The sequence below is a fragment of the Jaculus jaculus genome, chromosome 18, assembly GCF_020740685.1.
Source record: "Jaculus jaculus isolate mJacJac1 chromosome 18, mJacJac1.mat.Y.cur, whole genome shotgun sequence".
Lineage (NCBI taxonomy): Eukaryota > Metazoa > Chordata > Mammalia > Rodentia > Dipodidae > Jaculus > Jaculus jaculus.
Window position 1 is genome coordinate 53146776 of NC_059119.1, and position 60948 is coordinate 53207723.

At 44.7% G+C, this 60948-nt stretch overlaps 1 protein-coding gene across 2 annotated transcripts; it reads left to right on the forward strand.

The window, feature by feature from the left end:
• The first annotated feature begins 24207 nt into the window (after positions 1-24207).
• Thumpd2 (THUMP domain containing 2) lies at positions 24208-57719 on the forward strand. 2 transcript variants are annotated; one of them, XM_045137679.1, is made up of 10 exons: positions 24208-24295; positions 32765-32900; positions 34221-34612; positions 34907-34984; positions 38255-38307; positions 40330-40417; positions 47206-47277; positions 48285-48399; positions 50567-50675; positions 57011-57719. In XM_045137679.1, the coding sequence occupies exons 1-10, from the start codon at positions 24260-24262 to the stop codon at positions 57381-57383; spliced, it is 1452 nt and encodes a 483-aa protein (XP_044993614.1). In that variant the 5' UTR covers positions 24208-24259; the 3' UTR covers positions 57384-57719. The 2 variants fall into 2 exon arrangements, with proteins under 2 accessions (XP_044993614.1, XP_044993613.1); XM_045137678.1 differs by lacking the exon at positions 34907-34984 and having other exon boundaries at positions 24225-24295.
• The last annotated feature ends 3229 nt before the right edge of the window (positions 57720-60948 follow it).

Below are 60948 nucleotides of genomic sequence, written 5' to 3' on the forward strand. Positions count from 1 at the left end.
GCACTTAGAAATAAATAAATAAAGCATACCAGTTAAATTTCAGATTTCTTTTAAAATAACTTTTCTGCCTCTTTCTCACACACACATATGCACACCTCTAATCACTGAGCAATATCACCAGCCCCAAATCTCAGGGGTTTTGATTTATTTTATTTATTTGAGAGAAAGAGAAAGAGAATATGGACATGCCAGGATCTTCAGCCACTGTAAATGGACTCCAAACACATGCACCACCTTGTGCAGCTGGCTTACAAGGGTCCTGGGGACTCAAAGCTGGATCCTTTGGCTTCACAGGCAAATGTCTTAACTGCTAAACCATCTCTCCAGCCCAAACCTCATGTTTTAAAAATAAATTTAAGCTGGGCATGGTGGCGCATGCCTTCAATCCCAGGACTCAGGAGGCAGAGGAAGGAGGATCACCGTGAGTTTGAGGCCACCCTGAGACTACATAGTTAATTCTAGGTCAGCCTGGACCAGAGTGAGACCCTACCTCGAAAAGCTAAAAACTACATAAATAAATAAATTTTAGTGAAATGAGTTGAAAGTATAATTTAGCAGAGTGTGAACTGCAATCATTTGGGCATACTGCTTAGCTGCCTTTAATGTGTTTTTATATGAAATATACATTTAGCTGGTGTCCAAGACAACACGTGTAATGAAATACTGGAAAGCAAGGCTAGCATTTGTGAGGAAAGAGCATTTACGTGCTAGTGACCCAGTTTATGTCCATGTATACCCCAATAGACAGTGATATGTTGAGCCTGATTTATCACTAATATGGAGTTCCCCATGTTAGTTACACTTCTAAACAGACCAGCACATCCTGGGGTTACCAGTGACTCAGGCTTTAATGTGGCTAACCATGGGGAGCTGAGAAAACTGGATTTCATCATACAAACACACCACACACAAAAATAAATAAATAAATAAATAATAAAACAGAGTTTTCAGAGATAAATTAAAATTCCTCCATGAACAGTAGCATATGCTAAGACTTTCCAGGTTTCTCCATTGGTGAACATTTAAATGAAGACAAAGTATAAAATGTTAGTCATGACAAATTTAAAAATTGGTGTATCTGTATGGAAACAAGCTTTCTGGTGCTTCATTTCAGGATATTGCTGTAGAAGGCAGAAGAGTTGGTAAAAACAGGATTAGGTGGCATGATATCAGAATTTAATATAAATATTAATCCCATAAAATCCCCAAAATTTTCCTCACAAACTACACTATTAGTCTGGCTATTGGTTTTTTGGTTTTTTGTTTTTTTTTTAAATGAAGAGAAACATTAAAATGTCCTCCAAAGAATAACAGACAACTTGGAGTGTAATCAGAAAAATGTCTCATGTCACAAAGTAAACGGAGGAACCTGACGGGTTAAGTTGTTCAAAGCTACACGTACTTCATGGGTTTCCTCTAGGAAGAATAATTGGATTTATTTATTTGCTTTTATGAGCAGGGGAGAGGGAGAGAATTGGCGCGCCAAGGCCTCCAGCCACTGCAATCAAACTCCAGACACATGTGCCACCTTGTGCACATGCACTGCCCTGTCCACTTGTGTCACCTCGTGCGTCTGGCTGGCATGTAACCCGGGTCCTTAGGCTTTTCAGGCACGCGCCTTAACCACTGAGCCATCTCTCCGGTCCTGAAATTTTTTCCATTTTTGTTTCTATTACCTAAAGAAAGGTGTTTGAAGACCCACCACTGGCAGAACAGACTCCTTTACTTGGACTGGAAAGTTAGTAAAAGCAGAATAGGTAATTTCTAGCATTTTTTTTCAGGGGACCATTTTAATAAATTCAAAGCTTATGATGAGTCAATATTATTATCAGCGTAGAATGCAGAGTATTTGATTACAAATCATGCTGAGTGCTATTTTATCAATCAGTAATTTTTTTTTTGCCATAGCAGCAGCCTGCTTTGCATTCAGGCAAAACTGTATGATGTTTGTGGACAACAGTGTGAGCATTTTGTAGAAACAACCCATCAAACAAATAAGCAAACACAAATCCTATAACCTAATATTTGCTTCCTCGAACCAAAAAAAAAACAACAAAACTCGAGGATGAATTTAAAGCTTGAAGTGGGGGATAGTGATAACATGACGCAGGGTGTGGCCCTGGAGTATGTAAAAAGGAGGGCGCAGGCTACACACCAGCATTCACACTCTGCTTCCTCACTGTGGACTGAATGTGACCAACTGCTTCACACTCCCGCCACCATAACTTCTCCCGGCATAGTGGACTGTGAACTGGAATTATAAACCAAAACAAACCCTTTATTTCCTCTAGTTGCTTCTTAGCGTGTATTAGGTCACAACAACGAGAAATAAAATACCACAACTGTATCTCCAAAACGAGACTTAACACCAAGAGTCCAAAGTAGTGATGCTTACAAACAGAACCGTCCACTGCCAGATAAAATGGAGAAGGAACGTCTCTGCAGCCGTTTCAAAGAGCTTGGGACATTGTAAAGAAGGAATTCTTTTCTTTCCTGGCACCAGAATGTTACATCACAAAATACAAGTGCTTTTCCTAAGATAACAACGCTGCATTGCTAGAAGCAATGGGGAAAGATGTGCCCATTAAACACAGGGCTGTTAGGTTCAGTCCCATTCCAAGGGAAGGGTGGCATCTTGTGGCGCAGACATAACCTGCTTCAGTAAGCATCCTTTCCCTCTGAACACATGAGCTCGGGAAACTTCATCTTTCTCTGAGCAGAAATGCATTCTTTTTAAATTTCTTTCCCTGAAGGGACTAGCCTTACCCTGCCCTTTGGTGTCTGCATTTGCTGCAGAGAAAAAGAAGCGGGTGCAAGGCATGGGTTTATTCAGCCCTATCTGACAGCAAGCCACCCACAAGTCTTGACCTCTCCTGGTCCCCACAGCACCCCGCTCTGGGGAGGGAGAACCCTGGTTTTCAGATTCCCTGAGCTCCTTCAGTCCTTGCTAATGTACCCTAAGCAATCAACACTTCCTAGAATTATGGTTAAGGAACTTTACTTCTTTTTTTTTAATTTTTTATTTACTTATTTGAGAGCGACAGACACAGAGAGAAAGACAGATAGAGGGAGAGAGAGAGAATGGGCACGCCAGGGCTTCCAGCCTCTGCAAACGAACTCCAGACGCATGTGCCCCCTTGTGCATCTGGCTAACGTGGGACCTGGGGAACCGAGCCTCGAACCGGGGTCCTTAGGCTTCACAAGCAAGCGCTTAACCGCTAAGCCATCTCTCCAGCCCGGAACTTTACTTCTTGAAGCACTTATACTATTTCTAACACAGAGAACAATTGCTATGAGTTTAAAACAATTCAGTGATTTTTTTTTTATTTTTTGAATTGGCACAATAATTCTATACATTTTACAGAGGTAGCAGAATGATGTTTCAGTACACGTATGCACTGGAAAAAGAATGAATCAGGTTGCTGCCTCAAACGTATCATTTCTTGGTAGTGAGAATGTTAAAAATCTTGACTAGCTCTTCTGAAGTATAAAATCCATTATAGGGCTGGAGGAATGGCTTAGAGATTAAGGCATTTGCCTCCAAGTCAAAAGGGCTCAGATTTTATTCCCCAGGACCCACATTAGTCACATGCACAAGGGGGCACACACGTCTGGAGTTTGTGTGCAGTGGCTGGAGCCCTGGCGCGCCCATTCTCTCTCTCTCTCTCTCTCTCTCTCTCTTTCTCTCTCTCCCTCTTTCTTGGTCAAATAAGTAAATAAATAAATGAAATATTAAAATCCATTATTATTCAAAGTCACTCTACCACACAACACCAGAACATTCCTCCTGTGTAACTATAATTATGTCCCCATTGACGCAACTTCGTCAGACCTTCTCTTCACCCTTCCCGGCCTCTGGTGACCACCATTCTACTCCGCCTATGAAATCAGCTCTTCTAGATGCATATATGAGTGGGATCATGTCATGCTTGCCTTTCTGTGTCTGGCTGATTTCACTCAAGATAATGTCCTCCAGATTCATCCCTGTTCTTGCAAACAACAGTATTTTCCTTCTTTTTATTTTTGTTTTTTTTTTTTAATTTATTTATTTGAGAGCAACAGACAGAGAGAGAGAGAGAGAGAGAGAGAGAGAGAGAGAGGGAATGGGCACACCAGGGCCTCCAGCCACTGGAGACGAACTCCAGACGCATGCGCCCCCTTGTGCATCTGGCTAACGTGGGTCCTGGGGAACGGAGCCTCGAACCGGGGTCCTTAGGCTTCACAGGCAAGCGCTTAACCGCTAAGCCATCTCTCCAGCCCAGTATTTTCCTTCTTTTCAGTGTCTGGCTAATATTCCGGTATGAATATATATACAGCATTCTCCTTCTCCACTCATATGAGGGTGGACGTTTACACTGATTGCACATCATGGCTATTGGGATTAGTTCTGATACCCACATGAGAATGCACCGACTTCTTGCCATACCGATTTCATCAACTTCAGTTGGTTTTATTTATTTGTTTAACACAGTATAGGGAAGTAGTAACGCTTTTCACACTTGGAGGCAAAGGTGAAGCAAAGTGGTTTTCATACCAGACAGAAGTAAGGATTTAAAGGTATGCACCACCATGCCTGGCCTTTGGGATAAATGTTTTATTCAAGCTCTCATATACATATCAACTATACATTGAGCACAATCTCCCTCATCCTTCTACCCTCCCTTCTCCCGTAACCCACTTTGTCCCCATAGACAGTTTTAGTTCTAGTTTGATATGATACATATATCATATTGTATGTCTACATAAGATAAAGGAACTTCAAAAATTAGAGAAAACATGCCGGGCGTGGTGGCGCACGCCTTAAATGCCAGCACTTGGGAGGCAGAGGTGGGAGGATCGCCGTGAGTTCGAGGCCACCCTGAGATTCCACACTGAATTCCAGGTCAGCCTGGGCTAGAGTAAGACCCTACCTCGAAAGAAAAATAGAATTAGAGAAAACCTGATATTTGTCTTTCTGAGATTAGCGTAATTCACTTAGTATGATTATCTGCAGTTGTATCCATTTTGCAAATGGCATAAGTTTGTTCTTCCTTATGGCTGAAAACAGTTCGGTTTCACGGTAAGTTAATTTTAATGAACTTTGGCTTCTCAGAAGGTACGCCACGCCAGGGATGGGGAAGTCTTCTGTTTCATTGTCTTTTCGAATTTGTCATTATCATGGAAAGATGGTAGTGAGGCTTCTCACACTGAAATCAACTGTAGAGTTTAGCGAGCACACTTACAGTGCACAGCAACTTCCTTTGTAGTTTCTTGCATCCAAACGTGTAGCTTTTGAGGCAATATTGAAAGGTTTGCAAAGATATTTCAAAAATTGGCTTGCAAAGGGCTAAGGCGACGGCTCTGGTGAGAGGTGCTTGCTTTCAAAGCCTGACAACATGAGTTCAGTCTCACTCAGAATCCACGTAAAGCCGAATTCAAAATGGTGTGTGTGTCTGTGATCCCAGTGTGCCTGTGATAATAGTGAGGGTGGATGGAGCCAGGAGAACCTGAAGCTAGCGGGCCAGCTAGACTGGCACTGATTTGCAGTATTAACAGACCCTTCAGGGCTGGAGAGATGGCTTAGCAGTTCAGCTGCTCGCCTGTGAAGCCTAAAAGACTCAGGTGCAACTCCCCAGTATGCATGTAAGACCAGATGCATAAAGTGGTGCATGCATCTGGAGTGTGCAGTGGCTGGAGGTCGTGGTGCACCCATTCTCTTTCTCTCTCTCTCTCTCCCCCCCCCCAAATAAATAAAATGTAAAAAGAGAGAGAGAGAGAGAGACCCTTCATCTTCATCCAAAGAAGGTGGGAGAAGAGCACAGACACCCCAATACACACTTCACAGATACACAGGATAAAGGAGATACCTTACAAGTATACTTCTAATCTCTCATATTGTAGTCAGGTTCTCATTGCTGGTAGAAATCACCCAACCAAGAGCAGCTTGTGGGGAAAAAGAGGTTTATTTTGGCTTATAGGCTCGAGGGGAAGCTCCACGATACCAGGGGGAAACGATGGCATGAGCAGAGGGTGGACATCACCCCCTGGCCAACATCAGGTGGACCACAGGGACAGGAGAGTGTGCCAAACACTGGCAAGGGGACACTGGCTATAACACCCATAACTGCCCCTCTCCCACAATACACCACCTCCAGGAGGCTTTAATTTCCAATTGCCATCAGCTGGAGAGACTAGCATTCAGCACATCTAAGTTTATGGGAGACACCTGAATCAAACCACGACACCTCACTATTCTCCTTTATTAAAAAAAAATCATTGGCAGACATTTGGCAGATCATTTCCATACACCTTCTGTGTATGTGAGGTTTTCCCTGTCATGAAACTGAATGTCAACATAGTGCTCTGTGCGGAGGTACACACATTCAAACCGCCCACCAATTATTAAGCACATCTATTTCTCTTTGTAAATGCTGCTATGCAGATCTCCGTGCACAATTCTATTGCTTTTCTTAGAAAACAATTTCCTGAGAGTGACATTTCTGTGCAAAATATTATCAATATTTAAATCTTACTAGTTTTTCAAATCCTGCCATCATGACAGGTGAAAACCTGTCAAAAATAAATTTGCATGGTTTCTATTGTGTAGCATATAAAAAAAAAATGTCTTCTTGGGTTTTTATTTGTTTAAGCCCTTTTTTCATGGTTCTAGTATATTTTTAATTTATTTGGTTTTATATAATCTTGGTATGTTTTTAGAAAAATATTAACCTCTGATCACATAAGAGGAAAACCAAGTCACGCGTGGAGGCGCACGCCTTTAATCCCAGCACTCGGGAGGCAGAGGTAGGAGGATCGCTGTGAGTTCAAGGCCACCCTGAGACTCCATAGTGAATTCCAGGTCAGCCTGAGCTAGAGTGAGACCCTACCTCGAAAAACCAAAAAAAGAAAACCTTCTAACCTGTTCCTCTGACCACCTTTCCAGTCTCAGGAAACATGGTCTCCAGGGTCACAAACACTTGATAGTGCACATGAATATGCACATCTCCTGGCTATCTCGGCTGTTTCTACCGCTGACCGTAGTTTTAGATTATGCTCAGTGGTGGCTGGTGTCGACTCTTAGTCCGAGTCGTGACTAAGTACTAACTTGCCTGGTCAGGACCTCTGTGTAAGGCAGACGTTACCAACCAGAGTGCGCTTCGCAGACCAGCATCCACCTCCGACAGCATCAGCTCGTTACAAACAGACTCAGCGTTGGAGGAGCGGAGCCCTGGGGATGGCTTGGTGGGTGAAGCGCGTGTCATGAGAGCGTGTGGAACTGAGTTCGGGTCCCCAGCACCCACGTCAGAATCTGGGTGTCCCAGCGCTGAGGAAGTGGAAACAGGAGGATCCTTCGGACTCGCTAGCTGGCTAGTCTAGCCCAATCGGCGAGCTCTAGGGTCAGTGTAAGACCCTATCGCAAAATCCACGAGGTGAAGAGTCGTTGAAAAGACAGGGAATAAGACAGCAGACGTTGACCTCTGGTCTCCAGTTGCACACACGAAAAAAAGCAAGAAGAAAGGAAGAGAGGGAGAAGGAGGAAGGAAGGAAGGAAGGAAGGAAGGAAGGAAGGAAGGAAGGAAGGAAGGAAGGAAGGAAGGAAGGAAGGAAGGAAGGAAGGAAGGAAGGGGAATGGAGGCAAGGAAAAGGAAGGGAATGAGGTAAGGAGGAAGGGAGGAAGAAAAGAAGAGGAGAGGAGAGGAGAGGAGAGGAGAGGAGAGGAGAGGAGAGGAGAGGAGAGGAGAGGAGAGGAGAGGAGAGGAGAGGAGAGGAGAGGAGAGGAGAGGACCTGTTGGTCCCATCCCAGCCGCTTGGGAAGAGAATCAACATACTGACAAACCCTTGGATTTTGTGAGGTCCACCCTTCCTTGCGGTATAGTGCACTGACGTTTGGGAAAGGCGGTGAGAGCAGCCTGGGAGGGAAAGGGCCTCAACAGCTCATCACAACTGTATGTCAAGAGGCAAAGACTGGAAACCCACGGCTGCCCGCCCACTCGGCCCTCGCCTCACGTGGAAGAGCACTGGGCCCACGCTGGCCCTGGGTGAAGCCCAAACCTCCAGTTCCCCCCAGTTCTATTGTCTCCTGAATCTCTCTGCATGAGGTCCCAGGTGTCCTTGAACCAAATTTGTGGAAGTTCCACCCTGTATTGTATTGTAACCAGATCCTCTACCTGCATGCTGGTAGGAAAGAGTTCTAATGATCAAAAACAAAAAGTAGTTTGTCAGCGTTCATCCTGAATCCAAGCTGTACTTTTGTGGTTCTTTTTCACTAACATTTTAGTTAGCATACAAATCGGTTTCATTGTGCTATTTCCACACACACACACACACACACACACACACATCTCATTGCACCTTTATTCATACTTGCTCCCCCTTTATCCTCACCTGCTCCTCTTTCCCCAGTTGTTGGTCCTCTTTTTTCAAAATCTTTCTGTTTGTTTTATTTAAGAGAGAAAGAGAAAGAGAGAGGGAGAGGGAGAGGAAAAGAATGAATGGGTACACCAAGGCCTCCAGCCACAGTTTCTGTTACGCTTTCATGCCACATATATACATATATATATATATTATATACATATAATATATATATATATGCAGGGCTGGAGAGATGGTTTCGTGGTTAAGGTGTTTGCCTGCAAAGCCAAAGGATCTTGGTTGGATTCCCCAGAATCCAGTAAACTAGATGTACAAGGAGCACAGGCATCTGGAGTTCGTGCAGTGGCTGGAGGCCCTGGTGTGCCCATTCTCTCTCTCTCTCTCTCTCTCTCTCTCTCTCTCTCTCTCTCTCTCTCTCTTTCTGTCTCTTTCTCTCAAATAAATAAAAATTTAAAAAATATATAGCCAGACGTGGTGGCATACACCTTTAATCCCCAGTACTTGGGAGGCAGAGGTAGGAGGATCACCATGAGTTCAAGGCCACCCTGAGACTAACATAGTGAATTCCAGGTTAGCCTAGGCTAGAGTGAGACCCTACCTCGAAAAATCGAAGGAAAAAAAAGTTCATATTTAAGTCTAGATTATGTATATGAGAGAAAACACACTATGTTCTTTCCGAGTCTTATTTCACTTAACATAGTTATCTCCAGTTTTCTCTCAATGGCACAATTTCCACCCATTTTCTTTCAATGGCACAATTTTATTCTTCTTGACAATTAAATGGAATCCTACTGTGGGGGCTGGAGAGATGGTTTAGCGGTGAAGGGTCTTGCTTGCAAAGCCTAACGACCTGAGTTCGACTGCCCAGTGCCCACGTAAAACCAGATGCACAAAGTGCACAGGCATCTGGAGTTCGTTTGTAGCAGCTGGAGGCCCTGGCACACTCATTCTCTGTCTGTCTCTCTTCTCTCTCTCTCTCTCTGCTTGCAAATAAATAAATAATTTTTTAATCCTTGTTGTGCATATACACTACCTTCTCTTTGCCTATTCAGCTGGTGACGCACGTCTGGGCTGGGCCCACATCTCGGCTATTGTGAGTAGTGCAGTAATAAATATAGTTGTGAACGTACCTGTGTGGTATGCAGACACTGACTCCAAGCTGTCTTAGACATCAAATTTTTCTTAAGGACTGCACTGTGTTGAAAGCATTTTGAACCACTTGTCTCATAAAATTGAATATTTACAGAGGACCGAACTTTATAAGCTGACCTGCAAAGTTGGTCTCACTGGGTATCTTTCACCCCATATACCGCCCCAAATATAACACCTGTCATACTGTCTCCTACCTCTGCAAGGCACTCCCTTTTATTTATTTATTTCTTGGCAGAGAAAAAGAGAGAGAGAGCGAGAATGGGCTTGTGAGGGCCTCCAGCCACTGCAAACGAACTCAAGGCGCATGCGCCCCCTTGTGCATCTGGATAACATGGGTCCTGGGGAATCGAACCTGGGTCCTTTTGGCTTTGCAAGCAAACACCTTAGCAGCTAAGCTATTCCTCCAGCCCCACTCGCTCTTTTAGGTGTTACTTCTAGCCACCCTGTTTTCCCCAGACCCGTTAGTTGGTCCACTATCCTCTGTAGTCCTTGTTCTAAGTGTCACACAGTAGACTATTCTAGAATACCATATATATCTAGAGGGACATATTTGTAGAAAGGAAAAACAAAAGGCTGAGGGAAGGGAGGGAAAAGCAAAACCTCTCAGTGTGTCACACATTCCATCAACACTTGTACCTGGTCCTGTTCCCACTTGAGGATGGGACTGTTACATGAAGTGTGCTTTAGAATTCTATGATTAGCCCATAACATAATGGTGGGAATTTACCAAGTTTCTAATATCATATAGTCCAATTCTTTTATGCTTCATTGAAAAAAGTCATTTCGAGAGGTTTTCTTCTCTGATTCCAGTTTCGCTTTGCATTTTTTAAAATAATTTTGTCTTCTATTGAATTTTAAGCAGCTGCTGAAATTGCAACATAAATCTCGCCAGAGAAAGTAGTGTTATCAGCAGAGAAATTTCATTTCCAAGCCAAGATTGTACTGGGATTGGAAAACTAAGCACAAAGCTCTTTTTTTTTCTTTTAAAGGCATGTGTCATGATCAGGCCATTGTCAATAGATTTTTCATAAAATAAACTTTCAATTATTTTTAACAGCAACTTATTACATTTAAAAAAACTGAACTTTCCAAATAAATATCTGAAGCATTGTTCTATAGCAAAAATAATTCATCTGGTGTGCCTGAAATGATGTGTATCTTTTTCCCAAAGACTAATTTACATATACCATTAGCAACAAGATAGCTGAACACAGGAAGATGAGCACGTCACAGCTACTGAGGCAGGAAGTGGTTCAGATGAGCTCTCAAGACCCCTCCCCCCTCTCCTGCACGAATCATCATGAAGGAACGAAGGCTTATTTGCCAACCAAGTTCAACTCCAACCCTAGGCCAAATAAATGCACAATCTAAGTAAAATGTATTCATATACGTACGTCTCACACACCTAGAGCTTGCTACATGTAGTAAGGAAAAGAGACCCAAACCTTTTTTGCAAAACTGGTTTCATCATTTTATTTTTCTAATTGGTATTTAATTTCTACTTGGTGTGTGGGCATGCATGTTCCTGCTTGTAGATAGAGGTGGTAAAGTGACAAGTGAAAGGCTCACCTTCATCTAAGGTATCAAAATATGAAATAAGTATTTTATCCTTAAACAACACTAAATTAAAAAAAAGAGCAAGTGGCAATTTCAATTTAACGCAAGCCATCATTTATGTAAATATGGGAATGAAAAAATACTTTTGGGCTGAAGAGATGACTTAGAGGCTAAGGCACTTGCTTGCAAGGCCAAAGGACCCTGGTTTAAATCCCCAGGACCCACATAAGCAATATGCACAAGGTGGCGCATGCATCTGGAGTTTGCTTGTAGAGGCTGGAGGTCCTGGCATGCCCATTTTCTTTCTACCTGCTTCTCTCTCTCTCTTTCTCTCTCAAATAAATAATAAAAATGGCAAAAAAAAATCTTTAAAACTTTTTTAAAAAGAATACTTTTATATGATTGTGAGTGCATCAAATATCTCTAGAAGAGAACACACTTACTCAGAGTTGTCTGGGCAACTGGAACCAGGAATTGGATAGGATGGGATAGCAAGGAGAACTGCATTATGTAGACTTTGTAAACAACTGTAAGCAACTGAGATGTCTGATCAAATTTAAAAGGATTGCATTAAATTTTTATACATCTACTTTTGCTGGTTTGAAAATGAATTTGGTAGAGAGGTATCATTTTATTCTTGCCACAAAATAAGCAACGATTTTCAATAACAGATAAGAATGTGTTAGTATAGAAATGGCTAAATTATAATAGCTAATGTTATAATAGCTATATAATAGGGGTGTTTTGTTTTGTTTTGCTTTGTTTTGTTTTGTTTTTCGAGGTAGGGCCTCACTGTAGCCCAGGCTGACCTGGATTCACTACGTAGTCTCAGGGTGGCCTCGAACTCACAGTGATCCTCCTACTTCTGCCTCCCAAGTGCTGGGGTTAAAGGCGTGCGCCACCACTCCCAGCTTAATAGCAGTTATTTTTAAGAACAAAGAGAGACTCAAAGGATGCATTACCACAAGTAAAATCTAAATGAAAGTACAAATCGGTTGGTAAATCACTTTAGGGCTGCCATTTATATTGTTATCAGTGGGCTCAAAATACACTAAAAATACTTTGCATTTCTGGGATTGAAAGATGCCATTTCTCATTTGTCCTTTTGAACTATATGTATACATACAAAAGGATAGCAGGCATTCATTTAATAAACCACTGAGTAGATGTTATTATGAGAGTGTCTGGTAGCTTGAAGATATGCCCCCTAATAGATTCAGGTGTCTTATTAAAACTTGGATTTCCAGCTACCTGGCTGGAAGGGATGTCACTGGGGTCAGACCTGATTTCTAGTCCAAAAGCATGCAGAGAAGCCTGAAATATGCCTGGGTCTCTCCTGATGACTGCTGGTTCCTTGCTGTGTGCTGTTGGGTTCATGTGTACTTGCTTGTGGCTCTGGCTGGCTAGTGGCCAAGTTTCTCTCCACTTCCATCTGTGAAAGGGGCCAGCCTATTTCACTACTATGGAACTTCCCCTGAATCTGCCAACTTCCATAAAATCATTTCCTCCCATTAGCTGTGCCGTGTTTGGAAGTTCATCCCAGCAATGTGGAGCTGACAGCAACAGAATGTAATGACAAAGTACCGACCTCAAAGACCTCAGGTTCTCGTAGTTAAAGGATTAAAAACTCTATATTAGGGGCTGGAGAGATGGCTTAGCAGTTACAGCACTTGCCTGTGAAGCCTAAGGACCCAGGTTCGATCCTCCAGGTCCCATATTAGCCAGATGCACATCACGGCGAATGCATCTGGAGTTCGTTTGCAGTGGCTAGAGGCCCTGGTGCACCCATTCTCTCTCTCTCTCTCTCTCTCTCTCTCTCTCTCTCTCTCTCTCTCTCTCTCTCTCTCTCTCTCTCTCTCTCTCTCTCTCTCTCTCTCTCTCCCCCCCTCGCCCTCCATGACCCTTTCTAATATTACATTATTTCTCTCCTTTCTTTTTTGATGGAACTTTTGCTGAAACAAGGTTCATTTGCTATCACTGCTTCTGCAGTTCTTTCATTCTTTCCACCACCTCAGCAATAAGGCCTCTTAACCAGAAAGCCAATGGACCGTGGACTACAAAATTCAATTCATATCTTACCACATTGATCTTGATCTCTTTGTCATCTTCCTTGGTTTCTCTAATTTTTCAGTAATTCCCCATTGAATGTAATTTTAAAAAGAAGTCCATGCCATGGGGCTGGAGGGATGGCTTAGTGGTTAAGGCACTTGCCTGCCTTAAGACCAGGTATACATAAGCACTTTTTTTTAAAGACTGCATTTTTCACATAAAATTGGAGTACAGTTTCAATTAAAGTACTCAGAAGAGGTAGAAAAGATATCATCTCGATCCACCATCCTTTAAAAACACCCCTATGCCAGTCCCCTTCAAAAAGAGAAAAAAAAATGCCATTTTTAAAGAACCCCAGAGGAAGATTTCTATGTGCCATTTATTCATTTCAGCATTTGCTATTGCTTAAATGATTAAATTATGAATTAGATTAAACATGATTGAGGATCAAAATAAGAGGTTCTCAAAGCAAAAGGAGAGGGATAAAGAAACGTTTGTGAATTGAATTAACATTCAGGATGTTAGCAGGAGTTTCTAAGAAAAAAAGAGGGGTAAGGAAACTAATTTAACTTCTAGCTTAAATCTGTTATCTTGCATTTCTTCCAGTGGACACAAGGCATCTGAGCATCATGAGGCTGGTGGTAAGTGCCTTGTCAAACTCACAAGCAAATCACCGCACAAGAGGACTGAGAAAAGCAGGAAAGTTGCATGAAAAGTAAATGAGCAATCCAGGCGTGGTGGCGCACGCCTTTAATCCCAGCCCTTGAGAGGCAGAGGTAGGAGGATCGCCGTGAGTTCGAGGCCACCCTGAGACTACATAGTGAATTCCAGGTCAGCCTGGGCTACAGTGAGACCTCTCCTCAAAAAAAATAAATAAATAAATAAAAATAAAAATTGAAAAGTAAATGAGCAAAGACTGCTTCACTATCACCATGGCTTGGCAGATCTGGTGTCGGCGGGTGTCATAATGTTGAAGTGAATGGCTTGACTTCATGGAAATCAACAAAAGCAAAATTCAATTGAAACTTTTTTGTTAAAACAGCATAAATTGTAAAACTATGATTGTTTTTTCCCTGTCACATGAAATCATCAAGAAGAGTCAAGATTGCTGGAGGTAGAGCTAGAAAAATCATCATTCAAGCACATGAATGATGACCTTGCACTTTAGCTGCTGACCTGCCTTCTCCTGAGATATTACAGGGAAAAGATTTACTTTGGTTTTTAAGTATTTTTGTCAAATTGAGCCGAACCATGCCTGAAGTATATAGCTACGGCCATTCTCAAAATCACAGAAGCAACTTGGAATTGAACACAGATTTCCTTATGACATTTAGTTACTGAAATATTTGTTGAATTATTAAAAAAAAAAGTCACACCATGAAACCTCATTTCTTAGGCAATGCTATCTCTAACAGTCAATTGGACTAAATGGGAAGCACAAAAAATCTGTATCCGGTGTTGATTACTGCTTCTTAAACTTGTTCCTTGGGATGTATTGTATCATACTCCTGTTTATAGCTTATCTGGGATGCAAGATTGGGTGATTTGACTGTCAGATGTTGAAGCCTGGGTAAAATAAACACCTTTCATTTTATGCTATAAAACATCAGACCAGAAGGCCATTAAAATAACTCAGCGATAAAAGCAGAACACAGATCCATCAAAACAGAACATTTTTCACTCTCCTGTCCTAAGACGAAACTGGATTAAAAGACACACAATGAGACATCAACCAGCCCTAGACCATGATCACCCAAGGCCCTGACCTCCAGAGACTTCTGTTTGTTTGGCATCTTTGTTTTTTTCTAAAGCAAAATATTGTGATTACCGGTGTCCACAGAAGGATATGAGGATTCCCGGCTATGGCTCTGGTTTGGCTGAAAGTGGCACTGTGTCCATGTCTGTGACTTTTCTTTTTCAAAGAACAACCTTTTGGGGGGTGTTTAGTCTCCCTGAGTACATTTTTTCTTTTCTTTTTTATTTTAGAGAAAGAGAAACAGAGAACGAGAGAGAGAGAGAGAGAGAGAGAGAGTTGGTGCACCAGGGCCTCAGCCATTGAAATTGAACTCCAGACACTTGCGCCACCTAGTGGTCATGTGCAACCTTGCACTTGCTTCACCTTTGTGTGTCTGGCTTATGTGGGATCTGGCATGAGATTGAATATGGGTCCTTAGGCTTTACAGGCCTAGAGTTCTCATAGAGGGGACCTAGGGCTTTCTTCCTCCCTACTAACTTGTCCTTTTTCTTTCTTTCTTTTTCTTTTCTTTTTTTTTTCTTGTGCTTCAGTTGGCCCATGGCCCTACTTGGTTCTCCAGTTCCAGTCAGAAGCCTCTTGATGTATCTCCCAGAAAAGTGCCAAGAACAGGGCAGAGCAAGAGATTCCTTTTGTGTTGCTGAACTCCAAGGCCTTGTGACCTAACTCCTGTGCTTTCATTGTCCCTGACTGCCTATTTCTTCTAACTGTCTCTCAACAAATTATTTGCTCTCATTTCACATCTAAATTATTTTTCTGGTAATCAAATAATTCACACTCATTATTTAAAAATCTATTACTGGGCTGGAGATATTGCTTAGTGGTTAAGACGCTTGCCTGCGAAGCCTGAGGACCTAGGTTCGAGTCCCCAAAACCCATGTAAGCCAGACAAACAAGGTGACACATACACACAATGTCACACATGTACACAAGGTGGCACATGTGTCTGGAGTTCGATTACAGTGCCTAAAGGCCCAGGCATGCCAGTTCTCGCTCTTTCTCTCATATATATATATGATAGATAGATAGATAGATAGATAGATAGATAGATAGATAGATAGATATAGATATAGATATAGATATAATATATATATATATATATATTACTAAGTATACTTCTAATTACTAAATTTTGAACTTTTAAAAATATTTATTTATTTATTTATTCATTCATTTGACAGAGAAGGAGAGAGAGAGAGAATGGGCATGACAGGGCCTCCAACCATGGCAAACAAACTCCAGATGCATGCGCCCCCTTCTGTGTCTGGCTAATGTGGGGTCCTGGGGAATCGAACCTGGGTCCTTTGGCTTTGCAGTCAAACACCTTAACCACTAAGCCATCCCTCCAGCCCCGATTTTTGAACTTTTAAAAAGAAACATGTTAGGATATGTGTCTGATTATGTGTGAATATATATCAGAGGGAAATTTTCAGTGGTGCTAACATCTATTTTTTTACAAAAACAAAAACAGCACCAAATGTCTGCCTCGGCAACGAATTATCACCTTTCAACAAAAGGGAAAAGTAGAAAGAGATGACCGAGTACGTGATGAGGGCTATGACTGAGTGGGTAAAAGTGCCTGGTGTGCAAAAGTGAGGGCCTGAGCTCGGATCCCCAAAACCCATGCAAAGTTGGACGTGACAGGGGCCCTCTGTGATCCCAGTCCTCCTTCGGTGAGACGGGAGGTGGAGACAGGCGCATCCTGGAACCTGCTGGCCTGGCACGCAGCAGTGAACAATCAAAAGACCTTCCCTCAAACGGAGTGAAGGTTAGGGACCAACACCTGACATTGTCCTCCAGCCCCCACATAGACACCACGGCATACATACCCTCGCTCTCTCACCCTCTCTCTCTCGCTCACTCTCTCACCCTCTCTCTCTTTCAAGCATGCACACGAACACACACACACACCACACACACACACTCCATACATGCATACAAAGTTGAAAACAATACATGATGAGCAAGTCTGTTTGTTCCACAATGTATGTCCAATTCTTTATACTAACAATGGAAGAAAAGGTAACAGATCCAAACCAATGTCCTAAAGAGATGTTCAACTTCTATTCTGCTGTATACCATCCATGTAAAACATGGAACTCCATCTATCTATCTAACTATTTATCTATCCATCCATTTATCTATCTATCTATCTATCTACCTACCTATCTATCTATATGGTACTCTATCTATATTTATTTTCTGTGGGTTTTTTTTCAAGGTAGCCCAGGTTGACCTGGAATTCACTGTGCAATCCTACTCTGGTCTCAAACTCATGGTGATCCTCCTACCTCGACCTCCTGTGTGCTGGGATTAAAGGCCACCTTGCTAAGATGTATCTATATTTTTAAAGAAAATAATGCTTTCCCCTTGATTGTTTTTGTTTGTTTACAGATTCCATCTGTTAGACTTTGAGTGTTGTTTTTGTCTTGTTGCTGCTGTTGTAGTTGATGTTTCTTCAAAGTAGGGTCTCACTCTAGCCCAGGCTGACCCGGAATTCACTATGTAGCCTCAGAGTGGCCTTGAACCCATGGTGACCCTCCTAACTCTACCTCCTGAGTGCTGGGATTAGAGGCAGATGCCACAACTCCCAGAGCTAGTGTAATTTTTCCAAACATCATTGAAGATGTATGCAAAATAAGTGGCCAACTGCTACTAGAAGGCTTACAGTACAATGAAAGGGAAAGAGCTGGAGAGATGGCTTAGCCGTTAAGGCGCTTGCCTGTGAAGCCTAAGGACCCATGCTTGACTCTCCAGACCCCACATTAGCCAGATGCACAAAGCAAGGCAAGTGCAAGGTCACACATGCCCACTAGGTGGTGCAAGCGTCTGGAGTTCAATTTCAATGGCTGAGGCCCTGGAGCACCAATTCTCTCTCTCTCCTTCTCTCTCTCTCTCTCTCTCTCTCTCTCTCAAAAAGTGAAAGGGAAAAATATCAAAATAAGTAAAGATACCATCTGCATTTCTGTGGTTTTCTCTGGGCTGTGAAATAAAATGCCTGCAGTAAAATATTTCAGCTGCTTGGGAGCCAGACACAGAAGAGTTGTTTGAGCCCAGGAGTCTGAAGCCAAAGTGGGCAACCAAGAGAGACAGCCCGTTTTAAAAAGAAGGAGAAGGATCAGGGAAAGAGAATTTCACATCTCTACAAGAAAACAATTCACATAAATATAATCATAAGGGCAGCCAAAGGAAAAGAGTCTTAAAATAATGGTTTGAGTTAAGGTGCACAATTACTTCAGGAAGAAATGGCTTCTTTCTATCTAGGCCACACAGCTCATTCCAGTAAATTGAAGAAAATTGCAGATTTAGTCATTTGTTCATTCAACAAATGCATGAAAGAAACACTTTCCTACTCTCTTCCACTGTGAGTCTATTGGATAAATACACTTCCACGGGCTCAAAATATATTTTAAAAAAATAATAACATCACATAGTCTAGTGTTTTGAAAGAGGCATTAAATATATGACACACTTTCCAGAAAAAGGTACAAGAAGTACTTGACTGTATTTGTACATAAAAAACAATTTAATACACTCATAACTAAGGGCAAAATAACGCATGAAAAGAGCCTCTCTCTAGCTCGAAGTATAAATACTTCATCGTTAGAACTTAGTCTCTACGTTAAAGCTACAGTGGCATAAACACTAATTAGTGAGTAACATTCCAAAGGGCATTTACACATTCTCCACAATGCTTTGCTGCTGAGTTTTCTCTTTTCTTTCTTTCTTTCTTTCTTTCTTTCTTTCTTTCTTTCTTTCTTTCTTTCTTTCTGTTTTTGGCTGTGTGCTCACAGAAGCATCACTTCAGGGGCTGACTGGGAGCATATAACTGGTTTAAATGACTGGTGTGTGACCCCTAGCTTTTTCCCAAATGGCTTGTAGTTCCAGTCATAAAAGTATGCTGATTCTTTTTCTCTGAGCTGATTTAAAATCGTCTGTTTAGACAGATTTGTGCGTCTGCATCTGAGGTTTTACCATACCATCAAAAACACTATAAAATCTCCTTCACAAGTTACTCAGTGGTCTTGGGTGGAGTTCCACATTCCTCCAAGGTGCTTACAAAGGGAAGAGATTTAGGCTAACCCCGCCCTCAGGGGGAGAAGCCAGCTAAGTTAGTGGCCTACCCAGAAAGGGTGAGTGTATGCATCAGTCAAGGGTTGCCTCTGCAAGGAAAAGATGCTGAGGTGAGGGCTGGGGACATGGCTTAGCGGGAAAGAGCACTTGCTGCAAAAGCATGAGGACCCCAGTTTGACCCCACACACACCCACATAAAAAGTTGAGTGTGTGGGCTGGAGAGATGGACTAGAGGTTAAGGCGCTTGCCTGTGAAACCTAAGGACCCATGTTCAACTCTCCAGATCCCACGTAAGCCAGATGCACAAAGGCGAGGCAAGCGCAAGGTCGCTCATGCCCACTAGGTGGCGCAAGCGTCTGGAGTTGGATCCCAGCGGCTGAGGCCCTGGTGTGCCAATTCTCCCTCTCTCCCGCCAATCTCTAAAATTTTTTTTTTTAATTTTTTAAATAAAAGCTGAGTGTGACTGCACACACCTGAAACCGCAGCACTGCCAAGGATGGAGACAGGGGGATGACTGGGACTCACTAGTTACACTGTCTAACCAAACAGCTTGGAGTTCAGCCAGAGAGTCTGTCTCAAGGAAATGAGACGGAGGAAAACCAGAAGAGGGTGCCTGACATCTTTCCAGGCCTCCCCACATGCATGGAGCACATGCATCTGTACACACACACACTCACACACTCACAGAGGAAACACTGCTAGAATGAATATGTGTGTGTGTGTGTGTGTGTATATATATATATATATATATATGTATGTATGTATATATATATGCATATATATAACAGAATAAAACATCCTGGGACTCAGTTACTGGGCAGACTGGAAAACGAGCTGAGCAGAAAGCCATTACCCCAACACCTTTCTACTAGCATGGCTTTTGCCTCTTCTGGTGAAATTGCCCGGGCATGTCAGATCCACCTGCTACTGCTACAGGGAAGTCACCACCTTCTCCTTCCAGTGACTCACTTCCGAGCCACGGGTAAAACCTGTCACATGACTGGGTCCTAGCTTCAAAACAGGCCCTGCCTTAGCTCTACGTAGCTTCATGAGGTCGACCTCATAACTCGGCGAAGAGGCTCCAGGTGTAAGAGACCACAACTCACTGGATTTCACACTCACCGCATGGATTCAACCTCACTTGGTAAATGGCTACTGTCTGCTTTCCTTAGCTGTCCCACACATTGCTCTGTACGACTACCCTCGCTCAGCAGCCCAGCCCCTCACTGTTCATTATCACTGAAGGTTCTTCCAAGTCCTTGCATCTTAACTGACACATATTTAATAAATATCCGTGCATAAGTAAAACATCAAGCTACAAAATATCATATAAATAAAGGGGTACAAGAAAGACAGAGGGAATACCAACCATGTTGGATTCTAGATTACCCCTAAAGAAAAAAAGGAGAAAAGTGTTTCTGAGCAGAGGGTATAATATATACAAAGGCCTGAGGAAGGGGGGGGGAAGCAGTGGGCACTGGTGTTTTGTTTTTTAATATTTTATGTATTTATTTATTTGAGAGAGAGAAAGAGGCAGAGAGAGAGAGAGAGAGAGAGAGAGAGGGAGAGAATGAGCAAGCCAGGGCCTCCAGCCACTGTGAACAAACTCCAGACGTGTGCGTCCCCTTGTGCATCTGGCTTACGTGGGTCCTGGAGAGTCGAATGGGGTCCTTTGGCTTTGCAGGCAAGTGCCTTAACCACTAAGCCATCTCTCCGTCACATTGGTTGGTTTATCGCTGTAATGTGAAATGTCTCTGGCCAGCCCATGTGTCCTAACACTTGATCACCATTTAATGGCACTGTTTTGGGAAACTGTGGAACATTTTGGAGGTGGGGCCTGGCTGGAGGACATAGAGCATTTAGGGTGGGGGGGTCGGTCTCGAGGTTTATTGCATCCATGGAGATGTGAGGAATTCCAAGAACATGCTGTCAGCGCCATCAACCCTGTCTTCCCTTCCTGGCCATGACAAACCGTACCTTCTCAAGCCGTGGGTCAAATATATCACTTCTTCCTTAAACTACACTTTTTTTTAATGTTTGTTTGCTTGTACGATGTGCGTCATCCACGTGTTCAGACGTGTGCGTGGGTGCATGGGTGCTCATGCCGAGACCAGAGGAGGGCACTGGATGCCCCTCTCCCCCATTGCTCATCCACGTGCTCACTTGAGCCAGCTTTTCACTGATTCTGGAGCTCGCTGCTCCCGTGGGACCCAGGGATGCTTTGGTCTCTGCTTGTATTCACCAGCTTCTCGTTGGTTGCTGGGACAAAGCACCTGACAACAAGCGATTTAAGGAAGGCAGGGAAAGGCCTTATTTCAGCCCCATGGTCCCAGCCCGTCGTGGCAGAAGCTTGGGGAAGCAGAGAGTGGTCAACACTGCCAACTCCGCCAGCTCTCTTGTTTTAACATGGCCCAGGGCCCCAGCCCATAGAAAAATGCTGTCCACATGAAAGTGGGGTTTCCCACTCTCCATGAGCCTAGTCAGGATAATCCCTCCCAGGTGGTGGCGGGCCCTGTCACGGTGACAATCAACATGAACTATCATACTGTTTCCCACAGGACTAGGATTACAGACTTTTTTTTAATGGTTTTTTTTTTAATTTTTTTTTTTTTGGTTTATTTTTATTTCCTTATTTGAGAGCAACAGACAGAGAAAGAGGCAGAGAGAGACAGAGAGAGAGAATGGGCGTGCCAGGGCCTCCAGCCACTGCAGACGAATTCCAGACGCGTGCGCCCCCTTGTGCATCTGGCTATCGTGGGACTTGGGGAACCGAGCCTCGAACCGGGGTCCTTAGGCTTCACAGGCAAGCGTTTAACTGCTAAGCCATCTCTCCAGCCCTAATGTTTTTTTTTTTGTTGTTCATTTTTATTTATTTATTTGAGAGTGACAGAGAGAGAGGGAAAGAGGCAGAGAGAGAGAGAGAGAGAGAGAGAGAGAGAGAGAGAGGGAGAGAGAGAACGGGCACACCAGGGCTTCCAGCCATTGCAAATGAACTCCAGACGCTTGTGCCCCCTTGTACATCTGGCTAACGTGGGACCTGGGGAATCGAGCCTCGACCCGGGGTCCTTAGGCTTCACAGGCAACCGCTTAATCACAAAGCCATCTCTCCAGCCCCCTACAGGCAATTTTTAGATGGGAAGAAGAAAAGATGGAGGAAAACGGGAATGATGGGGGACATAATTCCAGACACCTTTCCTCTCAGAAAACCAATCATTTCCCCCTGCAAAGGTCGAACTCTGCCTATTCCTATCGCTGTCCATCACAGGTGGTTTGTGCAGGGCTCTGCTGCGTGTGATTGGCTACAGAGCAGCCCACCCCCGGTACAAGAGCAGCTGCTTGCCGGCCGGAGGCTCCTGGGTGGAGAAAGGAGGGCTTGATAAGGAGGTTGGCTCTGCAGGGCTGCAGCCTCAGTTTCGCTGGGGTTCCTGACAGCGCTGTGTCCCCCTTTGTCAGTATCGCCCAGCTTCCTGAGCAAGTTCCTAGTAAGTCATCTTCGTCATCCTCTAGAGCGCTGAAGCCCAGACCCTTGCACTTGTGACTCTTAGAAACAGTCTGGTAACTGACAGAGAGGAGCCAGTGTGCCTCTGCAGAACTGGGCAGGATGTGGCGTATGCCAAAGTGCTTGCCCGCTTGGGGGGGGGGGGGATACAGTGTTGGGGGTACCAAGGGGTCAGAATGCAAAAGAATGGTGAAGTTGAAATCAGCTATGGCAACAGCCAAGAGAGAGAATAATTTGGATAGGGAGTGGGGTGGGAAATTCCCCAAGATGGAAGGGTCTGAGAATTTAGGATTGAACCTTTCAAAGCTCATGTAACAGGACTCTGTGAGGAACATTTACTGTGCTGTGGGGGAGCAGAGAGACTGGGTGAGAGGTGGGTGAGAGTCAGTTATCCACTGGCATCCCATTTGGAAGCACACAGGAGGCACTCACCAGACATTCATTTAGCAATTTCTGTATATCTGATTCAATATAGAGCTACCGACTAATTTACTGCTGTCCAATTTGTGGTATGAATTCCATTCTGCCCAAGTCATTTTCATTGTCGTTTCAAAGCCGTGTTCAAAAAAAAAAAAATACCATTCAAATACTGTAATGAGAGTCGTTCAAATCAGGTAGACTAAACCTAATTTGCATTCATTCATTACCAAGACGGGTTAGCTAAGCAGTGCATAAAATGTAATGTGTTTCTGGGACACAAAGACCTTTTTGCGCGGGAACAAGAATGCCTACTCTGGGTACTGGGGACTCATAGGTTTGTCCCAATCCCTGCTGAAGGAAGATAAAGCCATGCTCCTTCTATATAGTTTCTTTTCAAGTAGTGAGAAGGGATGAAAGAAAGGACAGACAAAGGCTGGAGAGATGGCTTCGGGGTTAAGGTGCTTGCCTGTGAAGCCTACGGACCCAGGTTCGATTCCCCAGTCCCCACATAAGCCAGGTGCACAAGGGGGTGCATGCTTCTGGAGTTGTTTACAGTGGCTGGAGGACCTGTGACATCTGTTCTCCCCCCCCCACCCTCTCTCTCCTTTCAAATTAATAAAAAAAAAATTTTAATGTTCCCTTGGGGCCGGGTGTGGTGGAGCACGCCTTTAATTCCAGCACTCGGGAGGCAGAGGTAGAAAGATTGCTGTGAGTTTGAGGCCAGCCTGAGACTATATATAGTGAATTCCAGGTCAGCCTGGGCTACAGCAAGACCCTACCTCTAAAACCCACAATAAACAAATAAATATAAATAATATTTTTCCTTCAGGGCTGGAGACATAGCTTAGCTGTTAAGGCACTTGCCTACAATGCCTAAGGCCCCAGGTTCCATTCCCCAGTCCCCGCGTAAGCCAGACGCACAAGGTGGCGCATGTTTCTGGGGTGCGTTTGCAATGGCTAGAGGCCTTGGTGCTCCCACTCCTCTCTCTCTCTCTCTCTCTCTCTGTGTCATAAATAAAATAATAAATAACGAGGAGAGAGGTAGGAGGAGCGTAAGAAAACTCATTTCATTACATATGGACAAACTTAGGCCCTTCCCTCGGGGTGAACCAGGCAAGCTTTCCAGGCCCTCAGCGCGCAGACCTTCCTGCAGTTCCAGGAGTGACCCACAGGAGTCGCTGTGGGACGCACCCCGCCCTCCCGCGCGCTCCCGCGCAGGCCGAGGTCAGGACGGGCGGGGCGCGCGCCCAGGCTCACGTGACCGGCCCCGGGGGCTGGGGGGTGGGGGCGTTAGGGGGGTCCGCGCGGGCGGCATGGCGGCAGCGGCGAGCGGGGAGCGCGGCTCCCGGCCCCGGGGCGCCCGTTTCTTCTGCACGGCGGGCCGCGGCCTGGAGCCGTTCCTGATGCGGGAGGTGCGCGCGCGGCTCGCGGCCACGCAGGTGAGTGCGCAGGAGGCGGGCGGGCTCGTCCCCGGGCCCCTCCTCCCGCCGGCCCGGCACCCCCAGGCCCCGGGATCCCGGCTGCGTGCCACCTGCGGCCCGTTCTGCCTGCAGTGAGCGCACGTCTGCCGCTGCAAAAGGTTGCTTTCTGTCGTTGTTGTTTTTTAAGGGTAGGGAGGTGGCTTAGCGGTTAAGGCGCTTGCCTGCAAAGCCCAAGGACGTAGGTTCGATTCCTCAGGAGCCACGTAAGCCAGATGCACAAGCGGGGGAGGGTGCATGCGTCTGGAGTTCGTTTGCAGTGGCTGGAGGCCCTGGCATACTCTCTCCCTCCATCTCTCCCCTCTGTCTGCCCCCACCCAAGTCTAAGGAATTTAAAAAAATACTCATTTGTAAGGAGAGGAAAAGAGAGTGGGTAGATTACTAAATTTATTTTAGGGAGAGTTAGGATTAATAGAAAAAGCAAAGTGTGGGGGGGGGGGGAGCTGGAGAGATGACTTAGCGGTTAAGGTGCTTGTCTGGGAAGCCCAAGGACACAGGTTCGACTCTCCAGATCCCATGTAAGCACAAAGATGAGGCAAGCACAAGGTGGCACATTGCCCACTAGGTGGCATCTGGAGTTCGATTGCAGTGGCTGCAATGGGCCCTGGTGCGCCAGTTCTCTCTCTCTCTTCTGTTTCTGTCTCGCTCTAAAATAAAAACGAAATAAAACAAAGCACAATCCCTCGTGAAATAAAGGCCTAGGGCTGCACCAAACACACCTTAGCCCCCATGCAAATAAAGGACTGTGTGCGCCAATCACTGGTCTTCTCTGCAGGGCCAAAGGGTTTGGGATGGCAGAGAGATGCCATGCAAGCTGTCGGAAACAGTCGTGGCTGGGGGAATGCCTTCTCAAGCAAGCGGCTGTGGTGGGCCAGTACTTTTCTCAAGGCTTCCATCGTGTTCAGAGCTGCCAAGTTTGATATGAGGGCAGTCTAGCCTCCTGCCTGCCTGAGGGCCCCTGCCAAGGGCAGCCAAAGTTCCAGAAAAGGCTATGAAGAGGGTTCAGGGAATCTGGTTGTCCCAGTCCCCCAACATCCAGACTGGGCTCCCCTGGTGGACTTAGAAGTCCTCCAGCCAGTGGCCCATAAGTCTTAAGTTCTTGTCTGTGATTAGCAAAGAGTCAAAAACACAGGCATGAACAGTAAATTGTGAAATATTTAAGAGAGTGAAAATAGAAAGAGAATAAGAGTTTCCAGGCTAAGAGGGATCTTTCCTCCCAGGCCAGGAGGTTCCCAGCAGAGCAGGAAATTCACATGGCAACTTGGATCAGGTCCTTATATAAAAGTAGTCATCCAGTCGGGATGATTCCTATTGCCAAGTTCAATTGTATATAAAGGACCTTGATTGGTTGATGGGCCCACGAGGAGCACACAGCCTCAGGAAGGGCCCACCAAAGCAAGCCTGGGAAAAGGAGGAAAAATTAGGAAGCTGCTCTTTAGTCTCCCTCTCGGATCAGACTTAAGTCAGGCTGGAGTTCTTGGATTGCCTCTAAGTTGCAACGATCTTTTTAAAATATTTTATTTGTCCATTTATTTGAGAGAGAAAGAGAGAGTGAATAGGAATGCCAGGGCCTCCAGCCACTGTAAACAAACTCCAGATGCATGTGCCACCTTGAGCGTCTGGTTTACTTTGGTACTGGGGAATCAAACCTGGATCCTTAGGCTTCGCAGGCAAGCACCTTAACCACTAAGCCACCTCTCCAGCCCAGTCATAGTAACGGGAAGATTAAATATTACAAAGGGGATAATAGGTGATTGATAATCGTTAGTGTGGTCAGCGATTTAACAGTGCTCTGACAATAAGCTTAGCCTCTGCCCCAGTAAGAAGTGGGTCACTTGAATCTGTCTCACCTTGGTGTCTAAGGAGTTTTGGTGCTACCCCCTCCTGTACAAAAATCCATGATTTTTCACGTCTTATGAATACGGCACTTGTACTCATCTGTAGATGACTTGTAAAACCTAATACTATGTCAAAAGTTGTTAAAACAGAGCTAGAGAGGTGGCTGAACAGCTAAAGGCACTTGCTTGCAAAGCCTGATGACCTGGGTTCCGTTCCCCAGTACCCACATAAAGCCAGATGCACAAGGTGGTACATGGGTCTGGAGTTCATTTGCAGTGGCAGGAGGCCCTGGTGTGCCCATTCTGTCTCTCCCCCCCCCCCCCCAACCATCTCTCTTGTCACGCACACACGCTTTCTCTCCCCTGTCTCTCTGTGCTGGCAAATAATTTTGTTTTAAATAGTTGAAACATATTGTTTAGGGAATACTAAACGGGATGAAGTCTGCACGCATGCAGCAGACACAGTTCTTTTCTTTCAAATATTTTCCATGTGAGGTTCACTGAACCCACAGGTGAGGATTCTGCAGATAGATGACCAGCTATGGTGGAGGGACCTGCCCTGCCACGGTGGACGTCGGTGATTTCTGGACTATAAAGAGCCCACGTGTTCAAGTACTACATCTTCCTTTAATAGGTTGGGGCTTGGAACAAATTATTCGGACTCCTAAGCCCTCCTCCTTAGGTAATACCTATACTTTCAGGCTTTTAAAAAATATCAACCACATTATTGTTTTCACAACTAAAAAATAATCCTTCATTAGCAAATGCTTAATCAGTGTTAAAATTGCAGCTTGCTTCCTGAGTGTCACTTTTGAAGCTTCTGTATTTGAATCAGGCTTCCTCCATTTCTCTTTTTCCTCTCGGAATTCGCATGTGAAAAAGCTGGGTTGTTTGCCCCTTGCCTGGAGCAGGCGTCCTTAAACTTTGCTGGAAAAGGCCAAGTAGAAAATATTTTAGGCTTTGCAAATCACATGTGGCTTCCGTTACATATTCTTTGATGCTGTATGAAAATATACATTTAAGATATATATACATTAAATATGCATATAAAATTTTAAAGCCATTCTCAGCTCTACGCCTACTTGGCTGACCCAGCCTGTCACTGCCTTTTTGGTAGGGCTGTGAACCCCCACCGTGGCTGTTTAAAGTTACATAAAATAATCCACTTTTTCAGTCACACTTTGAATGCTCTTAGACCACACATCCTGGTTGCTACTGTATTAGACAGTAAGGTTCACCTGGGCTGGGTTTGGCCAACTGCAGTTCCATGGTGCAGTTTAATGTGTTTCTCTGTTTTCATCCTTCTTGTGTTGTTAAAACAGAATGCTACAAATTGGGTGATTTGTAAAATATATGTGTGTGTGTGTATGTATGAATATATGTGTGTCTGTGTGTGTGTGTATATATATATATATTACAAATCTGGATGCTAGGAAGTAAAGATTTGAAGGACTGTATCTGGTGAGGGACTTGCTGTTACCTCCTAACACAGTAGAAGGCAGACAGAATCACACAGGAACACACAGGAGGGGCCAGTTCACATCTGTGCGCGCCCCGCTCTCCAGAGAAACAGTCCACTCCTTCAGTAACATCAGGCTCTGACTCTTACGGGCCCCATCTCTCAGCAGCACAAACCATGGGTTCCATCCGACGTCCCTGTAATCTTGACTCCTGTCTCTGTGCCTGGAACTTTGTCAGATGAAGGGCTGACTGTGGACCTCCACACCTCAGCTGCGGGGCAGACTTCCTTATAGGCGCCTGGGTATTTTAAAATATTGAATGTGCACATTTATTTAGACCTCTTTAAAAAAATAGATATGTTGAGAAACCTAAGCTTTCCTTTATACAATTTTAATTTATTATTATTATTTTTTAGTTAAAAATAGTATTAGGGGAAGGCTAGAGAGAGAGCTCAGTGGTTATGGCATTTGTCTACAAAGCCAAATGCCCTGGGTTCTGGGTTCAATTCCCCAGTACCTACTTAAAGCCAGCTGCACACTGGCGTACGCAACTGGAGTTGACTTACAGCAGCTAGTCCCTGGTGCACCCATTCTCTCTCTGTCTCTCATCTCACTCTCTCTCTCTCCTTGAAAATGAATACATAAATAAATGTTTTTAAAAAACAGTAATAGGAGCAGTTATTTTTAAGATAAAATTGAATGTAGCAGAGGCAACTCGTATGCCAGCTAACCAGAAGCTCCAGTCAGTAGATTCATTGATCTTTATAAATCCACATATCAGAGAGTATTAACCCAAGCCCTGAATAGGCCGACCAATTTTTGGTTTTTTAATGGTGTCGTGACAGTGGGGAATAGTCAGTCAGAGCTAAGGCAACAGTCAAGTTCATAGTCATTTTCATGTGATGGAATGACTGTATGAGCTTGCTTTTTCAAGATTATGTGCATGCCCTTCAGACTTCAATGGCTTTTTGAGAATTAGATTAAATATTTTTTTTAATTCCATCTTCAAAGGCGAACCAAAATAAATTCAAACACCATCTCAGCACATCACTTACCACTTTAAAATGAGTTCTAAATGTAAATGGCATGTGTAGGATGAGGAGAATTTTAGCACTTGGCAATGCTTGCTCTCTCACGTGTTCTCTCTCTCTCTCTCTCTATATATATATATATATTTATATATGTATATACATATATACATACGTGTGTGTGTGTGTGTGTGTATTTATTTATTGATTTGAGAGAGAGGGAAAGGGAGAGAATGGGCATGCCGGGGCCCCTAGCCACTGCAAACAAACTCCAGATGCATGCATCACCATGTGCGTCTGGCTTACATGGGTTCTGGGGCACCAAGCCTGGGTTCTTGGGCTTCGCAGTCAAGCGCCTTAACTACTAAGCCATCCCACCCTAGCTCTGCTATGTGTTTTGCCTAGATTTAAACTTCTAATTGTCAGGCTGAACTCGAGTCCGTGAATTTTAAAACGAAAGAAAAAGCGTTAGACATAAGGCCAAGCAGTTTCAGATACTTGGTTTTCATTTAATTCAAAATGAGAGAAACAAGTAGGAAACAGTTTTTCAAATAACAAGTATTAGTATATACTTGTTGTTGAAGTTGTTTGTTTTTAGAGACAGAGGAGAGAGAGAGAGAGAGAGAGAAAGTGGGAGAGGACAGGTGCGTCAGGGACGCCAGCCACTGCAAGTGCCTTAACCGCCAAGCCATCTCGCCAGCCCAGAATTTACTTTTTATAGTGTTTTGGAGAATTTGCTTTCTAAATTTTGGAATTTCCAAAGTGCCACATTTCTCCCTAATACTGCAGTTGAATGTGGTCAGCTAGAAGCACAGGGTAAAGGGAGGAAGGAGTGGACTCTGCAGCTGACGACATAGGCACCACGGTTCACTCTCCTCCTGCTACTGAGAGACAGGGTGTCACTCTCCGGTCCTTTGTTCGTGTTTTCCTGTGCAATGGTGCAGATCTCACAGTGCTGCTTAGAATTTAGTCGCTAGTTTTGATGATATGCTTATCCCTTGCAAAAAGAATGTAAACCTTATGCAAATTCCTTTTTTTCATGAGAGAGAGAGAGAGAATTGGCACACCGGGGCCTCCAGCCACTGTAATCCCACTCCAGACACGTTCACCAACTTGTGCACATGTGTGACCATGCACACTTGTGTCACCTTCTGCGTCTGGCTTACGTGGGACCTGGAGAGTCGAACCTAGGTCCTTAGGCTTTGCAGGCAAGCGCCTTAACCGCTAAGCCACCTCTCCAGCCCTCAGGCGAATTCTTAAAGATAACAGTGCAGCTGCTTTTGGTTTTCAGAGTTTTATTGTTTTATTGGGTATTTTAATTCTTATCATTTGAAACCCTAAATAAATAAAACCCTTTAGGGTCTTTGAATTGATACCCGGTCATGTTATTTTGATAAATGTTTCCTTTATTCCTGCATTTGGGGGCTGGGGAAAAGGCTTAGCAGTTAAAGTCTCTTGCTTGTAAGGCCTGCTAGCCCAGGTTCAGTGGGCACACTAGGGCCTTCAGCCACTGCAAATGAAATCCAGGCACATGTGCCACCTTGTGCATCTGGCTTATGTGGGTCCTGGGGAATCTAACATGGGTCCTTTGGCTTCTCAGGAAAACACCTTAACTGCTCAACCATATCTCCAGCCCTTATCTTCTTCTTTTTTTTTTTTTTTTTTTTTACAAGATCTCACGTGGCCCAGGCCAGCCTCAAACTCACTATGTTGCCAAGCATGACCTTGAACTTCCTGCCTCTACTTTGGTGTGTGGGCAGATGTGCACCTCCACGACCAGTTTTCTGAGATGCTCGGGGTCGAACCCAGGGCTGGGTGCCTGCCTGGCAAGTGCTCCAGCAGCCGAGCCACACCCCAAAACCACAGTTGTCACAAGTACTGCTTCCTTAACCTTCTCATAATGCCCGTCGTCTGTTCCTGTCTCAAGCACAGCTGCTGCTTAAGCTATTTGGGTTTAGTTGGTGCCAAACTAGGGTTTCCTTGGCAGAGGGTTCTCCATCACCGTGCAATAGCAACTCCAGAAATGACCAGAGCAAAAGCTCAGTTACACTGGGGGAGGGGGGGGGAGGGGAGAGAGCTCTAGCTCACTGTTAGAATGCAGGTTCTCTTGAATGGGAATGTCTCCGTGTGTCTCTGTTTCTTATTCTAATCCATTTTCTATTGTGATAACTGACTACCCGACACTGAGTAATCTGTATAAAGACAGGTGGTTCATTTGACTCACCTCTTCCCAGGGGGGGCCTGACCCACTCTCCCATCACCGGGCCGGGCCCCTCCAAAGCCCGTAGCACGCAAGACGCTCCAGTTGTCCAGTTCCAGGACATGACCTAGAATCATCTTAGCCAACCCACGGCCCTTGCTAAAAAGAGAATTGCAAGAAAATCCACGCGCCTCCTGAGCATTGAGAGCTGGGTTGACCCCGAGGGCTTTGGAGTTTCACTTCCTGTCCTCCCCAATTTCTCACCTTCAATTGCTTCAGTTACTCTGTGATACGTGTACCCGCTTCTGTCCACTTTCCTGTCCCTGTGGCCAAGGACCTCATCGTCTCTGCCTTCGTCATCTGCTTTTCCCGCCAGCATCACTTCTACGCACTCTGTCTTTTATGCTCCTTTCAAAGTAATTCTTTCTGCCAGCTAAGTCAGTGCTGTTACAGCTTTCATCAGAATTCTGTCACGGCTGGCCATTAATTACCATCTGTGGTACTGAAAATGTCATGACCATACATCAGGCTGGCCTAAGCTACACCATCCATCCATCCGTCTGTCCACCTGACATCATCAATCAGCGTCATCCGTGAGTGTTGCCAAGCTAACGTACGAGGACTTCAGCCAGGCTTTTCCTCCCACTTCCGCTTGTGCCCCTTGTTCTTTTGTTAGAATGCCCCCCCCCACTTTTTGTTTGTTTGTTTGTTTGTTTTTCGAGGTAGGGTCTCACTCTGGCCCAGGTTGACCTGGAATTCACTATGTAGTCTCAGGGTGGCCTTGAACTCACAGTGATCCTCCTACCTCTGCCTCCTGAGTGCTGGGATTAAAGGCGTGTATCACCACACCCGGCCTAGAATCCCTCCTCACAAAGCAGAAAAGACCCTTGTCTAGCATCCTAGAAATGTTACTTCTGTAGTCCCGTTAATTTACAGCTTTATCAGTGCACTATTAGGCTTACGTTAGGTCCCAGGGGTGTACGTTAGAGTACATTACTTTTCCATCTTCTTTTGGGCCTCTCAAATGTATGTATAGACCAGTATTGTCTTTAAGATTTTTTTGTCGTTTAAACTTTATGTCTTGATTTATATGCCAGGGTGTATGTCTGTTACATTGTTTTTCAGGATTCTTGCTATATGCTTCCTGGTAAGTTACAAGGAAATACTTACCCACCTTAGTCTTGGCGCCTAATTTGTGCTATGTGGTAGAGCACGTGGGTTACCCCAAAGTCCCTGGTGCCTTAGCTCTAGACCACAAGGAACACGTTAGTCGGCCTTTCTCGTGCCCACCCCCAAACAGTGTGTGGGGTTTAGTGATACAAACGCTGAGCATTTTGAGTTCCGTCATCGGAGCCACACGTGTGCTTTATAAGTAGCACAATAGACTATGTAACATTATATAGATTATTTACTCTCTTCTAAGCCTGTTTTCTGATTTATTTATTTTGTTGCTGTTGTTAGAGAGAGAGAATTGGTGCACCAGAGCCTCAGCCACTGCGATCGAACTCCAGACGCTTGCACCACCTAGTGGGCATGTGCAACCTTGTGCTTGCCTCACCTTTGTGCATCCAGCTTACATGGGATCTGGAGAGTCAAACAGGTCCTAAGGCTTTGCAGGCAAGCGCTTTAACCGCTAAGCCATCTCTCCAGCTCTCCAAACCTCAGTTTCTTGATAATGTGTAAAGTGGACATGATAAAAATCTACCTCATGGGGTTGTTAAGGATTAAGGGGGGATATGCATTCATAGTGCCGTGCCAGTTATAATGCCTAACAAATGCTGGGTGCTTCAGAAATGGTCAGTTTTATTGCTAATGTAGACACTGTCTTTATCAAGTAAGTAGGAAAAGGGATTGGTTCCCATTCTGGTCCAGAACTGTGCTAACCTCTGGCCTTCTGTCTGTAGGTTGAATATATTTCAGGAAAGGTTTTTTTCACCACCTGTTCAGATTTGAATATGCTGAAGAAATTAAAGTCTGCAGAAAGATTATTTTTGTTGATTACAAAGCGGCTTCCGTTTACTGTTTCCTCTCCAAGTAAAGGTAGAGTGTGCCGGGTTGTTTTTCGTACACATGATACGCTATATTCCAGTTTTCTGCTTAATAATTAATATGGATCCTTCTCACATTTTTAAGATTTAGTGATATCATTAGTTGCGTATTTTTCTGTTCCTTAATCTTGTCTTATAAATGTAGGAGACTGTCTCATCTCTTTGCAACCTTCTGCTTGTCTTCTGAGGATTTGCTGTCACAAGCCACATTCATTTATTTATTTTTGCTGAATTATGCACTGGCAACTTCTGGATAACTATGGTCAGCCACACTTATTTGGTTTTATAAGCATATAATAAGCCAAAGTTAATTGATCATAAATTGGCAAGAACTGTCACCATGTAAAATTTATCTGAGGGATATAATTAGAAAACAATACAGAGTAAATTTCTTATCCATAGGACCTTAAATGGGTCAATAAACATATGGCCATTTGCAAATAAAACTTGGGGGATTTTTTTTTTTTTTGTCCATTCCCTAGAATCATAATTGCACTGTGAGAATACTTCATGAGTCTAAACCAAAGCAGCAGAGTGGGTCAGACACTGAGGTACTAAACATGCCTTGGCCTCCCCTTTGATGCCCATGTGCGTAAGACACCACATAAGAAACTGTTTCAAGAGAGGTGCCAGCCACAGAATGTCCAGAGCAAGCAGGAGAAATTGTTTTAAAGTAAATCTGAAGGCGTGGGGCTGATTTAATTTCTTGCCACTGCCCCACGGGCCTCTTTGCTGAGGAGCTACAGATGGTTTTGATGACTCATCGCAAAAAGGTTAAAGTGCTGATCTTGCCAGCAGCATGAGCTAGGAGTGCATTGTGTATCTCAAGTTTATCTTCGTGGAAACTTATTTGATGATTTATGCTCGTATTATCCGGCCCAAAATGAACAAGCCCAAGGTCCGGCTGCTCAGTGTCTGATGTATGTGCCTTCAGTTTATTCTTGTTTTTAACCTCAATTTCTATGTGCAAGGTAACAGTTACCTCAGAGACACCCACTAGGTCTATACTTACATCCACAAGAGGGATGCACATCTGGTAGGGTGGATGGTCTTGTGAAACAATTACCAGTAATGCTATAGAAGTTTTAATAAAACTTTGCTGCCATGTACATGACATAATAAGCAAATTTATTCTGTATCAATAATATGATAGATTGCATAAATTCCAATCAAAAGAAATTTTATTTAGGAATCAATTCAACAAAACTTATTAAAAAAAAATAAAGGTAGTGGAATTTGGTACTTGATGAATGTCATAGATGGTTGGCCTTTAAAGCTGAAAGATAAATAAGCCAAGTTTGTGTTTGTTTAGGAAAAATACTTAGTGAAATGCAGAGGCTCGTCAACGACGATCCAGGAAGTTGGCTGGAAGCCGTTTCGCACTGGAAAAGTCTTCTTGAGCACGACGCAAAAAAGGACAGACCCGCCGAAGGGGGCGCTAACCCTCGGAAAAGGAAAGTCGAAGACGAAGTCATCGTGGCCAAGAAATCAAAAGTAGAAGAGATGCAAGTGCTTGAGGAGAATCACGGGGCATGGGAGCCGGAAAAGCACGCTGAAGGCCCACAGAAGCAAAGAGGCTCTATCACCAGAACAGAGAGCCCCCAGGAAAAAGGGTTCCACAGTGGCGGAGAGAAAGTGGGTGACTTGACTTTCAGGGTCTCCTGTCGCTGCAGCGGAGCTGTTGGGAAGGCTTTCCCTGCACAGGTATGCCCCTCTCCCACGTTCCCAAGGCAAACTCTCTTTTTGTTTTAAATTCTATTTCAGAGAGAGAGAGTTGGTGCACCAGGGCCTCAGCCACTGAGTTCGCACTCCAGACACTTAACGCCACCTAGTGGGCACGTGCGACTTTGCACTTGCCTCACCTCTATGTCTGGCTTATGTGGGATCTGGAGAGTGGAACATGGGTCCTTAGGCTTCTCAGGCAAGCACCTTAACTGCTAAGCCACCTCTCCAGCCCTTCAGAGTATTCTTACCCTTCCTGTACTTGCTGCTTTCCAGGAGGTAGGAAGAGTTCTTGGTATTGCGCTCATGAAGCAGTTTGGATGGCAAGCCGATTTGAGGAATCCAGGGTTAGAGGTAACTAATATTCGCCTGTGTGGTGTGTACATGTAACCTGATTCTTTAAAGACAGTCTTTTCTATTCTACCCATACTTTCCAGTCTTGCTGTAGTTATAAAATGCATGCATGCATGGATCCTGCAATCTGTTTTTCCTTAGCAGCAGTGTGGAGCAGAAAATGTCTTTCCAAACTCCCAAAAATAAGGCTAAAAATGGAGTCACGTGACCACATCTAAAGGAAACCTGCATTGTAAGGTTGCAAGGCGCTCTCTGTGTCTTTGCTGGTGTCCTGGGATATGCCCTGCTTGGTTATCATTTTTGTGTGTATGGTATGCATATGTGTTCATATATTCAGGGGCACGGGTGCACATGTATGTATGCGCATACATGTGGAGCCAAAGGCTGATGTCAGGTGTTTTCCTCAGTAACTCTCCACTTTATTTACTGAGGCAGGGTATTTCAGTTGACCCCAGAGCTCATCAATTAGAACTCTCCACTTTATTTACTGAGGCAGGGTATTTCAGTTGACCCCAGAGCTTGTCGATTAGGTAAGTCTGGCTAGCCAGCTTAGTTTTAGGGATCCCATATACACTGCTTGCTGAGTGCTGGAGTTACAAGCGGGCCACCGTACCTGCTCAGCATTCACATAGGTGCTGGGCATCCACATGCTTGTTCTCATGCTTATTCAGCAAGCACTTTCTCCAACTCTGCACACAGAATATTTTGGCTTCCTGAACATCTTTTTTATTATTACTTATTTGGAAGAGAGAGAGAATGGGTGCACCAGGGCCTTCAGCCATTGCAAACGAACTCCAGACACGTGCCTACCCTTGTGCTATATTGTCACTGTGCATCTGGCTTATACGGGGCCTGGAGATTCGAACATGAGTTCTTAGGCTCCACAGGCAAACACCTTAATCACTAAGCCATCTCTCCATGCCTCCCTGAACATTTTGACATGAGGGTGTCTTGCTCCTATGCCCCTCCACTGCCTCTTATTTTCTCTCCTGGTTTCCTCCTCCATCTCTTCCCTAACTCCCATCTCACTTTCACAATTACTGTTTCCTCATAGATTAGCTCGCCAAAGGTAGTAACTTCTTACCAGCAACTCATGCCATTAATACTGACTATGATGGGTAGAAATAATCACACAAGAAAAACAGTATTAACTTTAAAATAACTTAATTAAACTTATGACTTAAATTGACAGAATAATCTGAACAAATTTTGTCCTATAAAATTGATAGGAAAACAGTTTTGTAGTCGAAGAAGCTGTTCTTAGCATTTGACATTTGAAAATGGATTGCTAGATCATTTTGTAAATTATAAATGGAATTCTGATAACTTTTATGCTAAAATGCAGAATAAGTAAAATTGGAATGCTTCAGCTGGTGGATGAATTGTCTAAATGGAATCACCTCAAGTGAGTGAATATTAGCATTATTGGAATAGCTGATAAAATTATTTACATTAAAAGTTACATTGCAGGCGAGGAGCATAGCTCTGTTGCAGAATGTTTGCCTAGTACATGTGAGTCCCCGCCTCGCTTCGATGTTCATTCTCTTGATGAGAGTTCAGGAGACAGAGCAGCTTGGACAAAAGTAGCAGGGATTAAAAGCTTACAAGGTTCAAAATGGCAATTAGAATATTCTGTAAGTCTTTTTAAAAATTATTTTATTTATTTATTTGTGAGAGAGAAAGAGAGAATGGGCATGCCAGGGCCTCTAGCCAAACTCCAGACACATGTGCCCCCTTATGCATCTGGCTTACATGGGTCCTGGGGAATCAAACCCGAGTCCTTAGGCCTGCAGGTTAATGTGGTAACCACTAAGCCATTTCCCCGGCCCCCTATAAGTCTTTCTTATTTGAAGCAGGTCACAGTCTAACCCAGACTGAACTGGAACTCACTCTGTACCCAGGCTGACCTCAAACTCACTGTAATCCTTCTACCTCAGCCTCCTGATTGCTGGGAGTAAAGGCATGCACCACTACTCCAGGCTCAGAATATTCTGTAAGTCTTGGGCTGGAGAGATGGCTCATTGGTTAAAGGTACTTGATTGTGAAGCCTGATAGCCCAGGTTCAGTTCCTTAGAATCCACATGAAGCCAGATGCAAAGTGGCACATGCATCTGGAATTCATGACCATTTTCTTTCGCTCTTTCTCCCTCCCTCTTTCTCTGTGTGTGTGTGTGTGTGTGTGTGTGTGTGTCCACCCTTCTTCCCTCCCTCCCTACTCCCCTTCCTCTAATAAATACATAAATATTTTTGAAAGGGATATTCTATAAGTTTTATCAGTCTACAAAGTAAGAAAGGTTCTGATTTTTAAATTCTGTACACAGTTTAATAGAAGAAAGGAAAGCAGCAGAAACACACCCAGAGATGACAGAAGGAGACCCTTTGCTGCCATATAATTTGACTTAAAGAAAGTTTCTCTTACTCCTCATATATTAGTACCCGTGATAGCTCTGTGTGGCCTCAAGTCTTCCCTGAGCTTAGAATTAGAGTGGATTTTAGGAGTCTTACCTAACCTAGAATGCTGGAAGGAAGGAACGATGCAGTTACGACAGTTTGGAGATCCCCTGGAAAGAAAGACCCTGAGTTGTGTACGTGATTCTCCAAACCACTTACACACCAACTTGACCTCAAAGTTTTCTCTGAATTGGACATGGAATTTAGTTTGTCTCTGTCTCAGGACAAAAGGTTGTAGAGCCTTTCTCCAGACCTAACAAGTTGGTTTTGGATTTTCTTATTAAAATGTAGGTCATCCTGATCTAAATGCATTTTGAACATACATAAAAATTGTCAAAAAAAAAAATAGAAGAGGGACTAGCTGGAAAGAAGGGACTCCATGGCGGTGCATATGAGAGGGATCAAAGGGAACGCAGTGGGAAGAGACTATGATCACAGTATATTGTATATGTGTATAGATGTTGTCAGCAAAAAGTTTAAAAATTAACATAATACATATCCCTGATAATAAAAAAAAAAAATAGACACTAAAACCAAGGGCTGGAGAGATGGCTTAGCAGTTAAGACATTTGCCTGTGAAGCCAAAGGACACAGGTTTGATGCCTCAGAACCCCACGTAAGCCAGATGCACAAGGTGGTGCATGCATTTGGATTTTATTTACAGAGGCTGGAGGTCCTGGTGTGCCCATTCTCTCTCTTAAATAAATAAAATAAAGTATTTTTTTAAACCACATATATAGGGAGATCATATAAGGTCAAGATAAAGTTTTAATTTGTCAGTTTCTTGTTCCATTCTCACTGCTGTGTTTTCTCTTTCAGATCTTTATGCATCTAAATGACATTTATTCTGTAGTGGGAATTCCTATGTTCAGGTAACTGTTGTATTCTAAGTTTCAGTTTGTCCCATAAGAGCTTTTTAAATTAGGGCCAAGGGGCTGGAGAGATGGCTTAGCAGTTAAGCGCTTGCCTGTGAGTCCTAAGGACCCCGGTTCGAGGCTTGATTCCCCAGGACACCCACATTAGCCAGATGTACAAGGTGGCGCACGCGTCTGGAGTTCGTTTGCAGTGGCTGGAAGCCCTGGCGCGCCCATTCTCTCTCTCTCTCTGTCTCTGCCTCCTTCTCTCTGTCTGTCGCTCTCAAATAAATAAATAAAAATAAACAAAATAATCATTTAAAATTAGGGCCAAGGAGAGCTGGGGAAATGGCTTAGTGGTTAAGGCATTTGCCTGCAAAGCCTCAGGATGCCAGTTTGATTCCCCGGGACCAACAATAGCCAGATGCACAAGGGGATGCATGTGTCTGGAGTTCATTTGCAGTAGCTGTTTGCAGCACCCATTTTTTTTTTCTCTCTCTCAAATAAATAAAGAAAGAAATTTTTTTTTTTAAAGAATTAGGGCCAAGGAGATGGTCCGGTGATTAAAGTATTTGCTACCCAAGTGTGGAACCTGAGTTGCTGTTCCAGCACCCGTGTGACTGCGGGGTGGATATAGCAGCTCACTGTGGTCCCAGGGCTGGCTGCCTATTGAGACTGTCCAAATCAGCCACTTCTGTGTTGAAGTGAGTTGACAGCGATCAAGGAGGACACCTGTTGCCAGACTCTGTTTACAAACACTCACACATGCATGTGCACCCACACGTGTGAACATGCATACACACACATACAAAAAAAGTTTGTAGAGCCGGGGCATGGTGGCGCACGCCGTTAGCCCCAGCTCCCAGGAGGCAGAGCTAGGAGGATCACCATGAGTTCAAGGCCACTGTGAGGATATATAGTGAATTCCAGGTCAGCCTGGGCTAGAGCGAGACCCTCCCTGGGAGACTGGGGGCAGGGGAGGAAAGGAAAGAAAAAGTTAGTAAAATTAAAAGCTTACACCTTGTACTTACATAGTATGAAGTACAGATATGGCAGGGGAGGCTGAAAGCAAAGCCTTCTGAGATCTTTGATTAAGCCAGGAACGTTTCCATGATGATTATGACTCACTCTGACCATTCAGAGCTACAGAAGGTGACCCTGTCATCCAGGGACCACGTCATTAAGCATCATAGAATCTTGAGAATTGTGCCCAACTACTTCTATTTTGAAATGATTTCCACAAGCCCGGGTTGAGAGAAAACTGTCAGTATGTTGGCATCCTGGAGAGATCAGTGAAAAGGAAATGTGGGGCAGTTATTTAAATTCATATTGAGCAATCTGCAGACTTTCTTGTTTGATTGTAAGAGGACCCCACTAGTTTCTAAAATCCCTTTTCGGTGTCTCTTTATTCAAGCAGAGTACTAAATAATAAATGCAAAACCTTTTCCTTTTTAAAAATACCTGTTAAATTCCCACTCTACAAGTACTTTTTCAGGATGTTGTGGGGAGAAGGTGGTTGTGGGGTGAGAATAGTAATTCCGAGTTTCGTGGAAGCACAGGTGCATGCCAGTGGCATCTTTAAGGTGGGTAGTGTGCATAACCTTGCTTATATACAGTCGCCCCTCTTCTGCTGATGTGGGCAAGGTCACACTGTAAAGACGAGAAAGTCCTGTTGGGACATTTCATTTTAGAAACGAAACATAGGAGTTATCTAAAACATTTGACTTCCTGAAACGCCATACCGGTTGATTAGACGAAGCATCTTTTTCAGAAGGCATTTCATAATAAACTTAAAATATTCTCTAATTCGTGTTCGCTTTGGCGGCCCGTGTACTAAAATCGGAGCATTACAGAGAAGATTAGCAACTTCATGAAGTGTTCCATATTTTCAAAAATATATATTCTCTAATTCCGGGAATATTTTATCAGATGAATATATGAAAACAGTTCTCAGCTATAGACTGGTCATTTTTATAACCTTTTTTTTTTTTTTTAACATACAGTATCATTTGATCTCTCATTGGTTTCCTTTCTTTGCAGGGTCCCTTTAGCCAGCAGAACGTACATCCGGACAGCCGGGCTGCGCTCCACTATAGCATGGGCCATGGCTTCCCTCGCAGAAATCAAGGTGAGGAAGTGTTATTGTCACTGATAACAGCGAGGTCAGTCTCATAGTTACCTTATGTGGTCTCTGACTAATGCTTTTTCCCTCCTATTTTTGTTTTGCTTGGTTTTTTTTGGTTTTTTTTTGTTTGTTTGTTTGTTTTTACTGTTTTGCTTAAAAGCTGTTAGGATGAAATATTTCTCATGTTATCGAGCTGATGAAAGTTTTTTGGCAATGAAAAAAAAAAAAAAAGAGGCCAAATTTAAATGCACTTTGTATTTCTAAAAGACCTTGTAGGTCTCTCCAGTCACAGTAGTTCAGTGTGCATAGCAACTGATTTCTGGTGCTGGGAGTTAAGAGGACAGAGTCAGGGCTGGAGAGATGGCGTAGCGGTTAAGGCACTTGCCTGCGAAGGCTAAGGACCCAGGTTCGATTCTCCAGGTCCCACATTAGCCAGATGCATATCGTGGCACATGCATTTGGGGTTTGTTTGCAGTGGCTAGAGGCTCTGGCATGCCCATTCTCTATTCCTCTCTCCCTCTGTCCTTCTGTATATACTAAATAAATAAAATGATTTAAAAAAAAAAAAAAGTTTTAAAAAAAAAAGAGGCCAGAGCCAAATGTCCTAAGATCAGGCTTCATCCCACCCTCTCCGGGACCCTTCTTTCGAGACAATCCCCCCCCCCCATATCATGTCGTTTTCTTTCTTGGTTCTTGTGCAAGAAGGTCTATAGCTGAAGTGGGCCAAGAACTCACTGTGTATCCCAAGCTAGCCTCGTACTTGTAGCAATCCTCCTGCCTCAGCCTCTCACGTGCTGCTGATCTTGTTGTTGTGAGCCACCACCCCCAGCTTCACATGCGGTATTGATCCTGTCATCTCCCCTCGACGGTCTTTCCGCGGAAGACTCCAGGAAGTCCGTGGCACGTGCCAGGATGGGCTCCTCCCGACTCTGTTCCCCCATTCTTACTGCTTCTTTTTTTTTTTTTAATTTTATTTATTTATTTATTTGAGAGCGACAGACACAGAGAGAAAGACAGATAGAGGGAAAGGGAGAGAATGGGCGCGCCAGGCTTCCAGCCTCTGCAAACGAACTCCAGACGCGTGCGCCCCCCTGTGCATCTGGCTAACGTGGGACCTGGGGAACCGAGCCTCAAACCAGGGTCCTTAGGCTTCACAGGCAAGCGCTTAACCGCTAAGCCATCTCTCCAGCCCCTTACTGCTTCTTTTGAGTTTTGCTGGTTCAGTCGGGTAACCTGCCCACCACTCAGTAGTCTTCCCTGAATTTGTAAGCTCTGCTTTAGCTCCATCCCATTAAATTGCATTTCCTAGCTCTGTTATCGATCACACACAGCACTACACCAACTAAAACAAAGCATCAACCGTTTCCTCTGCCTGGACATGCTTTTTTATTTATTCATTCGGGTTTTTTTTCAACCAGACAGACCCTCATCTTTTTAACAACTACCACTTTCCCACCATGAAAAGACCTTTCTCTCCTCTTCCCTACGGGGAGACCTTTCAAACAGTTCTTCTGGCTTTGTCCCCCAACCCCTGGCGACTAGTCTACATTATTCAGTCTTTGTCAGAGCCGCCCCTTCACAGTAACACCCCCACCCCCATTTCAGAACCTTGGTTGACTTGGCACGGCCCAGTTCGCCCTTGTTAGGGCAGAATTGCAGTGACCCGCTCTGAGGTTCACCTGTGAAGTCCTGTGTACCGCTCCTCGTCATCCATGTTTGCTCTCTTGACCTTGGTCCCCCTTGAGGCCTCCACCTGGCATGGTTGCTTGATTAAAGTATTTCCTTAGCTGCTTGCCCTGATTTGGAGTTTGACTAAGAACCGATCAGAATTCCTTCCTGTCCTCAAGGTTCCCCCTTCCATCCTGGCCAAAGCCATCTTGGTCAGGCAGAAGAGAAGGTCTTGAATTCCAGCTCCTCCCTGGGGTCTACGACGCTGTCCCTGCCTGTCAGGCTGTGGTGTCGGCGCTGAATAAGGATCGCAGTGTGAGTTTTCTTTCCCTTACCAGTATCTACCTTGTTCCTTCTACTTGCGAGCATGTAAGAGTCTTCTCTTTGAAGCTCAGGAATATTGCTTGAATCTTTTTTTTTAATATATTTTATTTATTTACGAGAGAGAGAGAATAGGCATGTCAGGGCCTCCAGACGCATGTAACCCCTTGAGGTTCTGGCTTACATGGGTCCTGGGGGAACTGAACTGGGGTCCTCTGGCTTTGCCAGCAAATGCCTTAACTGCTAAGCCATCCGTCTAGCCCCAAATCTCTTTTTTTCCTTAAAACTTTCTATTTTACTTATTTATTTGAGAGAGAGAGATAGAGAAAGGCAGATAGAGAGAAAATAGCCATGCTAGGGCCTCTAGCTATTGCAAAGTCCACATGCATGCACCACCTTGTGCAGGCGGCTTACATGGGTACTGGGGAATCAAACGTTGTTCCTTAGGCTTCACAGGCAAGCGCTTTAACTGCTAAGCCATCTCTCTAGCCCTTGAATCTCTTTATGTACGTGGTTTTTTTGTTTGTTTGTTTTGTTTTCTATTCTGCTTGCCTGGGTTCTAATTCCGGCTGTAGCACTTACTGGCCAGGCATTTTGGGGCAAGATTCTTGGCAATTTGAGGCAAGACTGTGCCTCAGTATCTCACTTGCAAGATGAAGATAGCATCTTGATAGGCTCCTATCATGATTAAATGAGGGCTGGAGAGGCGCTTGCCTGCAAAGCCAAAGGACCCAGGTTCAAATCGCCAAGACCCATGTAAGCTGATACACAGTGTGATACATGCGTCTAGAGTTTGTTTGCAGTGGCTGGAGGCCCTGGCATGCCCATTCTCTCTGTCTCTCTCAAATAAGTAAATTTAAAAAAAAAATTTTAATGTTCCTTTAAAAAAAGCATTAGTTATTAAAATAAAATGAAATAGCATTGAAAAAGCAATTAAAACTCCTATTTTCTGTAACACATATAGAAAATGTATGAGCTCGTTGTTATAGTAACAGTATTTAAAGTTATAATAATTATGACATATGTGAATGTTACTTTTTATAATAATTCTTTGGCTGGAGAGATGGCTTAGTTGTTAAGGCGTTTACCTGCAAAGCCAAGGATCCCATTTTAATTCTCCAGGTCCCATGTAAGGCAGATGCACAACGGGGCACATGCATCTGGAGTTTGTTTGCAGTGGCTGGAGGCCCTGGCAAGCCCATTCTCTCTCTCTCTCTCTCTCTCTCTCTCTCTCAAATAAGTGATATATCTAAAAAATGATAATAATTCTTATTCCTCCTACCCAAGCATTCTCTCTCCTTTACTTTTCTCTGCATGTGGACATGTGTGGTGTGCATGTGCTACAAACGTTCGTGGAGGCCTCCGGGTGATGTCAGGTGTCCTTTATCCCAGATTTCTTTTAGTGTGGGAGAGGTATGATTACCGTTCACTCTCTTCCAAACTGCCAACGATTTCAGTAGTTTATATTTAAATATAAATTCATTGATAACCACCCTACACATTGGAAGGCTTACCTTTGCCTTGATGTAGAGGTACGTTTTTCAAATAGATCACAAGTGGTGAGAAACAGGCAGAGATCATGCTTGATAAAAATGTCCTTCCGGGGGCTGGAGAGATTGCTTAGTGGTTAAGCACTTGCCTGTGAAGCCTAAGGACCCTGATTCGAGGCTCGATTCCCCAGGACCCACGTTAGCCAGATGCACATGGGGCGCATGCATCTGGAGTTCGTTTACAGAGGCTGGAAGCTCTGGCGTGCCCATTCTCTCTCTCTCTCTCTCTCTCTCCCTCTCCCTCCTTCTCTCTGTCACTCTCAAATAAATAAAAAAAAAATTTTTTTAATGTCCTTCCTGGCTCGCCTTCCCTGCTTTTATGGTACCAGGGGTCAGAAATGCCCCTCCCAAGCGTGCTCGCCTTTTAAGATCCTAATAAAAACGATGCCACAGGCGATCGTTAATTTTAAGCAAACTTGCCACTTCAGTCTCATCCCCTTGGCTGCTCGTTGCTCCTTCAAGAGAGACGCAAGTCATGTTCTTGTCACACGCTGCCCAGGCAGCTTCTCCCTCCTGAAGAGCACGTTGCTTCTGACTGACGCCTGGCTGTGCCACGCGGGCCCTGCTTCCCTCGTGGACATGTTGAGGGATGGGTGCTTTTCCTCCCACATGCAAGTGCCACCCAGCCCCGAAGGCAGGGTAGGTGTTCTGCTTGTGCCCCGCTGATGCCAGGTTCTCCCCTCTGCCCAGCACCTCTCGGTGCCCTTGCGGCACATGCTGGCTGATGATGCGAGTCAAGAACAGACTTCTTTACCCAACTTTCTTGTTAAGAGTATAGGCCATTATTTCTGTCTTCCTTCTTTTTCTAAACATTATTTATTTGCAAGAGAGAGAGAGAGAGAAAGAGAACGAGCACTCCAGGGCCTCCAGCCACCGCAAACAAACAAAGTCCACATGCATGTGCCTCTTTGTACGTCCGGCTTTACATGGGTACTGGGGAAATTGAACCCAGGTACTTAGGCTTGGCGGGCAAGCGCCTGAACCACGGAGCAGATTTTCCAGCCCTTGTCTTAATTCTTAATGATCTCGTAGCCATTCGACAACTTGCCTCTTGGTTTTGGTAATTTCTTTCTAATGATCCCCCAATCAAATCCTAGACCTTGTCAAGCCCAACGAGTAACCCTTCCCAATGTATCAACTTCAAACATCTTGTTCTTAGCCAGGCATGGACATGAGAGCCTGCGGTCTCAACTTCTTGAGAGGTTGAGGCACAGGATCACAAAAGGCCAGGAGTTCAAGACCAGCCTCAACCTCACTACAAGACCATATGTCTTAGAAAAGAAAGAAATCTTTTAGTCATACTCATCTCTGTGACCACACTGAACTCTTCCCTTCTTTGTAGACTCAGGACAAGAGTTTTAGCTTGTTCTCCTCATCAAATCTACCTACATCCAGGCTCGGCCTTCTTGTCAGGACAGTAGCAATTGTCTGTTCCACTCCAGTACCCAAGCCCTGGAGTCCACTTCCTCTTCATATTCAGGAGTTTTTCTCTCTCCTGGGCCACTGACATTGCTGGATATGCCTGCTATATTATTATTATGTACATCTTGAAAAAATAAAACCCTCTACCTAGTCCATGCTTTTCATCCGCTGCCCATCCCCTTTCTCTGCTTCCTTTAACCAAAAAAAAAAAAAAAAAAAGTTCTCTTAAAATAGTTATCTATATTTGGTGTCTGCTTCCTTTCTTCTGATTCTCTCGGGCACCCACTTCCAGCTTTCAGAAGCTTCACGCGTTTGATCACGCTCCCTGAAGCAGCTTTTCTCTCTCGGTTTAGGGACCCCTCTAGGCTGTCCTCCTGAGTCACATGCTCCACCTCTCAGTAAGCGTGACTGGATCTGCATCTTCCCAGCGTCTGTCTGTATTTAGATCACCGAGGCCCAGGGTGGACTTCCCCTCTTAACTTCCCTTGCTTCCTGGATAATCTCATCCAGTTCTGACACTTGAAACACCTTTTGTCAATGGACTCACAATGACTCTTCCCACACTTACGTCTGTAGCCTGAAGCTTGACTCGAGATCCATCTACCTTCTGCCTCACTTGACATCCACTGTAAGAGGTGTCTCAGGACTGACATGTCTAGAAGCCTGGTCTGGTCTCTTCAGATCTACCCCCGACCTTCTCCTATCTGCGGAGCAGGCCGCTCTCCCTCCATTTACTTAGACAGAAAAACACTCCAGTCATTCCAAACTGCTGACATCTTCAATATTCTACCTCTAACAAATAACCAGAATCCAATACTTCTAATAGCGCTCATAACTCAAGCCCATCCTCTCCTGCCTGGACTTCCTAACCATAGACAACATTCTCACCTGTGTGGTCAGAGGCTCCATATATATTCTCACCTCTGTATGGTCTGTGTCCAGAGCAGCCAACAAGACCCCTCCGTGGCCCCATGACATGTGACTTCTTCAGCTAGCTTCCCTCCCATCCCCCATAGTTCCTTCATGATAGGAACAGAATCCTTACCTCACCAACAAGATCTGACATGGCGTGATCCCCAGAGTGGGAGTAACTAAATTTCTCTACAAATTACTACTTCCTTCCCCAGCACAGGTATTATCACACTGTCTTGGGTCCTTGAAGTTACATGTGTCACGTGACTGGCATGTTAAATGCAGGAGGAAATGATGTGAGTCAGGACCAATGAGGGCTTTCAGAGCAGTGAACACTCGACCTTGCTTTCTCTCCTCTGCCCTGCTGACCTCTGCATCAGCCTGGGTTCCAGAGGCACAAGAAGAGCCCCAGTTATTCTACTGTTGGCCTTTCACCCGAGCTAAATGTCGGTATAGACTTCTAGGGTTTGGGGGATTATTGTGAGTGCAGTGTACCCCAGCCCGTGGATGGTATCTCCAGTGTCACCACCACCTCTTCCCCTTGCTCCCTGTGCTGTGGCCACAACAGCCTCCTTTAACCCAGGCAAACATCCCCTCTGGCTTAAGGCTTGAGCTACTGAAGTTTCTATTAACGTTTAAGAAGGAGCTGGACGTGGTGGCTCACACCTTTTAATCCCAGCACTTGGGAAGCAGAGGTAGGAGGATCACTGTGAGTTCAAGACCACCTTGAGACTACAGAGTAAATTCCAGTTCAACCAGAGTTAGAGCAGGACCCTACCTCAAAAAACCAAAACTAAAAATAAAGCATAAGAAGGAATCTTTACTCTCAAAGTATTGACTTATCCAGGCTTAGGGTTCTTTCATGATAGATTTATTATTGCAAACACAGTAACAACAAATTCATATTTCTGTCCATAGGCTGGAGCGTTTGTTCTAGATCCAATGTGTGGACTGGGAACAATACTTTTGGAAGCTGCTAACGAATGGCCAGTAAGTTTTAGTGTAGACCACCAAGTGGTTTACTTAGCACGTGTACTATTGATTATTTAGGAGTTGGTTGTCTGTTTTGTATTGCTATGTGGGCAGTATTACGTGAGCTGTCGTTAATGGTGAAGGGTTAACCAAGTTGCTTTGTCTGGAGCTTGGGAGATGGCTCAGTCTATTAAGTGATTTCAATACAAACACAAGTAACCAAGTTCGATCCCCAGAACACACACACACACAAAGCCAAATGTGGAGGCATGCACCCGCAATTCCAGTGCTAGGGAAACAGAGACAGGTGGATCCCTGGGGAATCCTGGCCAGCCAGTCTATCCTAAATGGCAAGCTCCAGACCAGTGTGAGAGACCCCATCTCAACACACATGGACAAGGGGGCTGAAGAGATGGCTTAGCAGTTAAGTTGATTGCCTGCAAAGCCAAAGGACCCAGGTTTGACTCCTCAGGACCCGCATAAGCCAGATGCACAAGGGGGTGCACTCATCTGGAGTTCACTTGCAGTGGGTGGAGGCCCTGGTACACCCATTCTCTGTGTCTCTCTCTACCTGCCTATTTCTATCTCTCTCTCTCTCTCAAATAAATAAAATATTTTTTTAAAAATGGACAACATTCCTGAGGAATGACACCCAAAGTTATCTTGTGGTCTACACACACACACACACACACACACACACACTCGCTACTATATTATTTGCTTAACTGCTTTGAAGTATTTAGGAAAATGAGACATGATCCCATAACTACTCATACCTAGATTATACTAGTCTCCAAGTTCTTCAGGTATCTGTAATCCTAAAATAGCAGACTACAATTTTACCAGAAAAGCTTCAATTTTGTTAATATTTTGAGAGAATACCCTAAATTTGTTCTAACTTGAATTTAAAAATCCCTTAACCTCACTTTCGCTCTGAGAAAATGCAAAGTAGACTTTCTTAACTACAAAAATATCTTACCTAATAGCTTCATTTATACTTAAAACATGAATTTCTTTCCCTGTAGGACGTGTATTATGTGGGCGCTGATGTCAGCAAATCGCAGTTACACGGAGCATATGACAATCTGAAAGCTGCAAGCTTGACAGATAAGATTGAATTACTTCAGGTCTCTGTCGTAGGTAAGACACTCAAGCTAGATCCTCTGCGGGCGAAGGTTGGTCTGATGCGCCCTGAGATGGATCTGTAGGGCAAATGCTGACTTTTCTTCTAATCCTGCTGTTGTCTTCCTTTTCACAAATTTCATGGCTGGGAAGTAACATTTACCAAGCTTCCATTATCATATACACAGAAACACGATTTTTAAGGATGTGTCTGTAGCATCTGACTCATTCCCCATTTCTTAGCCTGATATCAAGTGATACAGGCATAAAATACAGAGCAGTAATATAATAGTAAAAAGGACTTTCTTTCAGCTATACCCATGTTCTTGTTTCACACTGGATAGACAGGAGTGTGTTAACCACCCAACCCTGCTCGCTAAGCCAGTACTTCCAGAAAGCTCTGAGGCAAACAAGATGAGTAGTCACCAAGTGAGATGTAGAGGGAAGCGCTGTTGTCGTCCCTTGTTTATTGAAAAGGAACCGCAATGACAGATAGCCCTAGGGATAGAATGTGTAGAGTCCCCTGTCATAGCTGCCATGGTTCACAATTCCTGATTGTTTGCTGGTCCCTTAGTGTCCCTGTCATTTAAAAATGGCAGCTTGGCTGGGTGTGGTGGCACACGCCTTTAATTGCAGCACTTGGGAGTCAGAGGTAAGAGGATCACCATGAGTTCGAGGCCACCCTGAGACCACTTAGTGAATTCCAGGTCAGCCTGGACAAGAGTGAAATGTACCTTGAAAAACCAAAAAAAAAAAAAAAAAAAAAAGCTCACTTAAATCCCAACCAGGGACACATCACTTGGTACCTAACCTTGAGAGGTTCAAATTTGTTCCAGTTTACAGCTAGGCCTAAGTTTCAGTTTCCTGGAGAGGCAGGTGAAACTTCTGGGAAAAACCACCAACAAAGGGCTGTTAATCAACATCGACCTTGATACATGGTTGGGAAGACAGGCGCCCAGGGGCCTGAGTCAGCACCTGCAGTACCTCTGGACTGTGACCAAAACAGGACTTGCCTGAGATAGCGGGCTCCAGGGCTGCGTCAGTTCCTGCAAAGTCTCTCAAACATGTCTAAACATGTCCAAGGGTGGTAAACTCTGGGCCACGGCCAATCAAAGGTGTACAAATGTAACTGCTGCTTACTTAGCCAGTCACATTAGAAGATAACCTAATCCTCTTAAAATTCCCCTAGCTGTGCTTAAAAGGAGCCTGCATGCTCCTCTCAGGGTCGCCGTTTTGTATGAAAGGTTGATCCCGCATGCTGGCTGATTCTGCAGAATAAACGCTCTTTGCTTTTACATACTATTTGAGTCTAGGGTCTTTCTTCATTCTTGGACCCTTACTGAAGGGTCCAGACTGACACCATGACAGGCTTCAGTAAGATGCCACCCCTAACTAGGCCTAAGTTTCAGTTTTCTGGAGAAACAGGCAAGAAAAGGCGGGCTGTTAATCAACAGTGACCCTGACAGATGGCCGGAAGAGACAGCCGCCAAGGGCTGAGTCAGTTCCTGGAGACATGTCCAAACCTGCCCAGACATGTCCCCTTTGCGCCTTTTGCCCCATCCAATCAAAGATGTACAAATGTAATTGCTGCCCACCTAGCCAATCATGATGAAGGGTTACCCAATGTGCCTGGAATTCCCCTAGACCCAGCCTAGGATTGCCATGAGTTTGAGGCCAGCTTGAGACTACATAGTGAATTCCAGATCAGCCTGGGCTAGAGTGAGACCCTACCTTGAAATAAACAAACAAACAACAAAAAAAAAAGCAGATAAACTGGCAAACTTGGATATATAATAATGATAATGAAATGAACATTGTAGGATAAAATTTGTAGAAAGTTTTTCTAGGCAAGTTAATATAATCCTTGAACTATCAACTCTGCTCATATACAGTGATAAGAGAATTGGGTTTTCTGATCAATTTAAAATTCTACTTAGATCATTTTGTCAAAGCAGCTCATAAGCCATTTTTCAAAGGACAAAATGCACTGACTGTACCATGTATCGTTGGTGAGTCTGTAAACATTTGAGATCTTGTATTTCCATAGAAACAGTATTAAAAATATTATTTTCAGTTTTATTAGATATGGAAAAAAATAGTTCTCTGTGTGTATATTTGGTATATCTCATGTGGGTGCAAATATTTGACCTTACTGTAAAGAGATTCTCCAATTTCTGTATTCCAGAATTACCACTGCCTTCAGAAAGTGTCGATATCATTATTTCTGACATTCCATTTGGCAAAAAGTTTAAGTTAGGAAACGACATCAAAATTATTCTACAAGAAATGGAAAGGTAAGTTGTTGAATTTATTTTCATAACTTTTTAGCTGCTGGGCATTTAACAAAAATGTATCGTAGCTCATAAGTCTGATTGCATTGTAGTAATAGTCCCAAATTTTGGCAGCTTAATTTTCTCTTTGAAAAATTTTTATTCGGTGTGTGTATGCATACCACAGTGCATGTACTGAACCAGCGAGTTTACTGGGGTTACTTACAGAGCATTGAGAGGGTTATTTACAGGGACGTGGAGCCCCGAAGCAGCCATCCTGACGGGGTTCCCTGTGTCAACACTTTTTAAAAGATATTTTATTTAGTTTTTGTTTATTTATTTTACAGAGAGAAAGAGGGGGAGGGGGAGAGAGAGAGAGAGAGGATGAATGGGCACTCCAGAGCCTCCAGCCACTGCAAACGAACTCCAGACGCGTGCGCCCCCTTGTGCATCTGGCTCACGTGGGTCCTGGGGAATCCAACCTGGGTCCTTTGGTTCTGCAGACAAACGCCGTAACTGCTAAGCCATCCCTCCAGCCACAACATTTTTTTTTTTTTCTATTATGGACATACTTAGTCTGGATACATCATGTGTCAGTACAATCCTTTCCCTCCTCCCTGCCTCCATTCCACAGGGGACCCTCCTCAGTGAGGTTGCAGGTTTTCCCCACGGGGTTGTGGGTTATGCATTGCAGGAGCAGCAGTCAGTTACTGGGGAGAGGCAGTGCCTCTGGGCAAGATGTCCCAACATGTGGCTCTTAGAACCTCCCCCCACCCCCCCACCCACCTTCTGCAAAATTCCCTGAGCTGTGGGGGGCGAGTTTTAAGTCTGCTTCTATGATGAGCTCTTAGGAGCTTCTGGATCTCTGCTTTGGTAGGTGTTGGGTGTCCTCAGCCTCCATCTCCTTCACCCTGGCGCTGATTGTCAGGCTCACCATGGAAGCAGCTCCCTTGCTCATCTCCCCACTCCCTCTGGTTTCAGCTGGGGTTTGGCTGAAATACGAGATGTAGTTTATCTCCTCAGAAAAAGAAAAGCAGATTCTCCAATGAAGAGTGAAGTTAGCATAGTCTAAATGGGATCAGCATTATTAATTTAGTGAGAATTTGATGGATGTGGTAGTCCCTCTTTTTGCCAAAAGATTAGTAGAAACTTGACCTTGGAGAGCATAGTCCTTGTCTCCATGGAATTCTGATCTGGTTCCCACATCCAGATATGGGTTCCTTTCCACTGAGCAGATCTCTTAGCCAATCAGAAAGTTATTGGTTACCTGCCAAGGCTGTGTGTCACTATTGCACTGGTGTGTACATCCTGTCAGGGTGTTTACTTCTGAGTAGCTTGGACCCCTGGTTGGTCAGACCGTTGCTGGCCACTTTCCCCCAGCTGTTCATGTTGCGCTTTCCAGCGCTGGACGGGCTGTCTGGAGTCTGGTTCTCTTCCGGATTCCAGCCAGCTTGCATAACAAGTTCTCTATCCACTGAGCATCAGCCTTCAGCTTAATTTCCTAAAGTTTCAAGTCAGAAGATTTTAATCAAAATCAATATTTATGTTTTATGTATCATTTTTAAAATCTGTTTATTACTGTGTGTGCATGTACGTGAGTGTCACGCGCGCACACACGCACTTGGCTCTCTTACTACTTCCCCCCCCAAAAAATGCCCCTGCCCGTATACCTTTATGTGGGTGGCTGGGGAACTGAATCCAGACCAGCAGGCTTTTTAAGCAAGCCCCTTTAACCACTGACTCAGCTCCTTTCTGTATCATGGTTTTGGTTTTTTTGTTTTTTTGAGGTAGGGTTTCACTTTGGCCCAGGCTGACCTGGAATTCACTATGTAGTCTCAGGGTGACCTCAAACTCACGGCGATCCTCCTACCTCTGCCTCCCAAGTGCTGGGATTAAAGGCGTGCACTGACTCAGCTCCTTTCTGTACCATTTTATGCCATTAACTTTTAAAAAATACCCTCCAGGGCTCCATGATGGCAGGGGGAAACGATGGCATGAGCAGAGGGTGGACATCATCTCCTGGCCAGCATCAGGTGGACAAAAGGAACAGGAGTGTGTGCCAAACAGTGGCAAGGGGAAAACTATCTATAACACCCATAAGCTCATCCCCAATAATACACCGCCTCCAGGAGGTGTCAATTCCCAAATCTCCATCTGCTGGGAACCTAGCATTCAGAACACCTGAGTTTATGGGGGACACCTGAATCAAACCACCACAGCATTTCCTGAGAATCCCTCAGATCCAGCAGCACCTTTTCCCTCCAGCGGACACAAGTAACGGCTGGCTCACAAGGTGCTGGGTGTGAACCGAAGTGGGGGGCTGCACATCAGAGGGTGGGGTCTCTGAGCAGCCCCAAAGTGTCAGCTTTCATTGGGAAAAAAACCACAAAATGTTTATTGCAAACACAGGATGGGAGTTAAACCACAAATCACAACTCACATGTTACAGTTACAGCCATAAAAGTAACTTTAAGCTTAAAGGGGAATTTTAGCATGTTATAGCAGGGACATTGTATTCTTAGAAGATTAGGGGGGCTGGAAACAAACTTGTGAACAGGTCTGTTGGTCAGTTACAGGAAGCACCTGGGGGATGGGAGGTGGGTCTGCAACTAAGAGTCTGAATGTCCCACTTTTCTGCCCTTAAGGACTTTGCTCAATAATACAAGCCCAGGGTAATGCTATTCAGACGGGCAGAACATCCTGTTTATCTACCATCCCCATCTGCTTAAACAAATGCTTCATTCCATTCTTTTATAAACTCTTACAAAAAAAAGTGACTTCTATTTTTCTCTAAGCTTGATATAAAAAAATGTAAAAAAAAAAAAATATATATATATAAACATTTTACTCTCTTTACATTTACATTCCTGACTTCATGTGGAAATCGTTGCAGGAAAAGTTTTGCCCATTCTCTACCACTTTTTTACCAAAGCCCCAATTAATTAGGGGTAAGATCTGGGCATAAAAAGCTACCGTTTTGCTTTTGTTGTACATCTAGGGTTCACAAGTGCAGCCTTTGAGCCTAACTTGGCGAATCATTAAGCAGTCCGCAGTGAGATACTAACATGGGTGAGCAAATGACATGTTTCAACTGGAATTCCTACGAGGTAGTGACTTCACTAAGCCTCTAGTACTCCTTGCTTTAGACACATCCACAAGCCAGTAGGACTGAATAGCGCCCCTGCCGCACGAACAGGTCGTACCAGCCAAGCTCTCTCTAGGCAAGTGTGTAAGCTTCCTATATACAGTGTGGCACTGAATTTATTTTACTTTAAATTTTTTATTAGTATTTATTTATTTGAAGTGACAGAGAAAGAATGGGTGTGCCAGGGCCTCCAGCCACTGCACATGAAATCCAGACACGTGCGCCCCTTGTGCATCTGACTAACATGGGCCCTGGGGAGTCCAGCCTCGAACTGGGGTCCTTAGGCTTCACAGGCAAGCGCCTAGCCGCTAAGCCATCTCCCCAGCCCTGAATTTAAATATTTACCTGGAAACAAGGAAAATGCATGGTCAAGAGTTCTACACAGTTAGAACGCCGCAAGTGTATACATTTGAACATGAGGGACTTTTTCTTCTGTGACCAAGCTTCTGCGGTATCTGCCCCCAACCTTTGTGATCTGACTTTGGCTTTCTGTGGTTTGAGTTTCTTTTTATATTTTATTATTTATTTAGTTGAGATAGAGTGAGAGAGCATATGAGAGAGAGCGAGAGCATGATGGGTGCACCAGGCCCTGTAGCTGCTACAAAGCCCAGACACCTGTGCCACCATTTGCATCTGACTCACCTGAGATCTGGGGATTAGAACCTGGGTCCTTAAGCTTCACAGGCAAACACCTTAACCACTAAGCCATCTCTCCAGCCCAAGGTGTTTTTTTTTTGGTAATTATTTTTATGAGAGAGAGAATTGGTGCATCAGGGCCTCCAGCCACTGAACTCGAACTCCAGACGTGTGAGCCACTTTGCATGCACGTGCAGCCTTGCGCACCTGCATCACCTGTGCGTCTGGCTTACGTGGGACCAGGAGAGCCGAACCTGGGTCCTTAGGTTTCGCAGGCAAATGTGCCTTAACCGCTAAGCCGTCTCTCCAGCCCCGTGGTTTGCGGATTTTCTACAGACAGTACGGCATGGTGGTTGGGGAAGAAGAGGCTTTGGAACCAGACCGCGTTGGCTCTGTTGGTTCCTAGTCCCTCAGTCATGGGCAGAACATGCCTCGCCACTCTGTATGTGATCTTGTGATCGTGCACCTACCACGGAGCACTGTCCAGGGGATTCTGTGGATCTGGGCATGGAGGGTTTAACTTAGTAGAAGTGCATTTGCAACACAGGCCCTGGGCTCAGTCTTCAACACATGGGGAGGAGTCTGCCTTTCTGTCTCTCACTCTCTCACACAAATTATAAAAAATATTAAAAAATAAAAGAGTGACCCCCCCCATGGAGGCAGTATTTAAGTGATGTGAAAACACACAAGAGAAGAGCATTTAAGTGCAGAGCAAGCAATGCCACCATGTGTTCCAAGGAGCAAAAACGGGCTATGGAGTCCGAGCCCCCGCAGGAAGAAGCAGGCAGGTGGCAGGAATGAAAAGGCAGGTGAGGCCAGCCTGCTGCGAGCTTGGAGTCGTGGGGAATGAGTTTTAAGTTGCCTGAAGTCCAGGCAAGCAGCCGGAGAGCTTGCGAGGCATTTGCATCTGCCTTCGGAGTAGACACCAGGACCTGGCTATCAGGAGGGTGCTGCTGGATCCGGGCAGCACAGGAATAAAGTAGGTGAGAGCGTGCAAGTGTGGAGACGGACCCTTCCAGGCTGCCGACGGAGCGGGGGACTAAGTACAGATGCCTGGCATCTCCACTGTGTCACCCCGTGGTCGCAGGGTCCACTGTGCTCTGGCAGACCAGCTTCTGCTCCTGCCTGGTCTAGAACTGTTGACCCCCGGCTCACTGGCGCCCTTCTAAACCTGGTCGCCTGTAGTCCCTGTGGCTCTGACAGGGAACGCTGCAGTCTGGCCTCCCTGACATCTATAACCACTGTTGTCCGGGTTTCCTCTTAGGGCTCCTCCATTGACCAGCCCCCTTAATGGTAAATCCATACTCCAAGGCCTTCCCCCCCACCTTTGTTGTGACAAAATACCGGAAAAGGGCAACTTAAGGAAGGAAGCACTTATTTTGGCCCATGGCTTCAGGGTTTAGGCCTGTCGTGGTGGGCAGTGTCTTGGGGTGCTCTGCTCGCTCTCTCCCTTCTCAGTGGGGCAACCTCGCCGATGAGAGAGATGCCACCTTCATTTAGGATGTGTCTTCCACCACCACCCCCCACACAGGAGTGCACAGTGGTTTGTTTTCTAAATGATCTCAATCCTGTCAAATTGAGTATCAGTATTTTTCTTTCTTTCTTTTTACTTTTAGAGAGAGAGAGAAACGAGAGGAGAGAGAGAATTGGCACACCAGGGCTTCAGCCACTAAATCGAACGCAGATGCTTGTGCCACCTAGTGGTCATGTGCGACCTTGCGCTTGCCTCGCCTTTTTGCGCCTGGCTTATGTGGGCCCTGGTGAGTCAAACCTGGGTCCTTTGGCTTTGCAGGCAAGTGCCTTAACCACTAAGCCATCTCTCTAGCCCCGTCTTTAGCTTTTTTTTTTTTTGAGTATCAATATTAACCACATCCAGTACTTACCCTTCAAACCTCTGCCCCATCTGCCTCAAGCCCTGGTCTCCCTCAGTCCCTCCAGGCTGTGTATCCAGCTGTCCTTTGGAATCCACACTCAGGTGTCCTTAGGCATGTCAGCATGTTCCAGACCGAGCTCTGCACTCCTCCACCTCCCTCTGCCTCTCTGGCCCGTTTTCTGTGCCTCCTCCACTTCTCTTCCTGCCCTCCTTCTCTGCTCCCTGCACCCCAGCACCTGCCCTCCCCAACCCCTCCAGGTGTCCCCAAACTTGTGTTTTGGAATGGCCGAAAGTGAAAGGTCTGCCCTCTGTTGGATCTTTCCTTTGCTGTCCCTTTGTTCACGTCCTGACATTCCCCTGATTTTCTTCTGCCATCAGCCTCCTTCAGCCAATTCTTTAAGATTCTGTCACCTGCCTGTCCTGTGTACTGTCATTTATTAGAATATAACTACAAATTATTGGAAGCCTGCCTTTTAAGTAGAGTAAAAATAGATGATTAAGGAAGATTTGTACTAGAGATTCCGTAATTGCTATAATGAATATGCATTACACGGAAGAGGCTTCCTAATTATCAAAACTCTAGTACTGAAACAGAATTAAATTTCAAATTTAAAACAACTATTCTAAATAAATCAGGATTGTTTGTTGTCTAAGAAGAACGAAATCCCCCCAATTACTTTTTTTTTTTTTTTTTTGTCGTCACAGGGTGCTTTGTGTTGATGGAACCATTGTACTGTTGCTTAGTGAAGATCACCACAGGCGCCTTGGTGGCTGCAGAGACGTCGCTCCATTGAATTGCAAGGGCAGCCACAGCACTGACCCTGAAGTGAAGACGCTCTTGAGTGCTGAAGACAAAGTTGGCACCTCAGAGACAATGTCGTCCGCACACGGAGCCAGTAACCAGGAGGACCTGTACCAGGTGTCACCATTTGGCTCTCTGGTGCCAGTGGAATGCTTCAGAGTTAGCCTTGGGAAAACAGACGCATTCATCTGTAAGTACAAGAAGGCAGGGGCTCCTCAACCTCCCGGGGCTGGCTGCCACGAGCCAGGCACACATCCTGAGACAGCCGGCACTTAGGAATCCCCCCGTCTCCATGAGGCCTCCTAGTCCGCGAGTTCCAAAAGAATGTCCTGTGAAGACAGGTGTGGCTCAAGGATGCTCCCGAGGAAGACGGCGCACCGCGACTGACAGAGAACACTTCGCAGCTATTTTGAAGAGTCTCCAAAAACCATTCCGCCCCAGAATTTCTGAGCAGAAGCTCCAGCTTCCCCCTTAAGACATTTCTGGGATTTCACATGAGTGTTTCTCATCAACACAAGCTTGATGATATTTTAAGCTGTCAAACGTTCAGAAATGCAGAAATCTTTATATGAAACTTTTTATACATTAAACTTGATTTTTTTAAACCTGTAACTTGCTTCTCCTTTGAAATGGAAATAGTTTTTTTTTGTCATGAATCTATATGGCTCGTATTATGAAATACATCAGAACAATAGCAATATGAATTAAGCTGCAGTCCTTCAATGTGATGAAAATGAAGTTTGCTTTTCCAAAAAGAATGCATTAAGAAATTGTCTACTTACCCTCCTTTATAGAAATCCAGTGTGTTTCTTTTTTCTTCCTCAGGAAAAATAGGAAGGTGACAAAAATATTTTTCTCTTTTGCTTTTTTTTTCCTTGTATCCTCAACTATTGGCAATTTGATAACCATTTGAACAGCCTTCCTATGTTTAGAAAATTTTTCACTTTGTAAATCTCTCCAAAATGTGCCTTCCAAGCATGGCACAGTCTGTGTTCTCCACTCACGTATTTATATCATATATCACTTATATCGTATCTAATTCCATATGAAGGTATAAGCAGGGTGTGGTCTGGAGTCTCTGCTCCCATATTTGTGTTATTATATTTATGTTATTATACTTACATATGAAGTGGGGTTTAGCTTTAGTCTGGATTCTCTGCTCCCATATGAAGGTAAAAGTTGTACATTTGTGTCCAGCTGCAGCAGTGACGTGGTCCTCACCAGAATATTCAGTGGTGTAGCCCCTGGTAAGTCACCTGTGCCCCATACTTCTATAAATAACCCTACCTAAACTCTCATTGGGTCACCCCCCCCCCAAAAAAAAAGACAGAAAAGTAGAAGGGAGACTAGGAATCAGAGGAACAGTGAAAATGAGATAAAAGCATAACTGGAGGTGAAGATGATCAAATAGACATATATGGAATTACAGAGCCTATTATTTTCTATAATTAACATACAGTAATAAAAAAAAAAGAAAATTGGAATTTGAGACTGAAGTGCTGAATGTTATCCGTTGAATTCAAAGTCTAATTAGGTCTCCTGGGGGAAAGTTAGTACCTGTTTAGGAAAGCAGGGACCAAAAAGATTGAAATGGAGGGGCTGGAGAGATGGCTTGGCAGTTAAGGTGCTTGCCTGAGAAGCCTAAGGACCCACGTTCTACTCTCCAGATCTCACGTAAGCCAGACACACAAAGGTCAGGCAAGCGTGAGGTCGCACGTGCCCACTAGGTGGCGCAAGTGCCTGGAGTTCACTTGCAGTGGCTGAGGCCCTGGCCCTGCCAATATTCTGTCTCTCTCTCTCTAAAACATATTTTAAAAAAACATTAAAAGGATTGAAACGGGAACATCAGTGACACTGCTACCTCAAACCCACTCAGCCTTCTGAGCCAGCAGAACAAGGTTCAAGTGGTGAGCCGAATTCCCTTACATTGTGCCTCGCTGGCTGACCAGCTCCTGATGAATTCCTTCACAAGAAAACCAGTTTTCTTCGCATACTTTTTCGTGCCTCTGTGCTTCCAAGAACTTAAAGTCAGAGCCCAGCTGACTTGGGGCAGGGGGAGGAAAAGGGCTTGGAGAGCCCAAGAATTCTAAGGATTTTTAATTAAAGCCGAGGGAGGGGAGAAGGAGGATGGGTCAAAGCAGAGAAGGCCTTGGATGGCAAAGACCAGCTTTTTACTCAAAACCACTGTGTGGTGGTGCTCTCCTTTAATCCCAGCACCTCGGGAGGCAGAGGTAGGAGGGTCGCCGTGAGTTCAAGGCCACCCTGAGACTACAGAGTGAATTTCGGGTCAGCCTGGGCTAGAGTGAGACCCTACTTCGGAAGAAAAGAAAAACCACCTGAAGGTGTTTTGAACAGGTCCCTTGCATTTCAAGGGCGGGTCACAGTCATACCTGTACTGTGAACTGGTTAGAGGAAGGAAATGATGAAAGTAGGGGAAGCAGACAGGGGTGTTGATTGATTGGGGGGTACTCTGATTTTGATAATGTAGCCCAGGGGCGTCCTCCAACTCTCAATCCTCCAGGTACTTAGGATTACAGGTGAGCTCCAGCACACCTGGCTAGCAGCTACGCGGTTTTGGTTGCTTCTGTTGTAAGGCAGGCAAAGGAAGCCACAGCACACCCCAGGCACGGGGGCAGCAGAGGTGGGTGGAGGCGGCCTGTGCTCCGAATGCCGGAGCGGCAGCGGGAACTGCTGCTGTGATGGATGGTGAGGCGACAGTTGAATGCAAAGGCCTGTGGCCACACCTGGAGCACGGGAGCCCGTCAGAAAGGCTGCTGGGACCCAGTAGGGGCAGCAGTGGGCCGGGGGATGGCAGAACAGCAGTTTTAGATTGCTGGTCTAGACAGCCTGATTTCAACTTGTCTAGCCCCAGACAATCTCAACTGGCAAGTCTAGCTCAGACTCGCTCACTAGACACTTTTAGACTTGCTAATTTCGAAGCGTGCATTAAGCATAGTGGAAAATGTCAAAGAGACGCTTGAACATCTGAGTCTGCAGTTTAGAAAGGAGAAAGTCTGCTCTGGAGATAAGACGTACTGGGAAATTGTCAGCGTTTACTCAGGCGACGTGAAACTGAGTGCCATCACCGAGTGGCTAAGCATAAGAGAAAGGGCAGAGGACCAGGGCCGAGAGTCTGCAAGGAAGACAGAGATGGGGCCACTGGTGAGCCGGGAGGGAAGCCCCGTGTGATTGCCTGGAAGCAAAGGAACAGAGGCCATGGAGGAAACTGGGTGACCCAACACGTGCCGCGTTTGGACCAGGGAGGAAAACGAGGGAAGTAACATTGGATTTGCCTGCATGGAGATCAATAGGGGCTTTGACAATAGGAGTTTCGGGAAGAGAAGGGGAACAAAACCAAACTGCAGTGCACTTCAGAGAAAGTGGGGGAAAGCACTGGAGGTGGTGAGCATAAGCAGCTGTTAAAACCAGTTTTGTAGCCTGGCATGGTGGCACACACCTTTAATCCCAGCACTCGGGAGGCAGAAGTAGGAGGATCGCCATGAGTTTGAGGCCACCCTGAGACTATATAGTGAATTCGAGGTCAGCCAGGGCTACAGCAAAGCCCTACCTTGAAAAACCAAAAATAAAACATTTTGTGGAGTTAGGGAGATGGGTTTGCTAGTTGTTAAAGCACTTGTTTACAAAGCCTTAAAGCCCTGGTTCGATTCCCCAGTAAAGCCAGATGCACACCCCCCCACACACACACACATAGTGAGACTCTCATGTTCTCTCTCAAATAAATACCATTTTTTATTGTTATTTATTTATTTCAGACACAGAGAGATAGAGAAAATGGGTACACCAGGGCCTTCAGCCACTGCAAGTGAACTCCAGATGCATG

Bases quoted from the DNA above. Each gene is read 5' to 3' on its own strand.
- Thumpd2 (XM_045137679.1), top strand. From the start codon at position 24,260: ATGCGGGAGGTGCGCGCGCGGCTCGCGGCCACGCAG. The intron at 24,296-32,764 runs GTGAGTGCGCAG...TTCTGTCTGTAG, and splicing joins CGCGGCTCGCGGCCACGCAG to GTTGAATATATTTCAGGAAA. The intron at 34,985-38,254 runs GTAACTAATATT...TTTCTCTTTCAG, and splicing joins TGAGGAATCCAGGGTTAGAG to ATCTTTATGCATCTAAATGA.